We start from the raw sequence: 60,948 nt of genomic DNA on the forward strand, positions 1-60,948 counted from the left end.
CCCGTTGGAACTATGGAGAAATGTAACCTTAGTGTTGAGACAGCTGCTCCTCTGACTTCGACTCACGACAGGTTGTCTGATTCATCTTCTGAGTCAGGACTTGGACCTCGGAGGTGTCCCATATGTGACTCACCGGCAGCCATTCATTTAGCTATGCATGGATGTCCTAGGACACAAAGCTTAAAGAGCAAAACAGTCATCTGGAGTGCGAGGAAGCTTGTCAAAAAAAGTACTCCAGAACATCTGACCACACATCTGTGGTGTAGCAGCAATGTTCTTCTGGAATTTCGACCATTGTGGTAACAATACAGACTTCCTGCTCCACACTGACTGTAGATAGATCCAATTAACAAAAAAAAAAAAACACAAAACATAAGTATAATACACTATATTGGCACCAACACATTACACCTACAGGAGTTTTTATGACATCCAATTCTAAATTCATAAGCATTAATATAGAGTTGGTCCCACTTCACAGCTCTAACAGCAGGTTTGGCAGCAGTTATTGGGTCAGCAGAGCATTGGAGACTTGTATGCTCCTTTGCCTTCGGTGACCCTGCTCTGTAACTTTACATGGTCTGACACAGAGTGGTTGAGTTGCTTCCATATTTCAGCCATACTACTCACAATTGATGGTGGATGGAGGGAGAAAATTTCACCAACTTGGCGGCATCATCATACCAAACCATGCTGGAATTCAGTGAGCTCTTTAGAAGCACCCATTCTTTCACTAATCTGTGGAAAGGCAGACTGCATGGCTAGGGGCTTGATTTTGACACCTGTGGCAATAGGACTGAATTACACACTTAAATAAGGGATGTGTTCCCATATTTTGTTTCATATGGAGATTTATAACCCATAGCATTTTATTTGTGTCAAATTACACAAATAGCAGAAACTGTGTAAGAAAAAGCTACAAAACACTGTTCCCTGACTGTAATTTTCACTCCATTATGAATCAATATGTAATGAGAGATTCATTCATGAGACAGAATCAACCGTAAAGAAATCAGTTACTGATTACTAGCAATTATTTACTATTTATTAATAGTTTCAGGTCTCACCAGCCTCTATGAGAAACACTTCCTATAACATTACATACATTATTCATCAAGGATGTTTGCATATTAATGTCCACAGCAACTCTTGACCTTTTGGCTTTGGCCTGTTGTGTAACAAAGGACAACCTTCATCTGTCGCCAAAGAAAGTTAAACAGAGTTCGACATCATATCTTGTTCAAAACTTCAGGTCTGGTGGACTGACTTCAAGTTTTTTATATTTCTTTGATTTCAAAGTCACTTACTGTACAGCCCTAACTCAGAAAATCATTTAATTAGCACAACTCTGTCTAGACAGCCCAGTGAGCGAGGGGAGAAAGAGTTCACGTTTCACTTTCAATTAACAATAATGAGCAGATCTGTGTGACCCTCTGTGACACCTCTAAAAGTTTGTTTGTCTTTCCTTCATACTTTCTGTGTTTTAACATTCTGTCAAAAAGTTTCCAGAAATGGCCATGACCTGCAAAACATCAAACGAAGTTTTGGTGAATAACACTGGGTTCCTGTCTGAGAAGGATCTGGACCTGGACATGGATTGCTTTTTGAATGAGACGCAGTACAAGGCAACCAATCACATCAGATGTCATTTACATATTTACATATGATTGGTGTTTTTGTACCTTGTGCCTCATTCAATCCAGACCTATAACCTCAGTATTAATGGGAGGAGTTCAACTGTTGAGTAGGATCTTTCAGACTGTAACTCCTGTCCCACATTTTTCTTGTATTTATCGCATGTAGATCGACTGTGTGTAGTTCATTTTTACGTGACCATTTTCCAAACTTTCTTTTTGTGAATTAAACAAGCTGGGGTGAGATGCCCAAAAGCTTTGTAATGGAAAATATTTTGTTAACTATTTAAAGATGTCCCAAAGACTTCAGTAATTAAAGTACTATGTGAACGTGTTGCAAATTAACTACTAAACTGATTTATTTGTTATTTACAAAATACTTATAGGTGGATTTTGCCTACAGTTCGGCTCCCAGTTTTAGGGGAAGGAGGGGAGGGATTTGCACTATAATTATAATGTATGTATAAGGTATATATGATAGGATATCTGAAGTGAAATCAACAGTTTATATTTCATCTGGCTGCAGTGTTGTTTGTGACAAGTCATTAGAGATATTATTCATTAAGTTTTGCCATATGAATTTATTCTGGACATTTCTCAAACTTTTTGTTTATTTGTTAGTCATTCATTACATGATTTGCTGTCTTGTATTGTGCCTCATTCAAAAAGCAACCCAGACTTATAACTTTAGCAAGTATGGGGGAGGGGGGTAGAGGGTTGTTTAGGGGTGTTGTCTGAGTAGATTGATGTATATTATTGTGTTGTGTTTTAAATACTATCAATTCATTCTGTTGGGCAGATTCAATATTGCAAGTCAAACAAAATTGGCAGTGAAGTTCAAACCCTTTTGCTTTCACTGTCCCAGCTGGGAGAGCGTGCAGAAAAGTCATGCTGTCTGTTAATCATCTAACTTTGAATGTTCATAGTTAGATTGTAATGAGCACGGTTACACTAGAGGACATTGTTCAAAATCACTGTCTACATCATTGTATACTTCGTGGCATTTGGGTCAACATGAACTTGTGGGAGGGAATATTATGATGTATTACGATGCTCTTGCAACAACACGCATATGCATTAACCTTTGCCAAGACTCAATCATCAAGCAAGCACTATGCTGTTATCTCCTTTTAACAGCACTCCTGCATCTAAGCAGCCTTGTGGCTGAGTGAAGGGTTGCGATGACATCTCCATAACCATCTACAGATGGGTGGCTCTCTTAACTGGTGTCGTCTGGATCTCCTTACCAGGATGGATTTTACTGTTTACGAGAGTGAGAACGAGAGGGAGGGAGAGAAAGCAAGAGTGAGAGAGAGAGAGATTGAGAGAGAGGCAGAGCATCCATAGACATTCATTAACCAAGGTAACAGTTATTCCTGGCAATAAAAAAAGAATGGCATAATGCAGAATTTGCACATTTGGCCTAAATGCGAAAAATAAGGAATACTGAATTTGCTAGTCACTACACGAGCAGATAAAATGCTCCTTATGATTTGAATCTGATGAAAAGTTATGGTTTTGTCAAGCTTGTCTTTTTCCACATTGCTGGACATCGAACGGGCCCTCAGTATAGTATGTAATTAAATGTAAAAGTCATTGTGTAACTCACTGTGTAATTATCCTAAATATGGAATTACATAATTACGTTGAACAGTAGCCTAAAGCAAAATGAAAGTATAAAGTAATGAACTCTCTTAAGGCTAAACTCCACCTCTTCCCTTTAGAAGCCCTTTCAGAAGCTCAAGGTCCCCATGTTGTGTCGTTTCAGGTTTCTTGTTAATATTTCATTCACTCAAACAAAAAGAATAAACCCCCCCACATTCATGTTTACAATTTTGTGACTCACTTTTCTAATAATCATCAAACCTCACCCCTGACCATACCGCAGTATTTTAAATGTGAAGGCCTTATCACGATGGTAAAATAGGGCTCTTGAGTTGGACTGAAAAGAAATTACGTAACCAAGGATACAAAAAGCACAGAGAAAAAGGAGAACTTTCCTTTTCCTTTGAAATGAAGAGAACTGCCAGAAGCAGAAATGTTGTAGTTGGACCTCTTTAGGCTTCCTTAGTTCAGGCTAGCAGTCATTTTTCTCATCAGACATGCATAGTTTGGTCACACATTATTTTGACAGGCCGTGTATTAGACAGGCCGTGTATTACTTGCAAGATGTGGTGAACTAGAATTAGGGGTTAGTGCCAGGTCCTATATTTATATATATATATATATATATATATATATATATATATACAAACAATACATCCCACGTCCTTTGGTTCTTGAAATTGAAATTTAGACGCATTACTCAAAGATACTCAAAGGACAGACTCTAAAAGGCAGACTTTACTTGGATCAAGTTGGGTGGATTAGGGTCTACAAGGGAAGATAGCTCTGAAAGAGCAGTGTTGGAGACCCAATCATGCCCAGTCCTGACATTAGCAGTAGGATTGCATTCTTTAGACTGACTGATTTTATCCAGTATCTTTGGGATGAGCTAGCATGGCATTTGTGATCCTGAACCAATCATCCAGCATCAGTACCTGACCTCACGGATGCTCTAGTGGGTGAATGCAGTTGAATCTTTACAGCAATGTTCCAGCATCAGTGTAAAATCTTACTTAAAAGTCTATTACTGCAACAGAGAGGGATAAACTCCAATATTCATGCCATGGATTTTAGGAGAAATGTCGGATGAAAAAAATAAACAATGGATTTAAACAATGGAAAAAAGAAATACAAATATTTTGTAAATTAATTCTTATTTACAATCACAACAGAGCAGCATTCGAGATCTGTGTTCGAGATCTGTGTTTCTCAGTGTATAGGTTGAATTATGCCTAAAGATGCAGTGGAAATACTCAGATTCTGTGTTTCTGTATAAAATGCATGCATCAGGACGGGCCTGTGTGACCAGACACAATAATTAAACCAATTTCATCAGTTTGTTAGCAGGTCATTTACCAATGGTTTCTTCCACATGGTAATTTAGGTGCATAACAGAGTGGTAAATTAATGACTAATCTAATGTCTAATGTCTTTTCTTTTATGAACAGTGAAACCTCTTAAAAACAACAGAAATCCTTATTTATGAATGAGGAAACTTGTTACCACAACGCTCTGCTCTCTGTAAATCTGACAGGGCACTTTATGAATCATAGTGTATTTATCCATAGTTGTCAATTGTCAAAGTAACCAATCTAAGAATAAATACATTAATTAGGAAGTAAAAGGCAAACAAACTAATGAAAATGTGTTCTGCTTCAGCAGTTTTTTTTTCCTCATACAGGCCATGGTCATTATCTTTCCCTGAGTGGTCCTCCATATTTCTAGCCGGGTTTATTCTGCTACAGTGCGTGTAAGACCTGGGTAGCTGAGAGCAGTTGTTCTTCATGTGGGCCTGAGGGTGAGAGGGTATTAGGGGAGAGGTGAGCAACAACTGTTGCCCTGGGTTACTAAGTAACCAGGGCGATTGCCTCCCTCTTAGAGGCCTCTCAGACAACCCTTCAGCTCCACATCCAGCAGACCCCACTCAATGCTGAGTTTGCAACAGAAAAGTATATTTAATTATGGCATAAGTGACCAGATTATTAAGGGGTAAAAATCTCCACTGTACAACCTCTACTTCAGTAGGCTTCTGGTTCTTTTTTTTGGAGACAACCAGTTTCAACTGATTCTTTTCAACATCATAAATTAGATTAGTTAAAATGTAGATTGGCCATAACCTCAACCTTGGCATTAGCTCTACTTGCAATGATAAATGAAGTCAAATGTTCTTATGTGTAATGGACTGTTCAGTGCAGAAGAACCTTCTTCTCTTGAATCTATGGGGAATCTCTATTTAGGATGCAGTTTTTAAGCCAAGGTTGATATGTTTGCCAAAAGAAATCCAGGTTCATTAAGAACACCAGCAGATTCAAATTCACGACAAAAGGAAATAGTGTTATAGACTCCATGAGCTGTGGAGCAATTGAGCTGTGTTCTCTGGAATGATGGTGCTCTATTCAATACTTTTGAGAAGATGGCGAGTTGGGGATGAGCTGGGGTGGTGATCATCCAACATACTAACTAATGTTCTTGTTGCTGAAAGCAGTCAGATCCTCACAGCAATGCTCCAAAATCCAGTGGAAAGCATTCGTGGGACAGTAGAGACAGTTACTCCAACAGAAGCAGGACAAACTCTTTTTTAATATCCTTAATTTCGGAAATGCAATGGATGAGTATTGTCACAATACTTTTGTCCATATAGTGTATAATAACATGGCTGCTGATTGGTGAAACAAGGTCTGAGGAGTATTTATAATGCGATGACCATGAATAAGTGACCAGTCCTTAGTCTTATCTGAGAGTCTAAAAGCTTAAAACTTTAGCACATTTTTCAAATATGATTCTTTAGAAAATAAAATAGGCCTTTCAATGCCATTGTCAGAAAAAAAGCAATGCAATGGTAAGATGCAAATAATTGTTTTGCCACCTCTGATTTACAAAGTGAATGCTGTTGCACTAATACACTAAATGCACTACATTTAGCAGCAAATGGTAGCAGCATGACAATAGATATTGAGATGTGGTCTTTTCTTCTCTATCTCATTCTGTCTCTCGGTGTGGAGGCCAATGTAACAAAAACAGCTCCTGTGCCAAACCACTCTAACAGATCAGTATGTGCAGGCCATCTCTCCTACGTTTGTTTACTGACATTGAGTGCCCGAGAGTCACCAAAACAGGGTGAGCAAAAATTTTTACTGTGACCCTGAGACATACCACTGACCACAAGATCTAACTACCCTTCATCACCTCTACATATTGTTGCTGTCCAAAAAACAACACATATCTCCAAAATGGTAACTGTGCTAAACTACAAGTCAAAAACTACATTTTAAATGTAAGGTAATAATAACAGATTTTATCCCAAGTGGTTTAAGAGCATCTCTATTGGTCTATTCATGATGGAAATAAAAGACGACGGAAAGACCAGCTACTGTGTTAAAATGATGTAAAATTGAAATGGAAATGGACATGTACTGTTTTTTAGATTTGTGGAAGGTGATTATATGCATGTAGATGCATTAATAGCACGTTATTATGCTACAAGGCCGTGTAGGCCTGAAGTGTAAGTGTCTGTAATCTTTATTTACTATAATTCTAGACTATAATCCATGATCTCAACATTATACTACTGAATGGTCAGTAAAAGCTTCCCAATTAAGAAGTGTATAACTAATTGAATTCAATTTTTTTCGTAATTGTGGCAGTTGCTGAAGCTCACATGAGCCTTATTTTCAATGGTGAAATGGTAAGTAATTGCAGAGTAAAGAATACCCACCTACAATATAAATTTGTGACAAATTATTGCAGACATATCTAGCTAATCAGTTTTTAGCCTGTTCTGATGAGCCCGTTTTAGGGTTTATGTGAAAAGACAACTATTTTAGTAAACTCCACAAACTTCGAAGGGGCCAGACAATAAAAATTACGTTATTGACAGTACTGGCTTGCACAAGGCTTGCTGTCGCTCCCACGTGATCTGTTCAGTAATTGGCGGGCGGGATCAAATTTGCAGGTCCGTGGTCATAGCTGGCAAACAGCCAACAGGTTGCAGATTAGAGTGGGTGGTTGTTATCTCTCCCTGACAGCTGAGAGAGGCAGGCTGGAGCAATTAGATTTTTAGCTGCTTGCGGAAGCGAGTGGAAAGACAATAGCCTGCAGGTGGGCTGCAGCAAAAAAATACGTTCAATCGTACTTCTTTTTAACATGATGCACCTATCACACCTATCTTCATCTACTGTGGTGTATGTCAAGGGTTGGGATATATTAGGAAGCAAGTGAACAGTCTGTCCTTAAAGTAGTGTTAAAGCAGGAAAAATGGGCAAGTCTTTGCATTTGAATAAGCTTGTTGAACCTGCATCCTGTCTAAGGTAGAGAGCATATGGCATTGTTTGACCCTTAGTACATTTGGTTGATCTACATCTGTTGGACTTTATATTTAATGTGTTCCATATTTACAAAAAGTCATGTTTAAAAGATTGTATGCCTTTTGCTACATTAGCCTTATTGCTTATTTATTATATCTAATTTATAAAGAACGTACATTGTGGGGCCTTTTTAGTCATACAGGAGAAATCTCCAGTAATGCTTTTGCTGAATCTATACATACATACAGTATTCAAAATAAGAGGTTGTAAAGAATCATCCATTAAAAAGGTTGCTGAGTATTAGTCAAACCAGTCCTTAGGGAACCCTGGATGGTCCAGATTTCTGCTCCAACCTTGCAGTAGTTGGGACTTGTAGAGGTCTTTAAGGAGGATTTAAGGATTCAAAAGTGGTTCCTTGTTAAGGAACCATTCAGGCATCTTTATTTTCTAGAACTACAACATGCTGCTATCCAATTTGCTGTTTTCATTTCATAAATATTTAATTCCTGAAATAATAAGTCATGATCATATCTCTTGAGTTGGATGAGGTAACCCTGAACATAACAAGTGATCTTCAGAAACACAATAGCAGTGCTTCCTGAATGAGCTGTCTTTGCTATGATACACCTATTCACACTGGGACATTAGCAACTAAAGAAACTACTAAGAAACTCTAAGGTTATTTGCTGTGTGGGATTTAACAGGAGTTAGAATGAGGTGTGGAAGGAAAGGCATGACCCTGCCACCCAAGCTGTAGTCAACTGAGCCAGACATGAACTCATGAATGAAAACACTGAATCCACCCCGGCAGTGTTGTCACACCTCGTGTGTAACATGGGGTGTAATCTGGCAAACCAATCTGCTTGCGTGGGAGTTGCCCGCATTGAATATTAACGTTTCCGACTGCATCAGAGCGCATCAATACTCCACGACAATAACGTCAACAACAACGAGTAGAAAGAAAACAATGAAACCGAAATTGCATCCAACAGCGGCCCGCAGGAGCCAAGGTTCTAAAGTGGCACTATTTGGAAATTATGTAACCATTTTTGTTTATGTTCCAGGAATCTGGACAAAGTGTTCACGCTAGCAAAGCAAACACATTTCTAAGGGGTTGGGAGGAAAGGAGCTTGCACAATAGGGCATCACCGACACACGCAATACTGTACAAGCATTCAGAGGCACTGTAAGGGGCTTTCAGATTCGCTGTAGCGAATAAGAGAGCTTATTGCAGGGCTTGCCAACATTCCATGCCCCACAAATGAGCCTGCAGGGAAGAGACAAAAGAGCGGGTGGCAAAGTTTCAGTGCAGAGCTGTGGTTAGTATTGGCAGTACATTCCTATTATATTTATATTATTATTGTTAATCTTGTTGTATTGTAGGCCTGATTTAATATTGCACTGGAGTTTTTGTTTAGCTATCTCTCATCTAAAAGCACAGATGACAAAAAAAAAAAAAATAAAATTCAAAATGAACATAAGAAGAACAAGACAAGACTGCAGGTACTCCTGTAAGCCATGCTTGAGAACAGTGGTTTTCAACATGGTCCTTTAGAAGGCAAAAGAATGCCTAGTTTGACTAATCAGATTCTATTTTCTGCAAAGAAGGATAGACTAGAAATCCTCTTTTGCTGCTGCTGCTCCTGGTGGGTTGAATCTAAATGATGAGTCTAAAGGCATGGTGTTAAATAAGGTTAACTAATGAGGCTTTTAACTGAACGCCAAAGGGGTGGAATCTGTACAGGTAACAAGCCAAAGCTAGGCCAAGTATCACATCAGCTATCTGAGAAGCAGACCTTTATCCTGCCAATAACTAAAAAATGGTCATCTCTCAGGAGGGCTATAGTTTAAAATTCAGAAGAAATTTTAAACTTTAAGTTATGTTCACGTCAAGTTCAAACGTTGCCTTATTCATAGTTTTTTTCAATCAACTTTCTCCAAATGTCAGTTTGGAGTTTTGCTTTGAGATAGCAGCTTCATAAAAAACCCAATAAGATTTCAATCAAGTAAGTGATTAAATAAGCATGTAACTTCATTTTAAACATACTTGTATTAGAACTTCATTCACAGGTATTGAATAATACTTGTAGAATTATTCAATACAAAATTAATAGTATTTATGAACAGTTTGTATCAGTAGTGGCAAGATGGCAAGATATGTTATGAAGTACAGTAACCCAGTACTTCAGTAAGTGGTGAACATGTGTTGCATTTGTAATCAAGTCATGGAGCATAATTTCTAAGTAGTAGAGCTTTTAAAAGAATGGTCTACTTACAAACTGCATGTATCAAGTCCAAAGGCCATATACACTACATGTCCACATGTTTGTAGACACCCCTTCTAATGAATGCATTCAGCTACTTTAAGTTGCACCCATTCCTGACACAGCCTGTCTAGCTATTACTTGTAAAGAAGTACTACCTATAGAATAGGTCTCTCTGGAGCAGATAAACATGAACCTATTGTCATCAGTCCAGCAGCTCCATCCAACCCAATTGAGTTATTTTATTTAATACAACTGATTTCTGAAGAAACAATGAATGCACAGTGTCCCAATACTTTTGTATTCCTGTATGTATAATTAGAACTAATATATTTTTTTTCGCTGTCACACAAAACCCTTGTATCTCTATTTTTGCTTTATTTCACTTTTTGACATAATGTGAATCTGGCACTTGCTCTTTACATTATGTCCAAATAGGTGATGAATGGACCACAAAAAATGACCCAAAATGACTTGGAATAAAATCTTTTACATTGACTTCCATTGAGGAACAAGATTTTCATGCAACAAGACATCTCCTATATAATTCCAGTTTCTATGGAGTGGTGGTTTATGACAGTCTTATAAATGTAACAAATGGCTGTGACATTAAGGCCCATTTATGTAATCCTTATCATTTACTTCCTAAACCATCTTGTGTCATCTTGCAAATACTGACATAATCAGCTTATAAGCGCTCATAAGTGCTGCAATTTTCTTAGTCACCTACACAAAGCCTTCAGTATTCTGTATGAATTTCATTTTAAACAACTGCAGCTTACCAAAGTGCTGCACATAATGAAGAACATGTAAAACATGAAGATGACACAAATACATAGTCTGCATGTTTACATGAGTAAAATCTGTTTGGATCTAAAAACAGTACTATTGGATGCACTGAGCAGCAGCCGTGATCACTAGAAGAGCAACAGTGTGTGTAAATAAGCGCATGACTGAATGATTCCTGCCTGATAGAATAACAGCCATCACAGGTGTCACACTACATCTGATGACTAGTAACAAGTAAATACAAAATCATAGGTGCATGTTCATAAATCTAGTGTGTATTTGAAATAAAGATCTAGTGTGTTTATTCCTCCTCAGCATAAAAGCAAACCTCTAAACCTTAACGTTATTACGTGGCATTAGACGTGCCAGCAGCATTACATAGCGGCATGCTATTAATACACTAATGTTTACACTGAAATAGTGTCAAGCACACGGAGAGTGTTTTCACTGCTCTTTAGAGTCGGTCCAGTGCTGGGCGTCTGGCCCTCTGACAGAACGATGAATAGTCAAACGGTGAAGTCAAAAAGAACTGCGCTCCACTGGGCCAATAACGCCCATTCCTTATTCATGTTCCACTGTCACAGGGACACAGTGTCCCTCGGTTTTATATCACATTAGATAATCTTACTCCTCTAAGCTTACAGCTTTACTGTCTGTATTCCAGAGAACCCAGCCTCCATAACAACAGGAATCATTCTCATACCTGTTACTTTTTGTGCCTCATATAAAAACTGACTGCTTTTACTGTGTGATACATACACTATATAGACAAAAGCATTGGGATGCCCGCTCATTCACTGATTCTTCTACAATCAAGCGATACCCTGCTTTCGTTGGAGTACCTGTCTCTACTCTCCAGGGAAGGCTTTCTACTAGATTATAGAGCATTGCTCGGATGATTTGGTTGCATTCACCAACAAGAGCATTAGTGAGGTCAGGATGTTGGATGATCACCACCCCACCTCATCTTCAACTCCCTGACTCATTCCAAAAGTAATGGATGCAGTACAATCATTCCAGAGAGCACAGTTCCACTGCTTTCACACACTGCAGGTTTTTATTCTAGCCTTGCAGAAACACATGAGCAGTTGTTTGAAGACTGGCTAACTGATTGAACAAGTGGAATCAGGTGTACGGCTGGTTGCTTAGAATGAAAACCCCACAGCCACACAGGTCCTTTTGTGAATAAGATTAGACAGCCCTGCTCTAGAGTTTCCTTTGAATCAGCCCAGAACAGAAAGCTGAGGCTGCATTGGTCACAGGCTCAGCAAAACTGGTCTAATGAATCTCAGTTCATGCACAGAAATGAATCCATGGGCCCAACCTGCCTTGTGTCAAAGGGTGGTGTAATGGTGGGGGAATGTCTTCTTGGCACACTTTGGGCCTGTGAAAACCGAGGAATTATAGCTTGAATGACACAGTCTACAGTGGCCTCTAAAGGCAACTCCCCTTCTGCTTGCTACCATTGTGTGCAATAAATATACAGTGTGCAATGCACCATTCATTGTTGTGGTGGTTGGAGCTTTTTTGGTATTGGTTGTGCTAAGTTCTGGTATTTTCTTGGTGTGTCAACGTCATATTAATGCTACACTACAACCTGTTGCCTTTTGTGGTGTGAAAACATGGTACTTCTTGATCTAAAAGTGGGTAGTACATTACAGAAATACATGTATACTCACATACAGACACATACAGGATCCTTGTCTTGGACATTCTGTTACAAAAATACATTGGTATAAACATTTACATTATATGGATGTTCTTGTCAAAAAAGTTCTTCACACTCATACTTTCTTTAAAAAAAACTTTCCACTAAAAGATTTGTTAGGGGCCCAAATATGGCTCTTCTGCAGCAATGGTTCTCAATTCTGGTCTTGGAGTAACACTGCATTGCAAGTTGTAGCACATCCAGTTGAATTAGCCACATTAATTGATAGCTGTAGAATGTGCTGAGCAGTGGTATGGTATGACCAAGACTTACAACTGCTCCAAAGAACTTAATTAATTAAATTATTTAAAAAAAGACGTAAATCATTTTAGCTTGTTTTAATCCATTATGGTTGTATTGGATGATCTATTCATTGCAGTTGTCAAAAAGTGAAATTACCACCTTATTCCACCGCAAATGAGCGTTACTGAATGGGTCACTTTTATCTTTGCCATAATAGCAGAATTAATGGCAGATTAAGACTCATTTACGTCCCTGTACTGTACATGAACTGTACTCATCAGTGTGGAATGAGATATAGCTTTTGTGAAAGAGACTCATTACTTCCTCCTGTAACCGTGGCAGGCAGTAGCTGGAGTGTGAGCGTTGTGTAACCACGCTTTTATTCTGATAGGATTAATGCTGAGAGTGGGGACCCAGGCGCCAAGATTAACCACACAATAGGTGTCTAAGAATTTGGCTGTGGTAGTGAATTCCTGCAGAAAAAAGGGCTCCTAAGAAAGAGAAAGAGCAGAGAAATCAAGAGGCCAGAGAGGAATGTCTCTATCTTTACCTCGCACGCATATCAGCATAATCAGTGTGTGAGAAACACAGGTCAATAAAGAAATAGGCCAGTGTCTGAAGTAGGTGTCTGGTGTCATCTTCAGCACGTGGCATGGTCGTTTAAAGTCCAACACTGATTGCTTCAGCCTAAATGTCCAGTCCTGGAGTCTGAAAAAAGAAGTCTATACAAAACATGCTTTACTATCCTCTCTATTCCTTAAAGCAGCACTATGAGAGAATTGGTATTTCTGGCTCCTGGGCTCCCCCTAGAGTTAAAAAGTGAAATTCACTGCTAATGCCACACTTTACACATACAGTTCTGGACAGGCTGGGAGATACAGAACATTTACTGAAAGTGAAAGGGGTATATGGACTGGGACTGTTTTACAGGATTTTCTACAAATATGACAACAGGGTACACAGCATTAGCAGTTCCTCTGTTCAGCCTGCTTAAAAAAGTTACATAGTGCAGTTAGCAGCATGTCGAGCCCAGAGTAGCAATAACAGAGAAGTTACAGGTCAGTGGATCATCACAGTGATTTTGAAGCTGTTATTTAAAGGTAAAAATGCTACATAAATGTTGCTTTAACTGCAAGGGCCTTTATGTGGGATTAGGCTTTAATTCTTCACTCTCATAACTACATGACACATGCTATTGCTTGGGAATTTCCCCACTGCGGGACTAATAAAGGACTATCTTATCTTATTCTGACACTGTATTTCTGTATAGTAAATGTTACCAGAGGATATCAATTACATTTATCATCAATTTAGACAGTGTTTTTGTTTCATTTACTCGTGTCCAGTTCCACCAGCTGGTTACGTGTCCACCCATTACACGAGCTGCCACCAAGTGAGGGGTGTAAAGGCTACCTTGTGCATCCTCTGAGGTCAACCAAAGTCAGCAATCACAGCTTTTTGAACTAGCACAAACATGTTGTCGGACAGCGTAGCGCACTTGGTGGTGAAGTTATCCAGAGAAATCTGTTAAATTTTCTCTCATAGGAAAACAGCAGTTATTTAATTCCGTTATGGATGGATGTGGCATCACTGGGGATAGAACCTGTAATAACGCTTAGACAGCTGGGCCACTCCAGAGGCCCTCCAGATTTCTGCATGTTTTATTTCACCCCTTTAGCTTCTTAACTCCTTAAAATTTGGAAACATTTTCTAATGTTTAGCATCACATCTGTAATAAATTCAGACCATGTACCTGGATGTCTTTAGATAATGCAGTGTTGTTAGCAGGGAGATCATAGCCCAATCAAAATTATCATCTAAGATCATGGAAAACTGTGATTTGCGCCTTAATACAAATTTGATTGTTTGGGCATACTGTATACTTTAGGTCAATACATTTCAGTCAATACATTTCAGTTTGCACGTGCTATAATGATACCTATCAACATTTAAAATTGCACAGGATAAACTTAAGCTTGGATTACTTTTGTCTGTTCCAAAAGTCAGATCATCAGAATCCTTACAGACTTAAGAACATACTGTCTGAAGTTTAATACCTAAATAATCATGAATGGTTCAAGGAGTTTTAAGTCACAATCATTGCTGACACAGATGTGTAAATGCACACACGCAGCTTGTCTAGTCCCTGTAGAGAAGTACTGCCAATAGAATAGGACTTTCATGAGCAGATAAGCATTAACCTATTGGCACCCAGCATTGAGCTATGGAGTAGTGGGGCTGTGTTCTCTGGAATGATAGTGCTCCATCCAATACCTTTGGAATAGGTTTGGCAGTTGAGGATGAGGTGGAGTGGTTCATCATCCAGACCTTACTGACACTCTTGTCACAGAAAGCAATCAAACCTTACAGCAATGCTCCAAAATCTAAAAGAAAACCTTCCCTGGACAGTAGAGACAGTTTCTCCAGCAAAAGCACACTAAACTAAGCTCTCGTCCAAGAGCCGCTTCACTGACCACTGTGCCAGTCTTCATGTAACATAGGAAACTGCAGACATCAGCAGAACAGCAACCTCCTACCCTCACCCACCTCATCACTCTCAGTAGGTCAAAGGGCGAACGCAGTACGTTTCCGCACTAGTTAACTAAGAGCAATGGGGCGGAGAGATGAATGAATGGATGGATGGACGGCAGGATGGATAGACAAACGCGTCGGCAGTGTTTGTGTAAGTGGTGACCCTAATGGTCTCTCGTACACCTGTTTATGCGCCTGACCACCTGTTGCACATCAGCTAGCTTAGCGTGTAACACGTGCTAAATGGCCGGGGTGTACGTGAACACCGGGTTAGGCACGGATTCGAGCTCCACTGCACATCGGCCCGGGCACATTCCAGCAACTGTTACACTGCAGGCCAAGTTTGGTTACAGATAAATGAACGGAACATTCTTAAAAACTGAAGGTGATTCAAAGGGTTCTTGAAGCAAAGCCATAGAAAAACCAATTTTGGTTCCATAGAGAAGCATGTTTGTAATAGAGATGTGCACGTATGAAGAATCTTAAAGAAACTTTACTTCACACAGGTTTTTTACCAATATAAATGTTCTTTATAATCACATGGTTCTATATGGAACCAACATTGGCTCTTTTATGACACTGCTCAAAGAACCCTTTGAAGTGCCTTTATTGTTAAGAGTGAATTGACCTCACTCACCAGTATCTTCCCAAGAACTGTCCTAAATTTGTTCTTGAGGAAAGTCCTATCAGATTCATGCGTTTTTAAATTTGTCCAAATGATTGTGGACATCTCTTCTAGTTAATTAACTATTTAAAGTCGCAACCATTGCTGATTAATTAACTACTATCAATATAATATAACTCTCTGTAGCAGATAAACAAGAACCTATTGGCACCATGCCTAATGCCGGGTGTGGGCTAGAGGGATATAAAGCCCCCCCAGTATTGAGCTGTGGAGCAGTGGAACTGTGTTCTCTGGATTGATGGTGCTCCATCCAATACTTTTGGGTTGAATTAGCGAGTTGACGATGAGGTAGAGTGGTGATCATCCAGACGAATGCAAACAGACAGCAATGCTCCGAAATCTAGTAGAAAGCTTTCCCTGGACAGTAGAGACAGTTACTCCAACAAAAGCAGGATAAGCTCTTTTTAATACCCTTGATTTTGGAAGAAACAATGAATCACCAGGTGTCTCAATACATTTGTCCATATAGTATATAATGATGAATCCCATTGTCCTTAAACATTTAACAAATCCCAAATAAGAAAATATTGGCGAACATCCAAAGCTACGCAAGTGGGTTTACAGATCAAAGTTCTTAACGCTCTTCTTAAGAACAGTTGAATAAAGCAAATGTATTGTAATGTGCTAGTCTCGTGTTGTCTTTTTAGGTTTCTAAAAAGATGTGTAGATGTAGATGTGTCCAGAATGATGATGTGTCCTGTGGATGATTCTAAAACATGAAATAAATTATTGCTATATACCCCATGACCTAGATTTTTGACAAATGATTCCAGACCTTTGAACAGTAGGGTGTTGTATAGTCCACAGAGACCACGGTCTTAAATCACAATGGCTATAAACATTTATGACACAGTTACAAATAACTTTCTGCATAACTCCACAAGAGTTGAGGTGTTTACAAATTGGGTCAATATGGCAATGAGCACAGTGGTTGGGGGACTGTATGAATCTTTATTGAGGGCTGAGTAATGTGTAGTTGTGTTATTAGCCCTCTGAGAAAAACCTCAATGGAGCCAATCGTGTCAGTGTTGCAGCAACATGGCTGTGTTTTATTGCCACAGTTACAAGTTATGATTAAATGAGCCGAGAGAAATAAACGCATTTCCCCTGGAAATAAGAACGAGTGTCATTTAGTTCAGATGTCGTTCGCTAAAGCCAGCACTGAAGAAAAAAAACTAAACAAAAAAAACATGTGGTTCAAAGTGATGGAAAAATCAGAGTACAAGACTGACCTTTTCACACCATGAATAAAAACACCCTGACCTTTGTTCAGATGTACAGTATTATGCTGATGACATAACAGGTACAGTAAAAGTTCTCTTTCAGGGTATTGTAGGTAACTGAGAGGCAACAGCTGCAGGGCTTTTGATTGTGTGGGAATTATGTGCAAGACATTCCTAAAGGTCTCTGCTTTCACACTGACTCCTGATTATGAGACCCTAAGCAAAAGACACTGAACCCCTAATTCACCCCTAATTCTTTCTAGCAAAAGAAAAGGAAAGTCAACAGGACATAAGTGAAAAAAGTAGGGTGTTTTAAAACTGGAATAAAAACAAGATTAAAAGATACAGACAAAATGGAACTCCTAACAACCATGCAAGACCAGTGTGCTTGCTTTTTGTACTTGGGTCTCATCTTTAGCTTGTAAGGTAGGCTGGTTTTTAAATATACTTCTAACTAGGTTCTGCTAATACTCTTGTCTTAGGGTTAACATAGAAGCTTGGTGCTCATTAGTTGATTGAGGTGTAGTTTCAGGTCAGCTAAAAGTGTGAATTGCAGAGGAGGAGCCAAGAGCCTCAAATCTTGATAAATCAGGTGTGTAGCCGCTACAGACGTGCACGTTATGACTCTTCACTAGGATATTAACTGCAAAAACTTATAACTCTATTTTGTATTGTACTTCAAGATTAGGTGCTTTGCAATTATGGTACTCCAGGGCTGCCACAATATGAATCCTTCATTATCACACTTTATATTGTCCTGCTGAAATCATTCACAGCTCATCTTCATACTGGGTGCACTCAAAGGCATTTTTAGGCCAAAAAACATTCCAGGCCCTAGACAGAAGATTGAAAAACATTTTATGTTAGAACTGTGTGATTTAGCTTTTAGAAACATTAAACACTTCAGCCGTCTGGGTTCTTTCACCACTACTGCAAAATGTGAACAACATTTTTTCAACACAAAATTACATCTGAACCATTTAGTTATGCAGACATTTTGAGAAATAAGTGGTGTTCCTAGATTATCTTCATCTACAGTGGCATCTGTACAGGGGTGGGATGTTTTAAGCAGTCAGTTCTTGAAGGTGATGCGGTAAATGGGCAGTGGTGGCTCAGCGGTTACAGCTCCGGGCTATTGATGACAGGGTTGTGGGTTCGATACCTGGGCTCGGCAAGCTGCCACTGTTAGGCCCTTGAGCAAGGCCCTTCACCCTCTCTGCTCCCTGGGCGTTGAAGTTGGCTGCCCGCCGCTCTGGGTGTGTGTGTGTGCTGACTTCCCCTAGTGTGTCTATGTGTGTTCACTACCACAGATGGGTAAAATGCAGAGGACACATTTGGCTGTACATCGTACATCGTGGCTAGACGACGGAGTCAGAACATCTCGAAAACATCATGCAGATTTTGTGAGGTTTTTCTGGTATGCAGTGGTCAGTACCTACCTAAAGTGGCCAGAGAGGTGAAACCAGTGACAGGGACACTAATGTAATCCATGGAGGTCCCAACTCACAACTTGTAGGACTTACAGGATCTGCTGCCTTCAGAGGTCTTGTGGCATCTATGCCTCAAATGGTCAGACCTGTTGTAGCAGCACAAGGGGGAACCAACTCAATACTTGGTAGGTGGTACTAATGTTTTGGCTGATCTGTGTATTTTCTCTCAACATCATTGATTTCTTGGTGCAAGGACAAGTCAATAATCAGAATGAACATGTTCTGAACTAACTTTTCAAACAGTAGATCTAGCTCACTCCATCTGCCACATCTGCATTTGCAGAGTTGATTAAAACGTCAATAGCTTAACGTTTCCATGAAAGTACTTAGAAAAGAACTGAAAATCTGCTGACTCAAAATACTAAGAAAAGGGAAACGTGTCAAATGCACTGCCTGTGCTAACTTACTTTATGTAACAGCAGATAGAGGTTAGGTTATAAACACTGGAGCATTCCTTTCACAAGCTTAATAGTTGATGTCAAGAGCCAATACTTAGATACACTTAAACAGCCATACTTAAGTGATTATGAACATATCATGTTATATTATGTCAAAGACAATTTATTAACATAAGGGCCCTTAAAGTAAAGTGAAGGACATTTGTTCCATTTATAACACTGTTGAGCAGAGATATGATTACAAACAATACAACAGAGGTATTTAACTAAAATTCAATAAGGTCCAGTTAGAGAAAATTTCCTCAAGCCAAGGTCCAGAACATCATATTGTCTTTGTTTCACTTTTGTTATTTTATATGGAAGTAGCCTAGTAGTAGTATCTATTTTATGCAGTTATTATGTAGTATTTTAGGTTTTATGACTGAATGTCAAATCAAATTACGAAATCATCTTCAATTCAGTTATATTTCAGCAATATTTGTCCATTTTCACACGTTTTTTGAAGTGGATGAATTACAAATAACAAATAATCATAATAAATGTTCTTTTCTTATTTCAAGTAAAATTTACAAATAAAATAATGCTTTAGAAAAAAAGTGCCTCTGGAAGTGCTTATTAATAAATCATAGTGCCGATTGACTGCTTTTAATTAGGCCTGCATGATACTAAAACAAATTGACATTGTGATATTTTGTTGTTCTGCAATAAAGTTTGCGAAAATAAAAGCACAGGAATTTTCACCCAATTTCTCCAGAAGTCAAAGATCCAACAGGTCATGATGTTAATGACGCACTCTGAACATCCAAGATTGGAGTAAAATAAACTATACTGGGTAGATATAATCTGCCTCTGGTAGATGTGTCAGGTAAAATGAGAACAGTGGGAAGTTCTATTTTGTAAGTTATACCATGATGTGTATGATTTAATTTGCATTAGGTGATACATGCACATGTTGTGATGACCATGCTGAAAGGATATGTTGTGCAGCCCTACCTTTAATGACCACAACATACTGGTTTAGAACTGTCCATGGGAAGAACAGACATGCATAAGGCCATACTTTTTTCATTTTTCAACTCCACTGATCTCTTTTTAGAGCTGCCATGTAAATAAACTTTTCTGCCTTCTCCAATCGCTGTTTCTCATTCACCCTGTGTGTCGTTCACTTGAGTTGCAAGGCTCATCATAATGCAGCGATATGGTTGGCTGATTGGGGTTCTTGTGTGAGAACTATGCATGTAATTGGTCTGCGAGTTTCCTGGACTGCGAAACCTGTAAAGCATAAAGGCTAGAAAGGCCGGTTTAAATAAATGCTTCTCATTAACTTAGTCATTAGTATCAGCTATAGTTCCAGATCTGGGTCCAGAACCAGACTGTGGCTCGCCTGTTGGTAATTTTAATGATACTGTATTATGATTTAGATGCCATCAATATTTTTTTTCCTGTACTATTGATTTGACTGCACTTTTTGTAGGAGTGTGCAGAACCGTATGTAGTGTTGTACATTTGCATTAACTTAAATTAAATTTGTATTTGGCTGAAACGCTCATCCAGAGTTTCTGACTTATATTTGAATCTTACACAGGTAGAAAAAGTAGCGCTAGGAGTCTTGCCCAAGAACTCCTAGTTCCATAGGATATGGTTTGCTTACCTGACCAGGGAATTGAACCCCAGTCTTTCACAGGGATGATGGCAATGTTACCTACTACACCAACCTCACTCTGAACCAGGCCTCTAGCTCTTAAGCTTGTCATAATAGTGTTATTATTTGAACAAATGTGCTTCACTTTAGTTTTACCAGTTTGTCAGATGGATTCTGTAGATGTGCTGAGTGGATATGGTAACTAACCTGAATAGCCTTATGGGTTTGGAAGCAGAAGATCCAGCAGGAGATCTATACAGCAATCCTACAGCAATGACATCACGCCCTTCCAGTGTCCAAAACATCAGCGCCAACCCAGCTTAAGCAACACTTCAAAGTATGAAGCTTAAGAATATCAGGGGATGAGGAGTGATCTCTAGCAACTGCTTAGCCTCTGTGAATGTGAGGAGTGCTGAGTTTCACAGATGTCTTCAGATCTATATTAACCTCTTGAATGTCCTTAGATAGAAAAACATGAAAGGAATGTACAGTGTGGTGTGCCGTGTATAGGCTTAATCAAGCTTAGAATGATCATATGAAATAAGAAATGAAAGACCAGCAAAACTGGTAACACTGATATAATGTAGTAACGTGAAAGCTTTGGGCTCTATTCTGTAACCTGACAGCAGCTTAAAATAGAGCTTTGACTCGATGACCCATTTTGCAGAGAAACACCACGTTTGGCAACCCAGTCACACTTTCTGTACTTTGGTTGACTTGGTATTTCGAGGAGTTGAAAGCCTGGAGCTGAATGCGAGGCATGTGAAACTCGCTGCAGTCTTGCGGGCCACAGGCAGTGTGGGGAGAGTCCCATTTACTGGAGACATGTGACCTTCTCCAAATACTCTCCAGATGAGAGTCTGTGTGTCCTCAACAGCCGTTTTCTGCAGCAGTCTCAATGCGAGCTCCTCAAACTGGTACATTCTTTCAACCTCCTGCCCCATACGGCTGCCAGTGTTCAACACGTGGGCCTCCTAGCTTCAAAAAAACTAGAACAAACTATTATTAGCCTGAGAGTAATGTGGCACTTTTCCCCCCTTCATCGTACTGCTTTTCAGCGTTCTGCTAAATATAGTTGATGAATGAGCACTGGCAGGCATTTTGCCTGCAATTAAAGGATGGCGTGACTAGAGATCAGGTCGCCGACATAAAAGCGCCATTGTCTGAGAGAATCTGTCCAGCCCGCTCACCATTGGTTGACGCGTTGGCTGGGTGGCCACAAAATTTCATTTAACTATCTCTTTCAGAAGAGACTGAGATAGGGAAGAAAACAGCAAGACAGCAGTATGTGAACATTTGGGTGTATTTTAATACAATTCAGAAAAAGAAAAAAAAATGAGGAGAATTATTATAGGCCGAAGCAGAGTGTGTGTGTGTGTGTGTGTGTCTCTCCATGTTCGTATTTGTGTATACATGGTTAAAAAAAAAAAAAACCCTACTATGTTTGAGTTTGTGTATAGTCAGTCACAACATGGCTGGTATACTAGTAAACTGCTATATGTTTATGTACTTTGTAATATACTGAAATGCAGTGCCAATTCAATAACGGGCCAGTATCATTTTGAAGAGTCATTTACTTGTACCCAAAAGGTAAAAACCAAAACAAACAAACAAAAAAATCCACCAACTGTGAATTGTCACTTTAAAAACAATTTTAATAAAGAAGTAGGATTTGTCAATTTTGCTGTACACTTTATATGTAGGTTTTATTTATTTATTCATAATATTACATATTATATATTTTAACAGTTTGTTTTCTATAATTGTAATCCAATATGTTAAATTCAGCAATTAAACAGTAGTTATGCCATAAAATGGCAATAAAATGAACAGAAGTGTGTAAAAGATCTTTAGAAAATTTACAATACATGCAGTTTGGCCAGGGGGCACCCAAACCTTTGCATTCAACTGTATTGCCACCTTCTGCAACATCAGTCTTGCAAACACCAGCATCAGGGGGGGTAATAAAAATAATAACCAAAAGATGCAGTTAGTAGTGCAGCTGTAGGGTGTATATGTTTATATGCTTGCCAGTGGAAACTCGTTCATGTAGAGATAAACATTTTGTAAACTTGTTTTTTTAAAGAATCTGAGCTGTTCTTCGTTCCACAAACAGAGCCGTTTCATTTACTGCAACAATATGGGAGCCGAAAGAGAGAACACAGAGACATTCTCACACACTTTCACACAATGTGTCTCACAGCTAGAATCCACCTCATGTGTTCACCTTTGACTCATTCTGCATCCCAGTCTTATAGTACCCGATCTTCTTCTCAACCCCAGTAGTGCATAAAGAGTGTAAAAAGTGTGCTGAAGGACTCAGGACAGCAGAGTCTGTACCTGCTGAGGGGATCTGTGTAACACACCATCAGGCTCTTTGTAGCCACTGGAAGGGTTGGTAACAGCTGTGTACATCTCTGCATATGCACGGCACACCAGCTCTGTGGACTGTTTGAAGATCTGTTCTCTATGGAAAAGGGAGGAGGAGAGAGAGACAGGCAAGACAGACAAGACAGACATCAGTTTCTGATTCTGTTACTACAATGAATACAATGAATAAATTACAGTAAAAACATTGGTACCACAATAGTCACAGTCGATCTATGACAAACTGAATGATTAATCCAAGGGTATTAAAAGGAGTTTATCCTGCTTTTGCTGAAGTAACTGTCTCTACTGCCCAGGGAAGAAGACTTTCTACAATCAGGATGCTGGATCATCACCAACCCATCTCATCCTCATGTCATTCCAAAAGTTTAGGAGCACAATCATTCTAGAGAACACCATTCCACTGCTCCACAGCTTAATGCTAAGGGGCTTTATACCCTGTTCTATTGGCAATACTACACAGGGAACCACAAGTTCTCTACAGCTCCAACCAGGTTGCTAACAGGAATATATATGAAGTGCTTGAAGTTGCTGGTGGAATCAGTGCACACAGTAGATCTACACAGAACTTCTCAGCAGAAGGGGCCAACAGTGCCACCTACAGCTGTACAGAAACTGAGCTGTGGTAGTAAACATAAGAGCACAGAATGGGTTCTCGCGGTAAAAGGGCAAATGAAAAGCACGCAAACATTTATCTTTATGTCTAAATAAGCCTGATTTCAAAAGCCAGCTTGGTTTTAACATGAAGTGTGTACAGTGAAGTGCGTAATATATGAATGTGCGGAACCTGGTTTCCAATAAATCATTCCACCTCTGTTTGCCCCTCTGTGAAAGCCATGTGGAGTCAAGCCACGTTTAGTGGTTATGTGTAGGCGAGAGAGATTTGGAGCTTGGAAGGGGTGGGCGAGGAGGAGGGGGGGGCAGCTAAAAAAAAAAAAAAAAAAAAAAAAAAAAAGACAGCGAGCGAGAGAAATGGACCGGTAGATAATTAGCTGTGGTCGGCCCATCCGCGATTCCATCTCCATTAATAGAGAACATTAACCTGAGGGACACTGAGTGCTCCTCGAGCTCTGCTACATTTCCCAGTAACAATGTGAATCAGTCAGTCTCTCTCTCTTTGTCTCTCAAATAGCAACACCACGTTCATGCTAAAAGCACTCCTGTGAGAAGAGGGAAGGAGAGGGGAAAAAAAGAAAAGAAACAAAACAAACGCACATGATGCCTCTCCTGCTAGCCACTGTATTTGGTGTGCTCAGTGGGATCAGTTACAGGTAATTATGAACAGCACACTCCTGATTGTTTATGTACCATCTAGGGCTGTCATGTACACTTGATTGAACTGGAGCCCTTGATAAAAAAAAAAATAAATAAAAAAAAACAAGCATTTTGTCTTTGAAAAGTATTTGAAAGACTACAGTGCTGTAAATAACTATTTGCACTGAATGACATCAAGTTTTACATTTATAAAAGGAACTCACCCCCTTAAGCAAAAATAACTGAAATCAATTCTTTCTGTAGTTGGTAATTAGTGTCTCAAAATGCCATGGAGGACCACTCTACTTTGCAGAACTGCTTCAATTTAGGCCTTTGAACAAAAAACAGTCCCATTTTAATGGGGTTTAGTTTGGGACTTTTACTAGGCAACTCCAAGCAAAAACTTATTTAGACTGGCTTGTGTGCTTTGAATCATTGTCTTGTTGCATGACCAAACTCTGCTTCAGCTTCATGACCCGAACTCTCTGACACAGAGCAAAAATTCCTTTCCCCAGTGATAGCAAGGTGTCCAGGTCCTGATTCAGCAAAACATCAAGAACACTACAGGACCCCCACCATGCTATACAGTTTGTATAAGGTTCGTCAATTTAAAAGCAGTGTTTTCGCTAGATATACTTGTCTATGGAAAAAGCTTGATTTTAAATTCATCTTTACTCTTTAACATGTGGTTGCAGGATTCAGGAGGATAAATTAGGTGTTTCTTGGAGAACTTAAACTCTCAGTGTTTATTAGACTCAAATATAATATTGTGAAATTTTGTTAATTATTTTTGTTCAAATTTTGTTCCACTTTCTCTTTCTCTCTCTTAACACAAAGTGTCTTTGATTAGTGTGGCTTACAGCTCATCAAAATCCAGAATGAGATTCAAATGAGAAAACTTCATAAGAAAAGGATTTACAATACAGAAAGTATTAAACATCTGAGCAGTATATTCATTTATACAGTCAGTGCTTGGTTGGGGCACCGCGTATTACTCCACCAATGCTGCGTGGCAATCATCTTGGGCTTCAATAACAATATAGCAGTACCACAAGTTGCTTTGAGAGTGGCCTTCAGCTTGTCTGCACTGCTGGGTCGGGTGTAGATATTCTGTAGGGCTTTAATTTACAAATGAAATTGCAAAATTTGCTTTCATCTGAAATGGGGACTTTGGACCACTGAACAACAGTGCAGTTCTTTTTCTCTGTAGCCCAGGTTAGACTCTTCTGACACTCTCTCTGGTTCAGGAGAGCTATAAGCTATAGCCATGTTGATCAAACACTATAAGCCATATTGATCAAAAGCAAAACAAAAAATACTATTTTTACTATCTTTATTTCTCTTGATGTGAAATGGAGTCCAGTGTTTTTCTGCCATGATTTCATGTTTATGTTTATCTGATGGTTGAGTTATGATCACTGACCTAAGCAGAGGTTTGCAAGTCTTTAGATTTGTTCTTGGGTTCCTGGATTATTAGGATCAGTGAATCTTCAAATGAATATCAGGCCTTCTGTCTGTAACCTGAGGCCAAACCCTACTGGAATGTTGTGGGATGACCTGAAATGTGCAGTTCACTCTCAAAAGGCCTACAAACATCACTGAGCTGAAGCTGTTCTGCAGGGTGGCGTAAGCAAAGCAGTGACCTCCCATAGTACCAACCCATGATGTTAAGGACAGGTTACAGGTTACATTCCAACTAGGGTATCCAATACAAATCTGAACTTTCTTAAAAAGTGTATCCTATGTATGAGTAATCGGGAATAAATGTAATGCATATCTATGAAGTGTACCAATAGAAAAATAAAAACAGTTGCTCACTTGATAGCTGCGCTGAGGAGAAAGTTGAGCTGAGGCATCACAAAGGCATCAGGAGTTGACAAGTAGCGATCAAATTGGACCTTTGCATAAAAAATTTAAAAAAATGAAGACCACAATAAGACAAACATCCATGAATACTTGTTGTTGGACTGACAGTAGAGAGAATGATATAAAAAAATAAAAATAAAAATAAAAAAAATAAAAAAAGAGAGACTCACCATAGCTGCTTTAATAGATGAACTGTCCATGCTGGGGAGGTTGGACAGAGGACCCTGGTGTGGGGTGAAAAGAGAGAAGAAGAGAAATCTACTTAGATGTAAATGTCACACACTAATGTTTAGAAGCTGTGTTTGGGCACTGCGTGAATTCTGTGTGAAGTGAATTCTTGGGCTGTGTATTGGCAAAAACCTGGCGATATGATGCGTATCAATACAGGAGTTATATGTTATATGTACGGTTATATAGTTCGGAAAACTGTCATAGTACAAAAACACAAATCATATGCATAAAATTTTAGTAAGTCAGAACAGTGGAAGCTGAGGACTACAACACTGCCATCTAGTGGTTGAGAATTAAACCCAACACAAATTAAACCACTGTCTGCCATAATTGCTTGCATTAGTGCTGGGAACAGAACCTTACATCAAGGTCTACTGAAGTTTTGTCCTGGATTACAATTAATGCATGATTATAACACACACAAAAAACCAATATATCATCAAAATGGGCAACATTAAGTTACCTAGAGGTTCTGAATGTTGATTTTGACTATTTTTGATGAACAGCCCAGCCCTATTTTGCATGTAAACTATTAATTAAAAATGTATACTGTTTGAGAATATACTTAAAAAATACTTCAAAATACTGATATTATTTTAACACCCCTAGTGATTTTCCATTAAGGACATAAACATATACATATACAGTTGGAGCCATTTAGATTTGGACAGTAACAATTTTTAATGTAAATGCCTCTTTTTTATGTCCGAATTTGTTAGTAGAGGTGTTCTCCTCAAGCTCCATTTTTCTATTTTTGACAACAGGACTTTGATTGGCTGGACATTTATGGTTACTCTGAAGTAGCGCTATAGTATACAAGATGATTCTTTTCTAGTCAGTCTTTAATCATCATCTCAGAATGGAACCTCTAACAACAAAAACCAACATTTCCAAACCAAAAAAATGTACTAAAATGGCTTGTACTCAAAAAGAAGCTAAACAGAATCATCAGCCTCCTCATCATCACTGTTCGAAGTCAGAGTATAGGGCAGAGGGAACCCATAATTAATGCTGAATGTAAAAGGAGAAGGCAGTGGAGCAGGAGGCAAGACAGTTGTGTTCTGCACTTGTGGACAGCAGGTGCCTTGAAGCAGTTAGTCACCCTGCAGCCTATCACGGGGGAGGACTGGCAAAGGAATGACCAGACTACATAATCATGCCAAGGCCACTTTCTCCTTCTCTCTCTCACTCTGGCTTTGCTTACTCTGTACTCTTGTTCCACTGAAGTAGCCCATTCATATGGTTGATAAGAGTGTGGCGTTGTAAAAAGGAGCAGTCATAAGTACCTTTCAGAGCTCACCACAGTTCTGTTCCATAGTGGCCTGCTGACATTTGCACTAAAAGGGAGTGAACATGGAGTGAAAATGGAGATGAAGTGGGCTACTTTCAGAGACAGGGGAAAGTAATCGATTCTTGGACGCATCATGATTCTCTCTTGAAAGACTCACAATGTAACTCACATAAAGCCAAACCATTTATGAAGCAGGATTGGTTCTGCAGATCTCGTAAAAAAAAAAAAAAAAAAAGTCAGCTTTACAGGAGAAGGAAAAGGCCTTTTAAGTCCATTTATCGTCATATTTTGACAGCGCAAAGAAGAACTGCATGAAAGTCAAACAATTACATAGAGATGCATGTTGCATTTTTGTGTAAGAGAGACTATATATTAGCAGTAGCACAGCAAAGTCATTTGCATTAAAAGTCTTTTCATAACACAGACATTGCTGTATTACATGCATGTACATGTGCATGTTGTTGACAATATGACAAACCTTTTAAAAGCTTAAGAAAATCAACAGTAATATCCTATTCAAAATACATAAGCATATACTCATAAGCATATTTCCTTTGCCCAAATGTCCCTAATTACAACATACAGACTATAACATCAAAAAACATCAAAATGAGAGAGGACGAGAGAGCTTTAACAGACATATGTAATCAGAGGCATGATAAATGCGAGAATATGAATAATAATATTTTCCCCCACGCCCCTAGGCCTTTTCAATCTCATGTCATTTCCTGGCGTATAAAAAACCTAAGTGAAAAGCCACGCTCACAGACCTATTGATGAAAGCTTTACCATAGTGTAACCATGGAAACAAGGTCTAAACAGAGGCTGTGTCAACAAATGGAGACTATTCCTGTAAAATGTGAAAAAGAGGAGGGAAAAAAAACCCACATCATCAGTGTCATCAGTGATTGGGACAGCATACTTGTTATGGCAATCTAACAGCCATAAATGCAGCTTTAAATATAGGAGGAGAGTTTTCTCTCTGACTGACACACAGAAGCACACCAAAAAGCAATGCTACCGTATCTCTGATGTGGACATGAGGGGAGAGGGAAAAAAAAAACAAAAAAAAAAAAAACACACATTTCTTTCCTCAGACAACTTATTTACAGCATGTGTGTGTGATTGCTGGTTTAGAAAACATTAGAAATTAGAATACGTACTTCTGTGTGTCAATGAGCAATATGTGCATTGCTGATATTGGCCATGCAGGCAGGTTTTTGTAAGACTTTCTAATTAGTCAAAACAGGATCAGAGGTCAAATAATGTGGAGCTGTATGTATGTATTTATGATGTGGCTATTTTTTCTTTAGAAGGTTAGACTGTGTAGCTAGATTTTATACACCTGTGGCAATGTGAGTAAATGAGATCAAATGAGTCCAAGTACTTTTTTCCTCCCCACATCAGTGATATACTTCTTAGTGACAGTGATAATCTGCAGTAGTTGTTGTTTCTGCAGTATTATTGCAAAAAGAAAGTTTTAAAAAATATATATATTTTTTTATAAACACACATTACTCTTCACTATTTGATCAATAATAAATGGAATGTGCTCATCCTTAGGCTCTATCAAACAGACAGATAAGCAATGTACTTCAGAGTAGAGGACATGCTCTTTCCTAATCTTGACCTGTGCCTATTTTGGACTGTAGTCAATTAAGAGAGAATGGAGTAGATGGATTCTGAGGAGATAAGCCCATCAAGCAAACATTATTAGTGAACCAAGACCTGAACAAGATGCACTGAAATGGGAGCTCATATTTTAACACCTGCATGCAACACTTACAAAAAAAGGCTCAGAGGAGTTTGACTTAATTTTCACTTAATATTGGACTGTGGTTTTGCAGAGAGATGCCATAATTTGAATGTGATTCATCTGATCTCACCCTTATGCTATTAGGCTCCTGGTGTACCCTATGCCTGAATATGTGAGTCAAATTCTGCCTGGCCAAATGAAACGTTCAGGTATCAGCTCTGTTTTGAAAAATGGCACATAAAGTTTGGTGTTGTAAAGCATGTTGAGCTCTCCTGCTGGTTTTTAATTAACCCCCCAGTCTGAGTCAGTACTAGAACATTAAAAGCAGGACAGCTTGTATTGTATCTGTGGTAAAGGTCTCCTACCTGCTCTGCGCTGTGCTGCTGTACGCAGTTGTAGATGTAGCCGAGTCCAGCTCGGGTCAGCACGTAGGATGCCTGTTCGTTGATCAGTGTGTCCAAGTGAGCCTCGATCTAATACAAACAATAAAAAGGACGACAGAAAAACACAGCGTTGAAGCGCTCTCTGCCATTTTCTTTCATTAGGAGAGCTGGAGTTCAGCTCTATTACAGCCAGAGCAGAAATGAACAGCGTTCATTACAGCAGCTTACATAAGGGAAAGCTTGGGACAATATGAGAGTGGTACAGATGGTAAGAAGCGCAGGATTTGATTTGAAAAGATGGCCGGGGGTCAACTGAAATGCATCAGAGCAGTAAAAAGACATGGCAAGTGTTTTTAAGCAAAGGCCGGTTACGAATACAGACGTCCGTTACAAATACAGCATTCAATCTTTGAAACGTACAGCCTAACAATAATAATAATAATAATAATAATAATAATAATACCAATCCTTCCAAATGTTAAATGACTATGAGAGTGCCTGTTCTGTTTTATTTATTGATTATTTATTGTTTATTATCATCATTTATAATTTTTTTTTAGCCAACTGCTACAGCTTCCCTGCAAAGTACTGGTCAGGATGTATACACATCTCTTTACCAGCAGTGCTGGTAACAGTGTCTGTATTAATTTTAACCGAAGTTACAATTTTGATTTTTGAGCCGTTTTGGGAATGTGTGAATTCTGTATTGTTTCCAATCATTGAACCCTCACCATTCCTCTAACCGGTCCAGGTTCTCCTGAAACCAGACTACTTTAGTGAGAAACTGCTGGTTACAGGAAAAAAGTATACAGTGTAAAGTGTTTATCCAGATACTACATTTACATTTAAGGCATTTAGCAGACACTCTTATCCAGAGCAACTTACAATAGTGCTTCGCTGTTTAGTCAGAAAATACCCTTTGCTAGTTTGTATAGACTAGGATCCAAAAGATACCTCTAAGCTTAAATACTACTGAACACAAAAGTCAGTATGGAGACCATAACACTCAACACTACAATACGCCCAAGTATTCTTGGAGATGGGTCTTCAGTCGGCATTTGAAGTCAGTGAGCAACTCTGCGTTCGGACACCCTGGAACTACTACTTTGGTGCTAGGACAGAAAAGTCGGATGCTCGTCTTCCATGGACCTTGAGGGTCAAGCTGAGCCACACTTTAAGCTCGAAAGGCTCTTAGCACTGATCAGCTTTTGACCACTGCCATCAAGTCTAGAGGGGCTGGTACATTTTTTGGCTTTGTAGGCCAACATCAGGGTTTTAAATCTGATGCGGGCAGCTACATATCATCATATTTTTACCATATCACCCACCCCTACTATCCAGGTATGAAACGTGTTAATTTAAGCTGCAAGCAGCCTCTACATGTCCATAAACGTACTTAAGATTTTCTGAAATCAATATTGTTGCACTAAAAGTCTTTAGTCTTTAGATGTTGGAACATTAAATGTTGGAACATTGCTGTGAGGACGTGACTGCACTCAAGAGCATTAGTATATTTAGATACTGACGCTGGATAATAAGCTCTGGACTGCAAACACTACTCCAACTCATCCTAATTCTACAGTGCACCTTCACTCCAGAGAATGCAGCTCTACAGCACCATAGCCCAATGATTGGGGGGGGCTATATACCACTCTAGAAGATGCTAGGCATTGGCCTTGCTTGGCATGATGACCGTAGATACATTAGCAGCTAGAATGTATCATACTATGAGCAGTTCTTTTCTAAGAAGATTTTAAAAGCTGTGTGTGTCCCAATGATCAATAGTATTCAGCAAGGGTTGGACCTTAAAGTAGCTGGGAGGTGGGACAAAGCTGACACATACCTGAAACTCGAGCATCTCTAGGCGCTTGTCTGTAAACTCAAACAGGGCAAGAGTTGTTTTCATCATGTAGAGAGAGTTCACCATGTACGTGGCCATGTCTGCGGTGCCCAAGTTGCTGGCAGACACAGTGCAGAGCTGCAGCAGGGGGTCCAAGATACATGACAAGACCTGCACACAACACAGAGGATAGTGGTTTTTAACATTTTTGTGCTGCCTGATTCCAACACACTAATAAGCATTTGTGGGTGTTGGCACTCTTTGGAGACCACTGGAATAGTAAAATTAAAAGTAGTTGTTTGTGCAATGTTCCCAAGCTGTCATAATTACAGAGAAAATGAAGTAAGATCAGAAATGTGAAGGAAGGTTTGATTATAGTTCAGTAGACATGCGTAAGTGTTGGAACAAAATAACACCTGATTGGTCATACTGAGGGGATTTCTGACTTCACTTGCCTTTACAAGTAAAATACTTACTTTCACTGGTTTAAAAATGGCACACTGTCTTGGTCAGTTCAAAATTTCCCACCACTACAGTCTTAGGAAGTGCATTTTGGGTTACTGCCTTATTGCTTAATGCAGATTTGGGCACTTCTGGTAAATAGAAAGACTGTTTATTTATGTACCTAAAATGTGACTTCTTAATCTACAGTGATGAGTGTGGCAGCTCCAAACGCTGCCTAATTTCTAAAAAAACTTCAAGCATGTTTCACAGATGAGGAAGCATGCCCTGCATTGGCTGTCGTTTCCTTATTTTCTCCACCCTTTGACCTTCCATATTGTTGTGTTTACAATCACCTCTTCTGTCTGTAAAATTTTGTTTCACAAGTCTGCTGGACCCTCTGCACTGTCTAACCTATTGTAACCTGGCCTTGTGTTTTGGAGGATGATGAGATGTTTATATCTTGTGGTGCAGCCTTTATAATTCTCTTGCTGAAATCTTCTGTAAACAGTAGATTGTTCCTGTAATCTGAAGGTTGTTTGGGGATTTCAGGGAGAGCAGATTTAGAGTTTTATAACCTTGTAGCTTTTCCTGTCTTCAGCTGCAGTGTTTTTTTTTCCTCAACAGATCTAGTAATAATTTCAACGGTCATGTACAGACGTTTGTTTCACCACTAAACAGTACCTCCACCCCCACCGAGACATTACCAATTGAGGATTGTGAAGGACACTCTAAACTGGATATTTTGTGTCAATAGAGCAGTTTAGTCCAATGAATTTGAAAGGGAGAGAGGGAAGGAAGAAAGGAAAGAAGGATATATATAAATAAAAGATACAGACGAAAATCTTTTTACATTAAACTATACGTTCTTTACCTGAGCAAAGTCAGCCTGCCGGGCATCTAGCGGGAGTACAGAGGAGTCATGGGAGGCAAGAACCTCCCTAAGGAGAGAGAGGGTCTGAGTAAGGGAGGCTGTGGGCCCCAGATCAGGAGGAGGTAGTTCCACCTATATGAGAGGGAAAGAAAAAGGGGGCAAACAACTTCAACATTTATAACATGAGAACTACATCAGGCTCTTATTATTGGGGGGGGTCAGCTTAGCTCTTGACCAGCGTAGGGTATGGTTTCAATTGGATTTAATGGTTTGGCTGGTCCACTAGCATGATCAATAGGACCACACCAGCCTGAACTCGCTATTCGACCAGTCTGACACCATCCAAACCAGCATGACCAAACTAGTTAACCAGTCAAACTCAAAAAAAAAAAAAAAAAAAACTTGAACCCATCTTAACAGCTTACCAGTTTTCAGCTGGATGAACCACTTTTCAATCACTTTGACCATCAAAGACCAGCTTAGCCCAGCTAGAACCAGCAAAAAAGCTGGTCTTGAGCTGGATCTTGAACAGCTCAAGCAGAGGTGTAGCAGCATCTTGTAGCAGAGGTGGTAGAGCTTGCAAGAATGTGACCCAGTACTTGTGTTTTATTCAAATGGCCCTCATTTATTAGCTTTTTGTAATCCTCTAAGCAGCCTTCACTGCACTATACTGAATAATGCTCCACAGATTTTTACAAAGCAGCGCTTCCCCTCGTCACATGCTCAGTACCTACCACGTATGACACTGTATCCGACTCCTCAGTGCTTACTAATAAACGCTCAGCTCTTTCTTCCATCCATCCCTGCTAGCAGGGTGTAGTGCCCTGCAGCCTCTAATAGAGCTCATTAGCCCTGGCCAGCGTTCCTGGCACCAAGCACTGGCCGCTGATACGTAACGTCCCTAAGCCTGAGCTGATTCGATTAACGTGCTGCTAAGGTGATAATTCCCTCTGAAAAGCAGAGAGCAAGACCGACATGTTGTTCCAATCGATCCACCTGTCGATGAAACAGCCTTCCTAAGAAGCCTGATCGTGTTCGAAGATATTTTGGCGGTAATTTAAGAGGCACCGGTGTGGAGCTGCTGTTTTGCAGCCCAGTGTACTCGCTTACGCGGAGGCGTGCGGCCCTGGTGTTTACAAGGTACAAGTCCTTCAGAGTCTGTTGACCTCAGGGATTTCATAATAACAGAAAAAAGAGGATACAATGGGACTCATGTAGCATTGGGATGCGAAGTATAACCCCCACCCTCTTGAATTCTCAAGGACCTGTGGAGATGGTAATGGCCATCTATTTATAAATCACAAAATAAACCTCTACTGAACTCACTGATATTGAAACACAAGTCACACATTTGACTGAATGTGAAGTTTCTTTAAATAGCGCGTGCATGTGTGTAAGGAAAAAAATACTGAATTAGATGGACCCAAACTTCTAATAAATGCATTCAGCTACTTTAGGTTGCACACATTGCTGACACAGTTCGTCTAGTCCTTTTAGAGAAGTAGCAGGTGTCCCAATACTTTTGTCCATATAGTGTCTCAATACTAAACACTGGTTTGGTTTGGTATTTTGTAAACAACAACAGCAACAACAACACTACTAAGCTTGTTTACCTTGTCCATGAGTCGGCTAGCATGGACACTGAGGCTGTTGAAGAACATCTTCTTACTGAGGACATGCATCTCCTCAATAGTGATCAACAGAGATGAAACGCTCGTGCCAATGATGCCACTGAAAGAGCGACAAAGAGAGAGATAGACAGATATTATAACGATCTGAGGCTATTAGCTTAGCTTAGATCCTAGCATTCAGTCATGATAGGCCAAGCCTGCTGTACCTGATTGTGTGATGATAGAACTTCAGTAGGTTGGAGAGTTTGTACAGAAGCACTGCGCCCGGCTCGGCTACAATCACCTGCTCAATACGCACCTGTGGAACACAGAGGAGTAAAATTTCAAGATGATATGAATGAGAGGCTGGATCCATTTAGTACCACTATTAAAAAAAAAGGTGGTACAAAAGGTTCTTTAAACAATGCCATAGAAGACATTGGTAAGGAACCCTATTCCATCAAGCCATTACACTCAAACAGCTCTTTTATCTCTTTATCAAACCAAAAGTGGTTTGAAGGGGAAATGCATGCTTATGCTTGGTAGTGAAAATGTTAATGTAATGTAATGTAGTGTGACTTGACTAACAGAATCACTTAACACTCTGTCACAACCATTTCCAACAGAAGTTATTTTGTCAAACTGAAAGTTTGAAAGCGCACTGGGAGTGTTCTTCTCGTCTGACTTTTCTCATGCATCCTCTTCCCCTCACCTTCAGTGGTCTGCACACCCCCTCAGTTATGTGGCCAACAATTTCCTGCATGCTGTCCTCTACGCCTGTACAGTTAGAAGCCAGCGCACACACACACACACACACACACACAAAACTTTACTTCAGCTTGCACATTTGCAACAAAAATACTGCTTATGTCTTACAGTCTACTGACTCGGGTAACCGCAAAAACCTTCTGCATGTAAAAGGTGAAAGTCAATAAAATCATACATTTTATTCCAACCCCAACTTTTTATATTTACAGTAAACATTAGTTTTAATGAAGATTAATGTTTTATACAGCTATGAACAATCAACAAAGGTCACTGAATGAAGAACTCTGAAGGGCATTTTGTCTTCACAGTTCTGTCTTTATAATAAAGAAATCAGAGTTACTTCTGTATATCAACTAGGTTTTACATTAAATGCATGGCTGCCTCATCCAAACAGTTGCAAGAAAGTCACTAAACCCTTTGGAATTACCTGGATGTTTGCATTGCTTACTAACAAAATCTGTTCATTATCCAAGTCACAATCACAAACACAATCCAACTAAACTAATAACACTCACACGGTTGTATTGTCGGTGTCTTTTATTGAGCACATCGAGTAAACATCCACAGTGCAGGCTAGGAAAAAACGTAAGTGAACCCTGAAACCTGTAGGTCCCATTTTAGCAGCAATCACCTCCACCTCCACTTCCTGTAGCTGCAAATAATATTTGCACAATGCTGAGGTGTTTCAGTTCAGTAATATGTCTGGGGTGTCTTGCATTCGCAGCTCTCTTCAGGCCATGTTACAGCATCTCAAAAGGTGTAAAGGTTCACTTAGACAAAACACAAATCTTCTTTTTCATAGAAGATTTAATCTTTTTCGTATTCATTTTCTTGCAATTGTGTGGATGTGGCAGAGGGGGAGGTATATAAGCTGGTAGGAACCTAGCCACAACAACGTAATTCATATACAGAGGCAATTATGATAATTCAGTGAGTTTTTGAATTATAATGGCAGTTTTTATATGTTAAATATGAGTGCCAGGTGGTGAAAACCTTGCTGCAGTTAGTAGATTAGGGTAGAGCAGTGGAGATGGAATGTACCTTGCACTGTGACCTGTTTGAGCAGTGCTTCCAGATGCTCCTTCTCTGAGGCTGTGGCCTGGTGCAGCCATGCCAGCATGTCCCCCACATACCTAAGAGAACAACGCAAACAGTTTGCAACGTTTAGGCCATGTTTATATTACAGAGTTGATGTGGCATAAAGTGAAAGTAAGACACTGATCTGATCTATTATTCAGACCTGTGTTCAGCAGATTAGAGCCACTTTCATATGTAAGCCATGATTGGACAGATTTCTGCATAACAATGCAGCTCTGTTAAAGAGCTTTAAAATGTCCTGAATTGGTAAAGTTTGTTTACTTCATTTTTTTTTTTTTTCTAAAATTGTATATATATATAATTTTTTTTTAGGTTAAGGTTAGGGTTAGACTAAGACTATTCTTATCACACATACAGTAATTGACACATTTAGTACATATGTATGACTACATTCTGACTACATGTAAACAATGAACAAACACGCGGCATGTTGGGACACACTGTAAATGGACAATGCTCATAAAAAATAAAATAAAAAAGTGCAAAGGAGACAGGGCTAGTGTGACTATGAGTGTCTCGAACACAACAACAGGGTACTTAATACTCAACATGGCCATCACAGCAGGTCATCATTACACTAGTGTTATATTCTTTATCAGAAAGCGGACGAAGAAGAGAGAAGACATGCAGTTCTGAGAAGTGCTCTTCTCGCCTTTTATTGACATTCTCCGGAGAACCTGATGTTCTCTCCCCAGGTTTCCAGAGATGGGCCGCGGACGCTAGAACAGAAACAGGACGTGGAGACCTTGCAGCATCCAGAAATCCATAGATCTCAATAGCCGCCCTTTCCCTGAACCCGCTACGCTAACTGATTCCCTGAAGGAGGCCTGAGGATTCTCTGAAAGAGAATCAGGGTGTTTTTAATGCATTTAGAGATTTAGAGACCAGAATTGGATTTGCCACTTTGAAGACACAGTTTAGAGAACAGAGCGCCAACAAAAACGGGGGCTGGCACAGAGATGAGTGCTACATGCGTAATGTAATGAGATATGGAGTGGCTTTTAGTGCTAAATGACAGCAAGACCCTCAAGATGACCTCCTATTAGGTGTGAAACGACAGCTTTATTTTTAGAGCTGAAAAAGCCACCCATGCCATTTTTCTGGATTTTCACTGAGTGGAGGAAATGTGAGGATGGTTGTATGGTCACTGTATATGTTTAGCAGAGTAGTAGAGCAGTTTACCTCATAGGGTCATGAGAATGCATCTCTATTGGCCTGGGGGTGCCCCCTGGGCCACCCCGCGTCAGTGCATCGATGAAGCCTCGGACCACTGCGCTGCGCCTGGCTGTGCCAAACTCATCCAGTGTATATCTAACATCCAAAACAAGAGAAAGAACACAGGTGAGAAGCGTGCCATGCATATGAGTGGTAACTGATTTTCACAGATACTTTTACAATTAATAAAAAAAAAAAACAGACAAATAAATAAATAAATAAATAAATAACCAAGCCCATTAAACCTTCCTTGGTATGAAAAGTAGATTATAGTTCAAATAAAAAACCTCAAATTGTGTTTTTCAACCTACTGAAAAGTATCTTTGCCCTGAGAAACGTAAAGCATTTTAATGTATTTGTCTCCTGAGATCATAATATAAAAGAAACAGCAATTAACAGAAACAGTGGAGGTCAAGTTGAGGTCTAGTTGAGCAAGAAAACCTTCAGAAAGACTTGCTCATAGGACTAACAGACATGTCAAGACAAACTGCAAAAGATCTTCAGAAAGATTTAGCAGACTCTTGAGTGGTTGTGCACTATTCTGTGCAGCAACACCTGCACAAAAATGATCTGCATGGAAGAACCATCAAAAGAAAACCTTTCCTGCATCTTCGCCACACGATTCAGCATTAGAGGTTTTCAAAGAAACATCTAAACAAGCCCGATGCATTTTGGAAACAAGTCCAGTTAACTGATGAAGTACATTAAATAGAAGCTTTTGGCTGCAGTCAGCACAAGTATGTTTGGAGAAAAAGGGGTACAGAATTTCATGAAAAAAATACCTCTCCAACTGTTAAATACAGCCCAATTACCTTGCAGAACTAGAATCTACAACAAGCATTTACAAGCTGCCCATCTTTAACGTTATACCTTTTGGAAATTGGGTCATGTTTTACTCGCTTCACTATTCACAGTCCCAGAAATCTTGACCAGGGGGTGCCTCAACATTTGCACGCCACTGTATGGCATTAATCCCAATGTAGCCTGGGAATTCCAATTGGTCAGTTTTAGTATGCTAAGTTATTGCAAATGGATAAAAGACAACACACTCATTTATTTACTTTGAAAAGCATATATGTGTCCTCTGCAAAACAAAGCCCTTTTGCCCGGACCTTAACCATGACTTCTAAAATCAATGAGAGAAAAATGCCTGATGTTAGCAAGAGCCTCGGTCACACAGGCAGAAGGGCCCCCGCTGTAGCGCGGAAGCGCGGCAGTGTTTTGATCTATGGGCTGAGAATGAGCTGGAGCAGACTAAACAGTAGCCACTACAGCAGCCACAGAAAAAAGGGGTGGAGTGGCTTGGCACAAATCACAGGAACACACTTTCTCGCTCTCCTGCTCTCGCTGCGTTGGCCTTGGACTCCCACAGCCTTCCCCTTAGTCAGGGGCCATGGCACAGAATGTGGGAGAGAAACAAGACAGCGAAAACACTGGCAGAACCAGAAAGATAAAAATCAATGTTTACCTGAGGTTAACAATCAATCTCATAAACTGACACTTCGTATGTATACACATTTCTCTAATATTTCAGACCATATTTCTTCAGTTGATGACATTCTTTTACAATGTGGTTGCAACCTGAACCTCTGGGTTGAACTCGCACAATCTGGAGAACAACTGCACATTCCAGATGCTCGCATAGTTTCCTTAATAATACTGGAAGCCTAAAATCAAATCAGCCCAAGAAATGACACTGGGATATTCACTTGACCTGACTTTAGAGGAAACCGCAATAAGAAATAACTTCCAACACAAGGTCAAGTTTACATTTTGTCTATGGAAACAGTGAGATAGCAGTGCCCGTACACAGAACAGTGGTTTAGATTTTACAGTTTCTGAGAAAAACTAAAACTGAAACCTAAAAACAGTCTCAAAAATACTGAGAACTGAAATGGAATGCATTATATGCAAAAACATTCCCACCAATAGTGCTCCATATGGATGCATGAGCCCATTTAAATGAAAATGGATCACTATACAGTGCTGTGCAAAAATTGTAGGCACCCGTAAAATGTGAATTAAAAAGCTCCTTATCTGGGCAGTAAGTGTTTATTTACTCCATAAAACACTAATATTACAATAAATTCAAATAACATTCAAACGTCTCCAAAGCTTTCCTCATGGGAGTTTTGTGGCATTTATAGTCCTCATCCCTGGTAAATCAGTGTTTAACCATGAAAAATTGGGTGAGCTGAGGACATCCATGCATTGGTTTGGGGCGTCCAGGAGAGATCTGGAACCAAACTTTGTTTTTACACTAGCTCAAACTCCAACTTTCTTCAAGACGAGAATTTTTGTTACTTGTTATGTTTACATGCATCTGTTCTAATGTGATCTGGAGTTTCTACAAGCAACCGTTTAGCCGACAAAATCTGTATTAAACAGTGAAGATGAAGAGCTTTGAGCAGTTTGTGGCTGGGGAAAAGAGTGTTACATTAACTGCCCATGCCCCACATTTAACTTAAGGTCACCAGGCATTTTTCCTGTGCAATCATGGTAGTTAGCCCAATCCATATCAAGAAGTCCAGTAACTGTATAAGTGAACTGATGTACCATCTCTAACCTAAGAGAATGCTAAGCAGTTCAATGCTGCTTCCTATGGATTGTTTGTTGACGTGATTCCGTGATTAACTTTACTGCAGGCCGTCTTTGGCTCATTAAGGCACTATATCAGTGACACATTAAGCAATCCCAGAACACCTCCTTTGGCTACGTTCACCTCATAAGCCTCATTAATCAAATAATAAATATTAATAAATAATAAATATTAAATATTTTGCCCAGATCAGATTTGGCTATCTTGTCCCTGAAACAGCATGCATGATCACACTGATCCACCACCAAAAGCATGCATATAGGCAAAAAGACACATTAAGTCCGAAATCTGACCATTCACATTTATGCCGCATGCCCAAGAATCAGATACATATCTGACAATATAAGCAAGTGACATAAATGACACACACAATATGTACACTCAGCCATAACATAAATAAATATATATATATTTCAAATAAAAATAAAAAATACAAAAAAATATAAAAAATATTTTTACACAACAGCCATTATATGCCATATATTCTGAAATGGCCAAAATTCCAGTCTGTTCTGAATATATTCAAACATTTTGACAAAAGTTTCTCATCCACTGTCACAGAAAGGTAAATTTGCACAGAGCGGTCAACTATTCTGAATCAGAGGCGACACCATGTGGTGAGCATAAGAAAATTCACTTTCCTCCTTCATTTCACTATGGTCAGAAGAGTAAATATGAAGGGTGCTGACAAATGTTTTGTCTTATTTGTTTTTATATTGGCGGGTTGCCTACTCTCACTAGCCACTGAGATAACATGTTTATAGTGTAACAGGCACAACTAGTCTGAGTGTGTCTCTCTGTACGCATACTCACTTAAAAAGAACAGGACGGTCCTGCAAAGCCTCCATGGCTTGACTCAGCACTGGAGGAACATCACACGTCTCTTGAGTCAACCCCCGACACTCGCCTACAGGAACAAAGACAAAAAAAGTGAGATAATGGAAAAGAGAGAATGCAGAAAGATACAGAGATAAGCCTCCTGTTTGACAAAAGACACTGCTTGATTTTTCCTCTTATAAAGATAATTTAATTATAACCTCAAAAGATCATTTCATCAGAATTTGTCTGTGACTCAGCACACGCCCTCACAACAGCTGTTCAGCTATTCCAGAAACATATCATGCGTTTTAATGTGTGCATGAACACTCACTTTGTGCCCAGCGGTAGAGCTGCTCATATGATGTCTCCTGCAACACTGCCATTTGCTCCATGATCTCCAGCCTACAATAAGATACACCCAGTCAATCAGACACCTCTGAAAACACCCTGAGCATGTATCTCTCATTCCACCATTAATCTCTTTGTTTGCCATTTGATCTAAATCCTGCTCCTTTTTCTGTATCTTTGCATGGAATGATAAGGTACTGGGTCTGAGAGATATCTCTCAAGCTCTCATTTATTCTCACCCTGCAGTTTGCTGGTTGGTCCTCAGCAAAACCTTGACATCTTCGTGGATGTTCTTCACCCGATTCAGAGCTTTAAAGAAATCCTGCAGATAAAAAAATCCAAAACCCGGTTACACTTGCTCATCTGGCAAGACTTTATTAGTTTCACCTGCCTCATTCACACTTGGCCTCCTGGGTATTCTGATCAAAAGAGGCCTGCACAAAGTACAGCTGTGAATGGGATACAGTGTGTCTTGAGGTCTGAGACCAAATGACCACATTATTCTTGTAGTGTGAATGATGTGTCCCAAACAGCAAAGCACAGCCCGCATCAACTGCCCGCATCACTGCTCCAGCTGGAAAACACATAAATTCTCTCCTGGTCATTGATAAGTTGGGCTAACAGACCACTTGATTCAAAAAGTCTGTACTGGAACATGATGTGAAAGTCTGATCGCAGGTGTAAAGGGGGGGCCTAAGTAAATTTAGTACTTCACAAATGTCTGTTTAGTCAAAGAACACAGATCTGTGTGTTTATATTTATGGCAAAACCCTAAAGCAATGTTAACTTAATTTAATTTAATTTAATAAATTTTATTAATTTGTTGAGATCAATGATCCTCTTTCACCATCCATTCTTAAAACCTAAAACACGCCATATAACATACACTTGTTCGTATCTCGCTGGGGCTGGGGGGGTGTGGGGGGTTCCTTTCTTGGATTCTCAATCATGAGACCACGACAATGATGTGGCAAACTGTTGTTACTTGAAGGTTACCTCACTTATAGGACCATCACGAGCACAGCGTAAAATTGACATTTCTTCACTGGACAGCTGGAACTTTGTGAGGAAAACCTGGGCCACCTGCGCTCGGACTTCCAGACGATGACTAGAGGAAGACAGAGGGAAAAAAAACTATTACAACTATTAAATTGTCACATCACATCCATTTCAGTTTTTGACACACAGGGCCTTATACAGTGGGGAAAAAAGTATTTAGTCAGTCACCAATTGTGCAAGTTCTCCCACTTAAAAAAATGAGAGAGGCCTGTAATTGACATCATAGGTAGACCTCAACTATGAAAGACAAAATGAGAAATAAAAATCTAAAAATTACATTGTCTGATTTTTAAAGAATTTATTTGCAAATAATGGTGGAAAATAAGTATTTGGTCACCTACAAACAAGCAAGATTTCAGGCTGTCACAGACCTGTAACTTCTTTAAGAGGCTTCTTTGTCCTCCACTCATTACCTGTATTAATGGCACCTGTTTAAACTCGTTAACAGTATAAAAGACACCTGCCCACAACCTCAAACAGTCACACTCCAAACTCCACTATGGTGAAGACCAAAGAGCTGTCGAAGGACACCAGAAACAAAATTGTAGAACTGCACCAGACCTGCTGGGAAGACTGAATCTGCAATAGGCAAGCAGCTTGGTGTGAAGAAATCTACTGTGGGAGCAATAATCAGAAAATGGGAGACCTACAAGACCACTGCTAATCTCCCTCCATCAGGGGCTCCACGCAAGATCTCAGCCCGTGGGGTCAAAATGATCACAAGAACTGTGATCAGAAATCCCAGAACCACACGGGGGGACCTAGTGAATGACCTGCAGAAAGCTGGGACCAACGTTACAAAAGCTGCCGTCAGTAACACACTACGCCGCCAGGGACTCAGATCTTGCAGTGCCAGACGTGTTCCCCTGCTTAAGCCAATACATATCCGGGCACGTCTAAAGTTTGCTAGAGAGCATTTGGATGTTCCGGAAGAGTATTGGGAGAATGTCTTATGGTCAGATGAAACCAAAGTAGAACTGTTTGGTACAAACACAACTCGTTGTTTGGAGGAGAGTGAATGCTGAGTGGCATCCAAAGAACACCATACCAACTGTGAAGCATGGGGGTGGCAACATCATGCTTTGAGGCTGTTTCTCTGCAAAGGGACCAGGACGACTGGTCTGTGTACATGAAAGAATGAATGGGGCCATGTATTGTGAGATTTTGAGTGCAAACCTCCTTCCATCAGCAAGGGCATTGAAGATGAAAAGTGGCTGGGTCTTTCAGCATGACAGTGATCACAAGCACACTGCCAAGGCAACAAAGGAGTGGCTTCGTAAGAAGCATTTCAAGGTCCTGGAGTGGCCTATCCAGTCTCCAGATCTCAACCCCATAGAAAACCTTTGGAGGGAGTTGAAAGTCTGTGTTGCCTGCCGACAGCCCCAAAACATCAATGCTCTAGAGGAGATCAGCATTGAAGGAATGGGCCAACATACCAGCAACGGTGTGTGCCAACCTTGTGAAGACTTACAGAAAATGTTTGACCTCTGTCATTGCCAACAAAGGATATATAACAAAGTATTGAGATGAACTTTTGTTATTGACCAAATACTTATTGTTCACCATTATTTGCAAATAAATTCCTTAAAAATCAAACAATGTGAGTTTTTTTCCCCCCTCATTTTGTCTCTCATAGTTGAGGTCTACCTATGATGTCAATTTACAGGCCTCTCAAGTTTTTTTTAAGTGGGAGAACTTGCACAATTGGTGACTGACTAAATACTTTTCCCCCCACTGTATTTCTCTACAAGCATTTAATTTAGTATTTATTTTCTTAATGAAAATGGACGTCCTTTCTTAGCACTAAATGACAGTAATGAAAATGAAAGCAACAACAGGCAACACTAGATGGCAGCAATGATTTGTTCCTGACTTTCACTCTGCAGCTCTGCAGGATATCAATAGAAAAGAACAAGGCAAGAGAAGAGAGAGTAGATGAGAGGCGAAAGTGGCACAGAAAACTAGCCGGAGGCCATTTCTGGCTCCGTAGCAAGGCCAGCACATCTGTAAGTATGAGCTGTCCTGCAGGAGAACAATAGTGGCTTTGACAAGCAACCTCCTCAGGGAGGCAATTCACCAGAGTCATGAGAGAAAACTCTGCACCTCATCCTCCTGCCTTTAGTCAGCTGCTTTAGTTAGCCTCCACCATAACACACTCATTTTAAACAGATAGCAGGGAAGCACAATGCCTCTTTACTTTTTAATGTTCTTACAATATGAGATTTTGCAACTCCGATATGACAACAATATGCCACGAAGCCCTCTAATTAATCAAACTGGCAATTATTTTGGTCAATGTCATGCATATAATTTTGGGTTGGGTTGAAGTGTAATTTAATAGGATTTCAACCAAAATATTGCGTTTACCATTTAGCAATAGCCATTTTTTACTCCATTTCCACAGGCTCAAAAGTAATTGTAAAAATAACAACTGACTAAAGCAGTTTAATGGCCAGATGTGGTCTGTTACCTCATTATTCCATTACAAATGAAGATGATAACTGGTCTGGAGTGGATTCCAAGTGATTCACTTGCATTTAGGAGCTGCTCATAAGAACACTGAATATGTGGTTCAAAGAAATGTCAAAACTATCAGAGTTTAATCAACAGTTGGGTACATTCTTAAGAAAAAAAACCAAGGAAGAATTAAAGTAAATGGTCACAGTCTCCTTAAATTAAGAATCAGAAACAACCACAAACAGGCATCAACTAAAAGCAGCTGCAGCATAGGCCTGAGAGAGCATCGCCAGACTCTACATGGTCATTGATTTACATCCAAATAATTAAAATGATCCTTAAACGTATAATGTATATATGTTAAACTCTTTATTTCTCCATTTTTACAGGCTCAAAAGTAGGCAAACTATGTGAAAATCGCTGTAAATTCTAAACAATTAATGTGAAACCTCTTAAATTAAAGCTGAAAGTCTACACTTCAATCACACTGATGGCTGCTCACCGCTCTAGGTACATGTTCTCACCGGATCACTGTGCGTTTGCCCACCAATGTGTATGTGTATATTCACTGCATGAATGGTTTAGAGTCGACTACATCTGACACATCCCTGAGAATAACTAATGAAGCAAAAGCCACACATCACTAATAAAGAGCTTGTGCTCTGATCAAGTAAACATAATTTGCCCTTTTTTTTTTTTAAAACTGTGTGTGTGTGTGTGTGTGTGTGTGTGTGTGTGTGTTTGTTTTCCTAAAACAGATCTGTGGGGGGTCTTCAGATTTCTTTTTATGCAGGAAATGGTCCCTGCCTGATGAAAGCTTGAGAACTGCCATGTCTGTGGCATCAAGTAGCCATCAACATACAAAACCTGGCATAACAGAATACAGCATCCTTCTTAACCTGAAATTAAAAAGGACAATACATTTCTAACAACACAGATGCAGGTTTCAGATTCATGCTCTCCATATGTTCTTACATTAAAGGAGATGTTTTTTCTATGAAATCCCAGGAAATATCCATAACCCAGGAGAGTAATCCATTTTTATACAACAGCTATCTAACATAATAAAGCCTACATTTCACATGCCATTAGCCAGCACAGCTCAGTTAGCCCGAGGCGAAGTCCTCTAGTGCTGTCCTTACAACTTCTGCTGGATTTAACCACCAAGCCTCATTCTAATTCCCCACACTGCCTTGTGCCTGATGACTAGTTATAACTCTTCTTCTACGGTTTCACATGAGTGTCATGGGGATGCAGGCCATGTTGGCTTTGGCTGAAAACATATCCCTCGTTTCCTTTTGTGAAGGGGCGTGTAGGACAACCTTTCCGAGCCTAAAGGCAGATGCTGGGCATTCCTGAGCCTGTTTAAGAAAAGGGAAAACACTAAGGCCTTCATTTCAGCAGTAGGAACATGAATGCAGGTTGTCATCTAGCTTTAACATTCCAATAGTGTGTGTGTGTGTGGGTGGGTGTGTGTGTGTGTGGGTGTGTGTGTGGGTGGAGAAAGTGGTCGTAAATGTCACGCAGTGGTGTAAATCATAACATAAATGACATGTTCTGGTGAGCACCTCCCTGGGGCTAACAAGGTAAAGGTCATTCCACCGATTTGATGGGTAAATCAGCTCTATGCAGACTCAATTAAGCTAACTAGGGTTCATAAGCTGCCCAGCATTTGGGCTGTTTTAACCCATGGAAGCAGAGAGAGCGCCACTTTGTTTAATCAGTCTTTCAGTCTTTCTTTGCAGAAGTTTCTATCAGCTCCAAAGTCTTGTGATTGTTTGCTATGACGGGAAAGGGACAGAAGTCTGGATCCTGGGTGTTTCTGGTCCTAAACCACTATGTATCTGTTTGAACATCAAAAACTTCCATTCTTTCACTAAACCATAGCATGTTTTCTTTATCGGTTTAGTAGCTATAATATATTAATGTTACTCTCTGAGGATATGTAGAAAAAAAAAAAAAAAGACTTGTGAAAAGCCGTGAAGTCATAAAGGCAAACTGAGCTGTTTCCCTGCTGCTGTTCGGTAGTTCACATGACTAGATGCTGTAAAAAGGCATCTAGTTAAACCAATAGTTATACCAAACCTGTTTAATAATAATACTAAGAAAGTTTATACTAATATACTATTATATTAGTATATATTAATATTATACTAATATTCTATCAATTCAAATGAAAAAACTTTCATGTCAAACTGGTTTCTGGAACTTGACTATAAGTTTCATATTCTTCAGAAGCCCTCCCAGTCACCAGATCTAAATCCAGAATAACACATTTGGGAAGATTTGCACCGGAGAAATCTGCAGGAATTGTGGTATGCAATCACTAAGGGTGTCACTTAAACTACATATATTTTGGGGGATGGCATATTAACTCAGAAATAACTGTGATTAGAATATTAGTCATTTTAAGCCCATTTTATGCCATAATGATATTATAATATCATAACTTAACTTTACAGAGCAATGAACCTTTATTTATTCCTAATACATGATTTTTTAAATAATATTTTTTGGGGAAATTTGTTCTGCCTATCAAATGTTGCATATTAAAAAAAAACACCACACACACGCACACGCACACACACACGCGCACACACACACACACACACACATACACACACATACACACACATACATACACATACATACACATACATACACATACATACATACACACACACACATACATACACACACACACATACATACACACACACCACCTATTAGCCTGGAGTAACAAAGCGACATTCACTTTTAGAGGAAACATAATGGGCAATATCTCTATCTCTAGTCCATATATTGCACAATATTTTGATAATGTAATTATAATGTAATTTAATAAAATAAAATGTAAAGGAATCTTAAAAGAAGGTTTCCAACATCCTGCAGAATCCATGCCACCAATTAAGGCCTTTTGAGAGCAAAGGGTATTATTAGACCCAGTATTATTAGTGTTCCTAATAAAAAGCTATGGGACTTCTCCCTAAATGGATCTTATATTTACAATTATAAACTTACTAATATGAAACCTTCCAATGACAGCAGGTAAGTTGAGGAAAAGTCAAACCAGAGGCACTACAACTGAAAAGGGCTGACACATGGTTTAATCAAAACAAATTCATGGGGTTCTAGCCAAATCAATTTGGCTCAACCGTTTTTCTCCCAACCTATGGCACAAACAGCTGTTTCACTGAGAGGTCCTGGGAAAATCTGGCAGCCATAAAGCAATTAGCTAGCCATGCATCAGTGGTGGAACTGAAGGGTATTCAGGTACCTGTCAATCTGACCAACACAGGAGGCATTTTCATTGACTGTTTAGGTCATCTTTTGGTTGTATTAAACACCAGTCAGTAATCAAATTATTCTGCTGCAACTTTAATCAATAGCAATCTCAAAAGCCAAAGTAATTAAAGTGTCTATTGCTGCTGCTGCTGCTTCTTCTTTTGTTTCATCTCGCTCTGCCCATCAAATGCTCAAAGAATTGGAAAGTCAAGTTTCATGTATTGGGACGGTGTGGAATGCATTTGCTATTCTATGCGTCAGTGAACCTGCTCACTCATGCATCCTCAATAGGACACAAGGCCGCAGAATCAAACAAGGGACACAGCCTGATGAATTATCCTGACCGGTCATCCTAAACAAAGCTATCACTCTGCAAACAGCAAGTCCCTGTGCTTCAAACCTGGACCTCAGATTATGATTCTGAAGTTCAACTATAAGTTCAAATGTCCTTTCTCTGACCGCTAACATGCTCTTAAGCAGGACAGGGTGTCCCTAGATACCACACAGTACAATATTATCATGATAACATGATGTTGTGGCTTTTGCATGCGTGTGATATGCTTAGCATAAGGACACTGTGTGCAAGTATACATGATTAAAGTACAAATTCCAAAACCCTCCTGCATATACAAAATGTAGCAGACATGCTGGTCTACACTGACTTACAATAGCAGCTGCAATGCACACGTAAAAGATCAGCAGCTGTATATATTGGCTGGATTCCATTTACAGGTTTCTTTAAAATGTGTCTCCTGCATGACCTGCATTGTCACACAAAAAAGCACATCAACACATCTATAATTTTCATTTTACATCCTGCAACTGACAGTTTCTTACCAAGTTGGTCCGGTGGGAGCTTCCACGGAACAATAGGTGGTTCACAAAGTCCCATAACGGCTCCATCGGAACATGCAAAGGACTATTTAAAGGACGTATTCTGTAGCTGTGGAAGAGCATCCATCTATTCTGTTTTCACTGCTGTTAATGTGGTCAAGGTGCATCTCTGGCTCATCATAATGTGTCCTGGGTGTGTTTATACTTTTGTGTGGTCATGTTCAACTCAAGCTCAAGTGAATGTGATCAGATCAAAACAAACACATGTTAATTCAAGGTATAAACAGCAGTGCCATTCCAACCAGGGAACAATGAACAGTTGGTGCTCCATTGATCAACCCTTCTCTCCCCCTCCTTTCCCAGCAAAGCACTTAAGCCCAAACTGATCAAAGGCACTCCCGTGTGTCCTTTCCTCCCATGCCCAAGTCATTGTCCCTGGCCAAAAGCAAGGCGCACTCACAGCAAAATAGTCCTGAAGGGTTTGTCTGCTGTTAGCCAGGCATGTTGGAATAGTGTTAATGCTTCACATAGGACACATTCTGCACTACAAGGTCAAAAGACTATCAACAAACATGCGTATACAGCTGAAACACTCGTCTCCCCCTAATGAAAGCTTCCTTCAATTGAGATGTGAGAGCCAGAAGCAGCAGACAATGAACGCTATGAGGTACCTGTCTGTTCGCCTGTCCTCAGCTGTCTTTGTTCAGGATTTTCCCCTCCCTCTCATCACAAGCCAGAGCTTTTGTGTTCTTTTGTGAAACGTTTGGTGCTAAATGCTAACAAATGACACTGAGGGCCTGAGTGATGGGGAAGATGTAGGAGGCAGACAGCACATGTGAGATGCATTCTCGTCAAGCTGAGGCGCTCATTTGTCATTGAGATCAGGGTTGTCAGAAAAGCTTGTTGTCTTCTAGATGGGACAAGGAAAACATATTTTAGGAGGAAATGCCCTTCAAATGCAAAAAATGTCAAACATTACGAAACTGTGGAAATTAGGAAGGTTACTCTTGAATAAGACCATGCACTAATGTTTCCAATAGGAAGGAAGGGACAGTGGTATATAAATAGCATGTTAATGGGTGCATCTATCAGGCTCTTTCAAACTGCAATACAGACCATTGGAGAATTTAAAATATCAATAATATCAAATTAGGGCTGGATGACAAAATGTATTACTAGTTCCAGGTATTAAAAACTAGGGATATTCCAATATGATTTTTTAATCCTTCCTTCAATTTAATGGGAGTGCCTTCGTACCCTTCACGGCTACCATCTCTAGCAAGTACTTTGATGGCACTCCATACTTTTGATGCCCGATGAAAAATTCTTTCTTTGTTTAGTTATTATTTCTTCATTTTCTCTGATCATGCTTGGGAAACCATTTCAGAGTATGGCATGTGGTCTTCGTGTATGTAAATGTGCTGTGCAATAAATAAATAATTAAAAAACGAACAAAAAAACGACAACACTTTAGGCAGCAGCTCGAATTTAGCTAATGAATGATCAAGGTGTGTACGAGTCACCACATGTTTACACCCATTGCTGACACAGATGTGCAAATGTACGCGCACACACATGTGCACACCTTGTGTAGTCCCTGTAGAGTAGTACTGCCAATAGAATTGGACTAACAATAGAACAGATAACAAAGGAGCAGATAGCATGAATTTATTGGCACTGTGCCTAATGCCAGGCATGGGTAGAGGGGTATAAATCTCTGCGTTCTCTGGAATGATGCTGCTCCATCCAATTATTTTGGGAGGAGTTGGAGAGTTGTGGATAAGGTGGGGTGTTGGTCATCCAACATGCTGACCTCAATAGCACTCTTGTCGCTGAATGCAATCTAATCCTTACAGCAATGCTCCAAAATCTAGAAGAAACGCTTCACTGGACAGCAGAGACAGTAACTCCAACAAAAGCAGGATCATTTTTTAATATCCTTGATTTAAGAAGAAACAACAAATGAGCAGGTGTCCAAATACTTTGGCCCATATTGTGTATGCCTGCATTGGCCTTGATCCTGAGCCCCAGATCAAGATATCCCTATACTAAAAAGAAAACCTTTTGGTAAAACCATTTTCTGCACTGCATGTAATTCAGTTAGATTAATTAAGCTTTTCGTAATGAAACATGCAGTTAGTGAGTTTGAAGTACTGACCTTCTTCAAAATATTCTCAGAAAAGCATACTGCACTAACGCCCCCACCTCTAAACTGTCAACTACTCATTGCAGACTCAAGCACGTTTTAATGTTTAAATAGTGTAATTGCCACAGCTCTAGAAGATGATAAAACCAGAATGTTCTAAGTGAGGCACGCTAAAGAAGAAGCCACCACCACCTCCATTCTCTGCCATGCACCTCCGCAGTGTTTTTCTATGCAATCTGGAAATGCCATGTCATGCGCTTCAAAAATAAGCTGCAAGTGTTGGAAAAGTTGAACTAAAAAGGTCAGCAAGCTGGTGTGTACAATCAACTCAACTCCCACACAAGAGCCATCACAAAGAGAGGCCTGAAAGGTCAGCTGGGACAGTGCTTCAACGTGGCAGCTCACAGACATGGTGTTAATACTTGAGATCCTACTTTCGGTTGGCTCTTTTTCTCCTACCCAACCGAATGAGTAGCCCATGTCCTTGTCCTGCCTCTCCCGCAGCATCTCCCCTTTGAGGCAAGAAATGTCAGCAAAGGTTACAAAGCAGCCAGACTGGCAGGAACACTCCCATCTGGCTTGGTGCATTGTGGAGGCACTGATGAAAATATCAGTGAGAGAGAACTGCTCCCAAAGGGACCGTAGGACAAAACGACAACGCCAGCAGACCCAGAGTATGCACTCTATATTCATAGAACACACAGTTCGATTCTGTAGAGGACACTGCACCAAAAACCATCACTCGTTAAAGCTATTAGAAACTTATCCACCAGAAACTACTGATGAAGACCTCTTCTGTATACTGTATCAATGAATACTGACAGTATATAGGAAATAAGCAACCAACCAGAGCAACGTTCTTTTAACCATGAAAGGCTAGCGTCATTAATATTCTGCTACACATTTGATTTGCATTACAGGGTTCCTGTAATGTTAATGTTATCTACTAACAGATGCTTGCCTCCTTAGAGACTTTTATGTCAAAGCAACATTATGTTGCATTTTTAACTAAAAATAGGAGCTTCAAAATCAAGCTGATGCTTCACTGATCTGTAATAGGCAGAACAGCGCCTCTACCATTGCTAAATCACGCTTAGCAAGACAGAAAGTGCACTATCCAACTCTGCTGAAGCTTGCAAGAACTGTGTTATGGGTTATATTCATGTAAAATCCTGTAATATCCTTTAGGTATGTCCCAAAGCATGAACTACACTTCCAGACTACAGGGAGAGCCCAGGAGCAAGACTCCTGCCACCCTGCCAATTTTCAACAGTTGAGAAATTTACCATGGGAATTAACGGATATTTATAGCAATTAATGGGAATTACCGAAGCATAATCCTGGCTAAAATAATTAGATATGATACCAAAACAGTTTAATAGCAAAGCTGCTCCTCAATCCCAGGCACATGGCACATTACACACTGAAGGACTATTGAGACCACAGCCCCACAGGCCTTCCATCACATGTACAGCATACGTCCAGATGATTTCTAGAAACCTGACACACAATTCCCATAATTACCCATTTAGTCTCATGGTAAATTTATTTGTATTGTTATGTCTGCTGTTGACAAAAAAGGTACATTGATGATAGTGTACAATATAGTTCCTTTAAATAATCCAATATTTCCTATAAATTCCCATAATTTCCCAGAATTTCCATGGAAAGTTTAGATTTTGGAATATTTCCAAAGCTACCAGCTTACAAGATATTGTTAATTTACTGAAAATTTGTCAGAAGATTTCCACCTCTTTGCAACCCTAACTTAAAGATATAAATGCTGCCTCTTTTACTATACCAGGGCTATTGCAATTAGTCACCATAACTGTTGTCTATTCATGTTTATAGCTGGTTCATATCTAGTGCAGGCGCTGCATGACTGATGCGATGTAGCGCTGGACCATATGCATTACTCAAAGTTAATACCTCGTACACCACGGACACTGCAGACCGTGTACTTTGACGCCAGAGTTGTTCAAACACTTTCCCGCACAGGCCAAATGAGGAACAAAGGAAACAGACCCCTCTGTACCTAATGCGGATGTGGACATGTTACTTGTGCGTCTGTTTGATGCTGCTTCGACATTTCTGATGACCTCTAAAAAATATATTTCTTTGTTTTGTAATTTTTTTTTTCCTTTTTTCTTATCATTCTTAGAGAACCATTCCAGAGTATGACCTGTTGCCGGTTGTTCTGTGCAATAAAAAAAAAAAAAAAAAAAAAACCTACAACACTAATCAAACAGTCAAACACCACAGAGCTGGTTGGAAGGCAATTGCTGGTCAATTAAAAATAGGAGCTTTTGCTAAAATTGGCTCACAGATGGAAAAGGTAGTGGCATGTATGTCCTTTACAGCACCACACAAGCAGCACAGCAGCGCAAATTTAGCCAGTTACAAACGTACAAACAAAAGAAACAGACCCCAGTGTTTATATGTAAAGGATTGGGATTTCATATATAAATGGACAAAATGGACAAAAAAAATGTAATTTAAATAAATAAATAAAAACAACAGACCCCAATGTAAACACCCACTGATCACACACAGACCAACACAAATTGTTTTAGGGAAATGCACAAACACAGTACATCACATAAACGTTGATAAGGGGTATAAATACCCCACCACACTGTTGATTATGCTGAAGTTCGTTTAAACCTACAGTTCTTAATAACGTATGTAGACCTTTATTTACAATTTGCTCAATTTAACATTTTTGGAGGACAAAATAGTTGTGAGGGACGGCCCTAAAAGGGACTCATGTAACTCTAGGCTAAACTCTACAGTCTATAAATTTAACACTTGTTCCAAGAGTATTCACCTACGAGCACCAGACATCATGTCTCAGGTGTCTTCTAGCACTTGGAGAATCAATGTCTGAGGCCAGGGCACTGGAGCATTGCTTTAACAGCTGACCATCACAGCTGTCGGCCGCTGCTCAGCCCAGCAAGCCAGCTGCAGAATTGGCTCCACAAGGTCAGACAGAGATGGCAAACCGGCAATGCTCAGCTCATCTCATCTCCACTGCATACAGTCCTTCTACACAACTCTCCAAGACTGTCCATTTCAGTCTATCCAACTCTGGCAGTCAACCTCTCCATCCCTGCATAGACTCCCTATCTCTCTCTTTCACCATTGCTCAATCCATCTTTCGCTCCCTCTATCTTTTACACTCTGTCATGGCACTGGATGATGAGGAGAGACGTTCTGCTGAACGCTCATGTCACCTCCCCGACAGCCCCCACCCTCCAATCAATTCCGCCCAAATGAGTTTTATTGGCAGTCGCTCAACGGTCGTAAACAACGGTGCAGCACCAGCGAGGACCATAAAGCTGATCTGTGGGTGGCAAAAGGTGATGGAAATGCTCGGCTGAGGACATCAATTCATCACACGCTGCCTCTGTGCCCTGTCCTCGTGTCCTCAGGCCTCAGAGGAGCACTTCTAATAACTTCATGCCATTCAGCTGCTCATGTTGAAACAGAAGCCCACACAAAAGCCCTTTCTATCTGCCTTTCTTGTGTTCACATTGTCACCGTTATCTTCTGGAGACCATAATCAGTTCAAAAAGAGCAGCAAACAAGAGATATGAGAGTATTAATTACACATGCTGCACTGAAGTAAGACAGGAATGAAACGTCCAGAGCTGGCTTATGAATCATTCATTACAGCCAATCAAAAGTCAAATTTCTGACTAATCTATGAATATATGGACACTCATTTGGATTCCTCACATGTACAAACATGAGATGGGAGCTGACCAAGGGATGAGAAGGGATCTGGCAAAATGCTTGACTAAGACAATACAAATGCAGCATCAAATAACACTCGATGTCAGAAAGACGAAGATGCGAGAAACAGAAAACTCTGAAGTTATTCTCAAGAGAGTTTTCCTTGAACAGCGGTTTATATTTCTAACAACAACAGAAATAGAACATGCAGCCATCAAATGCATCTTTCTTTGCAATGGAGAGATCTGCAATTCAGCTGAAACAGCATGTTTTCTGTGTTTTAATAACTAACACAAGTGTCTACAGTTTGCACGCTTTAGCAAATATAACAGAGTAAAAGGATCAGCTACAGCTGCACTGATCATGCAAACAATGTGCATATAAGAAAGGCTAACGGATTTGTCTTTTTTAGGTCATTTGAATCTGTTGAAGTTTAAGATAGGATTCTGACAACATTACAATAACCAAAGACTTAAACTTACACTAAAATAACAATATCATAAGAAAAAGAAAAAATGGACATTTGGCTCTTGGACATGGCTCATTCAAAGTGTCTTCTGAAATCAAGGGTATTTATATATTTTAAAAATAAAACTTTAACTTTCTCTACTGTCCAGGGAAGAAGGCATTGCAGTGAGCATTAGTGAGGCCAGAATGCTGGATGATCACTACCTCACATCATCCCCACAAATCTCGGATGGAACACAATCATGCCAGAGAACACAGTTCCACTGCTCCACAGCTTAAAGCTGGGGGACTTTTTACCATTCCAGCCCACGCCTGGCATGCTGCCAATAGGTTTATGTTGATCTGCTTCAGAAAGTCCTACTCTATTGGCAGCACTTTTCTACAGGGACTAGACAGGCTGCACATCTGTGTCAAGAATGAGCTCAACTCATTCTTGAATGCAATCATTAGAAGAGGACTAAAGAGGATCCATGAATTCATCCTTTTTACCGTCCTGTACTTTTTGCTGATATTGACCCAATACTGACAATTTATCTACTATCTGAGCACATATAGGTATCTATTGGCATCTGAAAAGAGTCTGGCATCTATAACATCTCAGAATATCTCTTGCATTAATAAAATAAAAACCTTAATCAATAATTAGAATATGAGTAATCCAAACCTTTCTGACAGCCAAGACTAGGGCAAACACAGCTAACCTACATTTCTTACTCACCACAATCTAGAAAATGTTGTTTGCCAGCATGCAGAGCATTAGTGTTATGTTTTTTTGCAGTTAAAACAACTCTAGAAAACAACTTTCCCAGCATATCTGCTGAGGCAATTTCCTCTGATATGCCTAAAGAACTCCTCTGGCAAACAATTTCTAAGACAGCAATATACTCAGCAAATTTCTCTTAAGAAACAGAAGTATCTGATCCTCAGATAAGACTGAAGAAGGAGGACGAAATCTATTTTTCTAAAACAGTGCACTGTACTTTTAGCAGATTTCATTTAAACATTGTTTAAACACCTGCTAGTACTGCGGTGGGTGTAGTCCCCCTGAGAACAACCATACTGAGACCAACAGTAGCCTAACCTAGTGGTTCATGGACAGTCACTGTGCAGAAACTTAAATCTGTATGATTGTTTTTATACCAGGCTACTTTCCAAAATACTCACTGTGAGATTTTTTAGGTCATATGCCAAGCAAGCAATATTTATGGAATCAGCTAGTGAGAAACCAGCAGAGGGATAAGGCATGTCAACTTTTCTAAACAGCACGAAGGCAAAGAATCTATTTATGGCAAGTCATGCTTTTAGAACTCAGCAATGTAATTATACTTAGTGTTTCTTTAGACTCACTCACTTTTCTCCTTGCAGTTTGTTGGTTTTCAAAATCAAGTCCTGGGTTTGTTCTTTAGCTGCCTATTAAAATCCACAAAAAACACAGAACAGAATGCAATCAACAGAATGCAATAAAAGCTGGAATCAGTTTACTTAGTTTTAATTTAAAGCATAATCTTACTGTATATGGATTAAGACTAGTTGTACACTAAATCACAACAGCAGTGGTGTTTCCCAGTGAGGGCTGACTTCCCAAACAAAGCCAAGTTTGTGGTCTATAGTTTTGCCTTTTGGATTTTTATGTCAAAGTTTTAAATCAAAATGTAGACTAGGAATCAAAATGTAGGAAGGAATTCTACGTTTTTAACAAGGCTACATGCTATTTTTGCAGTTGCATGTTACCTAGTACAGCACACCAACATTGCGAGATACATTTTGAATTTGAACTGAACACTATGTGTTAAGTATTCAGAGGACTAAAAAATCTCTCTCTCTTTTAATGTAAATTTTATATTATAATTAATATTAAATATAAAAACAATTTTGTCAAACAAGAACCGGAAGTGATGGAGAAAATAAAAAGGTTATTTTTTGGACAAACTCAAATCAAAAGCTTTTTTTTCTCTTTTCCAATTTGACCCCATTTTCTGCCCAATTTGGAAGGCCAGATTCCTGATTAATTCCAAATTCAAACCAGTGATGCTCAGATCATAATGGCATAATGGTTCTATAAATCGTATTAAGTCTAGCTCAATTTCTGTCAGCTCTAGGAGTCACAGACCTATTTTTTACTTAGTTTAAACATGTCAAAAGAAAAACTCACCTTTAACCTACTGGTCATGTCTTCACAACAGGAACTCATGGCTTGAACATCTTCATGTATACTCTCCAGCTCCTAAGGACACAAAATAAAGACATTTTAAAATAAATAAAGAAATATGATGAGCTTGTACAGACATGGCCTGTTGCACTTACTGTCAAGCTGCTCCAACCATACTGTAAACATAACAGCCTTACCTCCTTCACGCCTTTAAATATGCGCACAAATTCTTCATTGATGGACAAACTGCGCTTCTCGATGTCGCCCCTCAGGTTTCTGCGTGTGCGCAGACTGTTCTCATTGAAGAATACCGACAGGGACTTCAGAGCCTCCAGCATCTCCTACAAGCACAGAGAACATACTGTGTGCAGCCCTTCAGATAGAGGTTTGGTCTGTATAGCCACAAAATGACTTTTAGTGGAAATTATACATTACATACAAGTTACATTAAATATTCACAACAAGAATAAGAGCCTCTATAACATATACGGTTGCCGAACTGGTGAGCTTCTCTAGGTTCTTCCAAGTGGTGGGTCACCAATAGGTGCTGATGTAAAGTGAATTGTACTGTACATGTTCTTCTCTAGCAATGCCAAAACAATAAAATCATCTATTTTATAAATAAGGCACTACATTGGCTTTAAGACACTTATTTGATCACCACCACCGTCATCATCTACCGTTGGCACCTGTTGGTCTCAATATGGCTGTTCTCAAAGGGGAGTACAAACAAAGAGCATTTACTGATCATTCACCACAGTACTAGCAGGTGTTTGAACAATGTTTAAATGAAATCTGCTCAAAGTAGAGTACGCTGTTTTAGAAAAATAGATTCCATACTGCCACTTTAGTCTTATCTGAGGATCTAGATTTAGGATCAAATGCTTCAGTTTCTCAAGAAAGCATTTTGAAACTGAGTGATTTTTAGAACTGAGTGATCTTAGAAATTGTTTGCCAGAGGAGTTCTTTTGGCATATCAGAGGAAATGACCTATGCAGATATGAAGGAAAAGTGGAGTTCATAAATGGCCTTTTAGAGTTGTTTAACTGTAAAGGTCAAGCACTAATGCTCTGCAACCGACATTTTTAGATTGTGCTGAGTAAGAAATCTAGGTTAGCCATGTTTGCCCTAGTCTTGGCTGTCAGAAGGGTTTGGATTACTGCCACAATCTACACTGTTACTCATATTCTCATTATTGATTAAGTTCTTATTAATGTAAGAGATATTTTGAGGTGTTACAGAAAGCAGACTCTTTTCAGACATTAATAAATGATATATATGTGCTCAGATAGTAAAGAAATTGATATTGATGGGTGTCTGTATTGGGTCAATATCAGCAGAAAGTACAAGAGGGTAAAAGGGATGAATTCATGGATCCACTCCAGTCCTGTAACCAATCCTGAAATTGGGGAAATCATGTTATTTTGGTATTACCTGGGTGTTTTAGAGTAGTTTGAGCTCAACTGCCTACTTTTAGATGCTCATCTTAGGTGTTATAATTTACACTTAAGATGAGCACTACATCGGCTTTAAGGCACTTATTTGATCAAAATTTCAATAATTTGTTTATGTTTTATAGTGCCTTAAAATTACTGGCCACCCATGGGGGTCTAGTTTTTGTGTGTATTGGTTAGAAACTCCTAGCAGCCTAAAGTTCCTAGCAGTAGACCAAACTGAGAAGCAACAAATTAACTTAGAAGCATTTCAGTTGGAAGGCTTGCAATGTTGTGTATTTACAGTAGAGCAGATATGGGCATCTAAGCACCCATGATAGCCCAGATTATTGGGATATAGATGAGGGGTTAACTGAGGTTCACCTTAATCAATTCTGAAGCATGATAGATTAGGACTAATTGGCATCTACTAGGTTTAATTTGTATTTAACTCCAAGTTTGTACTCATCCAATGCTTTCGAGTCTCTGGTACGTTCTGTTCAAAATGTGGAGAGCAACAGTGTAACAATGTGAGGTATATATTAGAGCGGTCCATTATGTATTGTCTCATTAAAAATATTAATTGTGATAACAATATGGTTTTCTAGTCATATTAAGGGTACAGTCAGTGGTTAATAAACACTGATCAGCTGCAGGTTTCATTACAAACTGTGAAATTAGACTGGTTTAATTAGATGAAGAGTAGCAGATGTGGAGTAAATATCACTGTATTTATTACAGGAGAGTATCTGAATAGTAGTTTTGTGTTGAGATATTGCGATGAATGTTGTGTATCATGAAAGAAGTCTTTAAATATTGTGATATCGTATTTTTACCATATCGCCCATTCCTAGTGTGTGTGTACATATTTTATATTTTATTTAATTAAGTAAAATGATTGCGGTGACTAGAGTGACTAGCTTATGGTTAGTGTGTTAATGTTGAGGTTACATTAGCTTGCGGATTCGTTTTTTTAATAGAAAGAACAAAAGGTTTGAGCCGCTATGCTTGTGGCAACATGTAGGTGTGCCCAGTTTCTTTCTCTCAGGCTGAACCCATCAGGAAACAACCCCAACCTCATCCCCAAAACACAAGCCCTTCTCTCTGATAGAACCATGGCCAAGGACAGAGGCTGCACTCCAGGGAGTCCACTTTAGGGAAGGGGGTCGAGTGCTTAAAATATCTTTATTAAATAAACAACTATTTTAAATCTAGTATGGCCCATTACAGCATGTTATTAAGCTCTGCACACGTCTTACATTCAGATCCCAGACTGGCTAGCTAGTTAGCACTAGCTAAATCGCTTACTGCTCAGCATCCAATTCAACACTTTGACTAAAATGTGGTCAACATGTGCTACAGCTAGAGTTAGACTTGGTGTCTACATAGCTAACATTTAGCTATCTAGCTGGGTTAGTAGATTATCAACCCTAGCTATGAAACTACACAAGCTAGCTAGCTAGCGCTAGTTGCTTATGCACACAGCCAACTTTACCCTAGACAGTCATTTTTAAAAATACATCACTGAAACCAGCCCTGTATCAGCTAACCCACATCACCAAAAATAATAATGTCTGAAGCTGTGGCGAGCTCCATGTATGTGAGTTAGCCCACTGTAGGCTGTGAGATTTGGCTAGCAGCAGTCAGCTTCTACCAGCAAAAACCATGAGAATAAAGCTCTCACTCACTTTGTCATTATCCAGCCTGGTTTCCAAAATCTTATTAAGCTTCCTAGCGAGAGGGTTGTTGGTCTGAGAGGAGACATTGCCGCTGTTTGAGACCAGAGCTGAACTGTCAGCTGAGCTTTCTGCTTTAGTGTCCGCCATTATAAACAAACCACGTCACCTCGCAGGCAGCGCGGTAATACGGCCCGACTGCAACACACCGCCGCTCCACAATGCGTTCCGGCCTGAGTAAACGCTAAGCAACAGATAAATAAATATATATATATATATATATATTTAAAATATATATATAAAAAATATATATATATATATTTTTTTTTTTTAATTATTATTATTATTATTTTTTTTTTTTTATATAAATTTATATTTTTTTATGTAATACATTATGTTAGAAAAACA

General features: G+C 39.5%; 1 protein-coding gene across 1 annotated transcript; it reads right to left on the reverse strand.

The window, feature by feature from the left end:
- Positions 1-21,804: 21,804 nt before the first annotated feature.
- Positions 21,805-60,696, reverse strand: cog6 (component of oligomeric golgi complex 6). The gene is made up of 19 exons (XM_072691788.1): positions 60,553-60,696; positions 57,629-57,772; positions 57,435-57,506; positions 56,634-56,692; positions 42,295-42,406; positions 41,538-41,620; positions 41,282-41,352; positions 40,945-41,038; positions 37,500-37,628; positions 36,261-36,352; positions 35,164-35,228; positions 34,679-34,770; positions 34,455-34,572; positions 32,842-32,973; positions 31,530-31,697; positions 29,669-29,776; positions 26,196-26,249; positions 25,978-26,057; positions 21,805-22,984 (listed from the first exon to the last, which is right to left on the reverse strand). The coding sequence occupies exons 1-19, from the start codon at positions 60,688-60,690 to the stop codon at positions 22,837-22,839; spliced, it is 1,959 nt and encodes a 652-aa protein (XP_072547889.1). The 5' UTR covers positions 60,691-60,696; the 3' UTR covers positions 21,805-22,836.
- Positions 60,697-60,948: the final 252 nt, after the last annotated feature.

The sequence above is a fragment of the Salminus brasiliensis genome, chromosome 11, assembly GCF_030463535.1.
Source record: "Salminus brasiliensis chromosome 11, fSalBra1.hap2, whole genome shotgun sequence".
Taxonomy (NCBI): Eukaryota; Metazoa; Chordata; class Actinopteri; order Characiformes; family Bryconidae; genus Salminus; species Salminus brasiliensis.

Bases quoted from the DNA above. Each gene is read 5' to 3' on its own strand.
- cog6 (XM_072691788.1), bottom strand. From the start codon at position 60,690: ATGGCGGACACTAAAGCAGAAAGCTCAGCTGACAGTTCAGCTCTGGTC. The intron at 56,693-57,434 runs GTGAGTTTTTCT...GGATTTTAATAG, and splicing joins ACATGACCAGTAGGTTAAAG to GCAGCTAAAGAACAAACCCA. The intron at 41,353-41,537 runs GTGAGAATAAAT...ATCTTATTGTAG, and splicing joins ACCAACCAGCAAACTGCAGG to GCTGGAGATCATGGAGCAAA.